This window comes from Sycon ciliatum, chromosome 6 (assembly GCF_964019385.1).
Source record: "Sycon ciliatum chromosome 6, ocSycCili1.1, whole genome shotgun sequence".
Lineage (NCBI taxonomy): Eukaryota > Metazoa > Porifera > Calcarea > Leucosolenida > Sycettidae > Sycon > Sycon ciliatum.
The window spans coordinates 20,939,514-21,009,701 of NC_088648.1; the positions used below are offsets into that span (position 1 = coordinate 20,939,514).

A 70,188-nucleotide genomic window follows, 5' to 3' on the forward strand; every position below is an offset into this window, starting at 1 on the left:
CATTGCACTGCCACAGAGTGATTATTATTATTACAGTAAAATACGCCCATTGTGCATTGCCAAATATGGAAGGTATGAGCAATGCATGTGAGTACGCTGGCATCAGGCCAATGCACTGTTCACCACCCCAGACGGCCATGCCCAGGTCTAGGTCGGTGTGTGGGGACTGTGGGGTGTCAGTCTCGGTGCAAATTACGGCATTGCGCAATAGCCTTATTATGTAACTCAATCATCAATAAACATGATTCGGGCCAGCCTATGTTGATGATAATGAACCATGCCCGATCATGGGGACCAATACTCAGGCAATGTCAGACTGCGCTAGAGTCATTTCATCACCCACCAGTGCGAGCCGATCATGCACAGGGTATCACTTTTCTTAAGAGTAAGCATGTGCACACCGCCATTGGTCAGTGTCACAGGAAACAAAAACACTCAATAGACATGGCGAGCATTAAATTTTTACCGTTCACGCTATTTTCGACGGTCGGCGTGTAGAGGGCTACTGTTTTTTGTGTGTTTTCGAGACACGGTTGCAGTTTGGCTTCTGAGTCCTGACTCCTGACGCAACGATTGACTTGTGACACAACTCTAGTTGGAATCCTACCGTTTCATTCTCCCGCTAAACAGAGCTTTCTATCGTCGAAACGGTACCAAACCGACGGTACTTTGGGTGTTGGGTACGAGTACCGTTGGATCTAGCGCGTGAACGGTAAAATGCCATGTCTACACACACAAAAAAACAGTACAGACCGACCGTCGAAAATAGCGTGAACGGTAAAATGCTAACCATGTCTAATGAGACACAGACCACAATGGAACTCGCTAGTAAACTGCATACGGCTCTCTTGATATGTACATGTGAACGTAACATACCCTGCATGGAAAATGATCGTGAAGTGGTATATCTGACGAACATATGTCATAACATAATCAAGAAACATGCGCCACTGTCCGAAGAGTGCTCGATACCCATATAGGGCAAAGCCTTCCACTCGAGAGAGAGAGAGAGAGAGAGAGAGAGAGAGAGAGAGAGAGAGAGAGAGAGAGAGAGAGAGAGAGAGAGAGAGAGAGAGAGAGAGAGAGAGAGAGAGAGAGAGAGAGAGAGAGAGAGAGAGAGAGAGAGAGAGAGAGAGAGAGAGAGAGAGAGATGCCACGTTCAGAATATCAATGTCTCAGCGCGTGGCCGAATGATACCGTTACCTCAACACAGTTGAGTCGCTGCCGGTGGCGTAGGGCAGCCACTGGTTCATGGCATGACCGGGGATCAGATTGTTCTGCAAAAATCAATATTGCCTCAAAACATCTTGTGCTGCATCATCGCTGTGAGCCAGCAATCGGTCTGTAAAATCTACATAGCCGGGAACTACTGCCAATGGAGCTCGGGCCGTGCAGCCCCCGTAACATCTCACAATCTAACTCGGTGACCATGCGGCTGCGCTGCGTGTAAGCTCGTAGCACTGTATGTTTGTGTCAAGCAAAACTGTGTTGACATCACCGCCATAGTTCACGAGCCGACGCGGTCTTGCGTTGCAGCAGTTGTACCAGTAGCAAATACCATAGTTCCCCCGAAAGTAAGTCACACCTTTTTACACTGAACTTCCAAGGGCAAAGAATAGGGTGCAACTTTCAATCGAATGTGACATCCTACCAACACGACTATAATTTATTATTGAAGCAATATTGCTCAATCCTTAAAAGGTGGGTGCGACTCAAAATCAAGTGTGATGTATGATCGAGGAAATCCGGTACATATACAGGTAGGTCACTCAGTTCCAGTCCTGCTCCTCGGCACCTTCAACGTCCTTTGCTTGCCTGAAGTCTGGCAGCATGGTGCAGACGGAACACAGCAGCAGCTCACTGGAGTAGGCATGCTGCTGCGGTGTGCTTACCCAGGTACGGGCTACACAGCAGCTAGTGAGGACTTGTGATACGCCAGGTAGGAGATGAGGGCGCACTGGAACGGCTTGAACGAAGCATTGAACTTGAAGATCTGTGCACAGCGGGGGAAAAAACATCAGACACAATTTCACTTCACAAGATCGTGTATTGTCTGCTGGCCTCCATGATTTATCCAGTAGATGAAGGACCAGAAGACTCCAATTTCTTGAGCATTGTATTTTCCTATATGTACCAGCCAGCGCTTCGAAGGAGGAGGGCGGGGGGATTTAGGCTTAAGGGTAACAGAAGGAGGTGGCTTGAAATATACACACTGTTCTGAGCTGTAGGTAATGGTATTCAGTTTCCCCTCCCCCCTCGTAGAGCGATGCCACTCAGAAGTTAATAATTCTTCTGATGCCCATTGTACATTGGATAACTTCCCAGATCAATGACGCCAGCTCCGAGTGCAGTGCTTGCCTCTCGATGTCACCATGGCTACCGATGCAGGGTGCCGTGTGTGTTGTTGCAAGTAGCCAAGTGATACATGCCTAGCATGAACAGAATGGCAAAGGGTGGGGTTGAGAGATAGTGCAAGACTGAGGCGAATAGTAAAAGGGCCAGATTGCTCCCTGAGCCAGCAGCTCGCCAGTTGCTAGCCAAAAGTCTGATAGTGATAGCTAGCCCGCAGCGTGAGCGGCCCGAGCCTACAGACATAAATTTTGTTTTGCAAGAAACACGTGACATGGAAACACGTGACACGGACTCAGCACTACGTACCACTCGGCTTTGTGAGTCCAGCAAGATATAGAATCGGCTCTGGCCATCATCTGACGTTCCCCTGATGTTCTTGAACGGAATCGGCAGCATTTTCTAGCAGACAAATGAGCAAACAAAACGATCGAAATGTCATACGTCTGCATTCATGCAACTTAGGCGTACTGTGCGTAGGTGTACATGGGTGGGTGTGGGGGGGGGGGGGGAGAGAGAACCCGATCGGGTAGTTGGAGTACGGTGTTTTTCTTGCAATGGTGCATGTAAACAGTACGGCTACGCGCTTACTGCACACTTTCTATGTAGTGCAAGTGCACACTCACAGTACAAACTGCGTCAAAAAAAAACCCCGACAGGGCACCCGTGCTACCCGGATAGAAATTACCGATCCCGTCACCCGACCAAAACCCTACCCGTTGCAGCCCTAGCTATGTACCCGCGGTTTCTGAGATAGAATGTACACTATGACATCAGTACTACCTCAACAACTAAACAATAATAGGTATGCAAGCTACATGGAGACCACTCAAAAAGACGCTTCCGGTCTAGATAGAACTACTACCCGGCATGTGTATGCGGTCACTCGGAGTGAAAACGGATTGAGGCGCTCGCAGTTTGCATGCGTCTTCCACGCACAGAAATTATACGAGCTGCACGACTGAGTACATGGTCATCCCCTGTCATACAGAGACCACGCACACACACACGCACGCACGCACGCACACACACACACACACACACACACACACACACACACACGCACACACACGCACACACCCCTACACACCAGATGCACATACGCGGTGGTGCACAGCACGGGTTAGAGCTCAGCCTACCTCCGTGGATCCCCCGATGATGACGATGATTCTATCCTGCTGCGGCTCCAACACCACTTCGCATGCCTCACTGTGCCAGATGATAGCTGTGTGGAGGATCAGACCAAAAAGACACATGCACCAGAGAAAACACCAGTATCAGAATGTCGAAACGCTGGACAATGGAGTGGCGCATAGCCGCCGACAGTGCTGGGCTGTGGAGTCAGACCCGGGAGTCGAAAACTTACAACTAGTACTGCGCGCGTGCTAGTCTGCACATGAAGTGTGCGGGTTACAGTGAGGTGTGTGGGGGTTACGGTGAAGGCCGCGTACCACCAGCCTGTGTGGGTTCACAGGAAGCATGAGTTTCGAAGTCTGAAGAAAATGTTGAACGGTCGCTGCAGGGATGACGACTACACTATGGCTTCGTGGTTATAGGATATAGTATATACGTTCGGGTACGTACGTTCGGGCCTGATTGGAAATTTTTATTTCCATTGCTATCAGGTTCGGCCTCATTTTCTCTGTGCTGCGCTGATGAGTTCAAAAAGAACGAAACAGCATGCTGTCCGCAGATTGAGTATATAGTATATATATATATATAATATATATTAACTGGTATTAACTGGTATATATATAGCATCGCTGGCAGGCCCACCGGAAGGCGGGCGAAGTTGGTACGGCGTGAGGGCGGTCCGGGGAATCTCCCGCGGACATTTTATAGAAAAATCCGGTCAGAAAAAGCAGAATTTGGCCCTTTCACAAGTTTTCAGAGCCAACTACAGGGAACAATTTTGCATGGATATCAATGTACAATGTATGGCCCACTATAGGTGCATGAACATGTAGGTAGGAATGATCGATAAAAAAAAGACGACAATACAAGTCATGTACATGTACGCAGAATTTTTCTCCCCGGCTTTAAACGAATCTTAGGGGGCGAGCCAGAACCGGACCAACCGGACCGTTCCCGGCGGCACTGGCTGGCCATAAGCAAGGGTCCTTGGTTCGAGTTCTGGCGGTAGCAGTCACTTTACCATGCAGGAAATAGCAAGCCATGATTACTACTGGTACGCAGAGTGGAGACAGTAGGGACCTTTCGCACCCCGCGTACGGATACGAAACGAATGCTGATTCGTCACCTGGGTTCGAGGATTCGTCAGAGTAGCTGCGGAGAACTCGTTTTCACGAATGGAAGCCTCTTCATTCGTGGCACGCTCCGAATCCGTCAGGTACACATTTATTTGGATAGGTACACATGTTTTGCAAGGTACACATTTTTCCCTTGATTCCATGATCCATGCACGTGTGCGTGTAAAAACCCGTACGCCAAACTACCGGCGTCCGCGGCCGTATTCGTAGTTGCCATGCACATTTGCATGACGACTTGCGAAACCTGAAATCTGTTTTCAACGAAACGATTACGAGCCGAATCAAACTTTCGTTTCGCATTCGTTTCGTAGCAAATGCGAAAGGTCCCTAGTGTTACACTTACGGAAGCTTATTCTGCCCACCACTTGAGGGATGGACTTCCACACTTCGCGGAACTCCTTCTTCCACAGGGTGAGGTCAACGTCGCTCTCTGTCAGCAGAACTCTCCTCTCCAGGCCGTGATCCAGGCCCGTCTTCAATATGACGTGACCTGGACAATCTCCGACCGTGGACGATGTGCTCACGATCCTGGCGTTAAGAGGCTCGACGATCCTGAAGCACGCCCCCCCCCCCCCCCCCACACACACACATGTACACACGTACACACACACACACGTACACACACATACATACATGCATACACACACACACAATATACACACACACACACATTACACACACATACACACACGCATACACACACACACACATGTGAGTATAACGTGCACTTGTGAAGAAACTTCATAAGTGAATGCAGCCGCCGGCAGAGACCAGCAACACAGTCTAGTGGAACGGCGATTATCTGAACGTCAACTATCTGTAATGCTTGCTTGCATTGAGTTGACGGGTAGTAAATGAACTTTTGCTGATTTTCCCCACTCGGAGCACCATTCAAGCGATGCACAATATGTAGAGGTCAAACGGGTGTTAACTACCGCCTGGAATGCGCGATTCCAGCAGTGTTGTTCCGTACTGACTGGATCATCGAAATCCAAAATGGTACCCTTTTACTAACGGTACTTGGGATTAACGGGCGGGTACCCGGAACACCCCTTTGACCCGTAACAATAATTAGTATGTACATGTAGGTACTATTGATGTTATCTCCTCAAGCTTCGTGGTTGCGGCACTGCCTTAGCCTACACTGCAATCACCCTATATAACTAGCGAATAGCATCATTCCTGATGTGAGGGTTTTTTGAAACACGAAACCGGGTTACGAGACAGATTTTCGGTCTCTGTTGTTCTGCCCCGTATGTATTGTTATGCATGTCAACAGATTTAAGCCGAAATGAATCACCATAGTGTCATTGTTCGAGGAGCTTAGTTCCTGTTGTGCTGCCAATGGGAATGAAAAAATGATGAAAGCATGATGGAATAGGCCTGTGTTTAGATGGATGTGTCACTGCTCCCTTATCCGACCATTCTTCTCATCCGAACTCGCCGCAGACAGTGCGGACAATCAGCACGCTTCTGTATATTGCGCTCTATTCTTCGTGTTTCTGCTACTGACGTCCTAGCAGCACTATGACATCATCTATAGATCAAGCAGGGTCGCAAAACATCAGGCTCATCAATCTTACAGACAAAAAGCAGGGAGCGAATGTACTAACTACTCCCCCCCCCCCCCCCCCCCTCACAACGCTACCCGCCCTCCCGAACTACTATTCCTTAGCATATACGAGAGTGTGAAACATATGCATACCTGGACTGAACGACGGGTAGTACAATCTCTGGGCTACTCCAGAATACCACCTGTTCCTCGAGCGCAGGTTGAGCACCGGTAGTTGCCGCACTCAATGACGCTGACAAGCCAGCCGCAGTCGGCGGCACAGGCGGCGATCCAGAGTAGATAGTCACCAGCGTGTCGCTAATAGCAACCAGCTTGATCTCCTCGCTCGCTCGTTGCCGTGACGACGCGAACGGCGACGCCGCGGAACTCGGCCCGTTGCCCAGCAACCACGTCCTCGCCCACGTCACGTGATGCAGACTGGACAGGGCCACATGACCGTGCAGTGCAACGTTCGCGGCGAACATGGCCTCACGCAGGCCTGCGCGCAAGTTCTCCTGAAGCGCCGAACACCACCGGTCTGCGTCGGTGGCTGAGCGGGCACGAAACAGGCATGCTGGCTCCGTCGGACTGTAGAGAACAAAGCAGCGGCGACTCAGGCGATCCTCTTCGCCGATCACTGCACAAACGTCGCGGTCGAACACGACTTCTTCACTTCGCCACACGCTTCTCCCACTCAGGGGCACGGTGATGTGACGAGACCTTCCGGCTGGTTCACCCCCGTTCGTTCCTGGCCCGGCTGGCTCTTGCTGCTGACGTTCATGGCCTTCAAGTTCATCTTCTTCTTCCTGCTGTTGCTGCTCCCTGCCTTGGCGAGGTGAAGTTTCTTCTGCAATGTTCTCGTGGTCGGGCCAGTCTTTGCTCTGCTGCAGTACATCAGGCTGGTATTGAATCACTAATTGAACACGCCGCTCGCTCAGGGCACGCTGCAGCAGATTGGCAACATCGCTGTGCGCCTCCAATCCAGTCAGCTGCACGCCGTTGACCGCCTGAATGACGTCCCCGACGTAGAGCTTTCCGCAACGCTCCGCCACCGAGCCGACGACCAGCTTCGAGATGAACACCGGCAGGCTGAAGTCGCTGCCTCCGCTGATGTGCAGTCCGAGCGGTTCCTGTGCCTGCAGCTCGATCTGTACGGTTCGAGATGACTGGGTCGTGTCTGGCGGAGGGCTCTGCGGTGCTGGCCTCCTGCTCGCTGTGCTGGGAGCAGCGGTGGCCCTCGACCTTGTCGACTCGCCGCCAGAGCTAGAGGTGCGAAAGAAGCATGGATCGTGGCGAAACTCGAGCATGGTCGAGGACAGTGTGGAGTATGCCGGCTGCCACACACTGCTGTCCGACAGCGACATGGCTGGAGTAGATTCAGCCATCGAACGAGCGGGCGCGAAGACATCGTAAGCGCTACTGTCATAGGCAAAGACATCCAGGCGGCCACTTTTCACTGCACTCGGCATTTTTCCGATTAGCCTTGCGACCTAGTTACCCTGAATATCCTTTCTCTTGTCCTCGTCACCGGTACCTACAACTAAAATTACGTACAAGTACAAGCCACGCATCGCCATGCAAAACAGGTGGATCTACGCTTTCTTGCTCCCTTTGCAGAAGTCATTCTGCCAGGTTTCGGCAGCTTTGCGCTTCACTCCCGGTCAAGGACTACCACTGGGTACGGGTCAACACGCCCACCGACAGGACCGTGCATGATGCAGGCGAAATCCGTGATTCATCTGTCAACCACCTGTACAGTAGTCAAGGAGATTTACAGAGTAGAGTCTACGTCGGTCGACTCCTGGGCTGAAGTCCTGATTATTGAACACAGCATGCGGGAGATCGAGTGTCATGATTGTACTTTGTAGACCGTACATGTACAGTAAAACCTGTCAAGGCGACCACTCGGATAAGGAGACCACCTGGTGACAGAGACCAGATTCTGAAGGTTCCCTGAGTGGTCGTCTTAGACAGGTTTCACTGTAGTTCTGTATAGCCGAAGGTCGTTATACAGTTGTTGTTGTTGTTTCTTTATTTTACTTCACCATATGAACAGGCAAGACTGCCTTCTCACCGGGGCTATAGTATAGTATACAGTAAAACCTGTGACTAACGACCACCCCTTGGTGCCACAGAAACCGGTCTTTAGTGGCAGGTGGTCCTTAGCTGGAGGTTTGCACCGCACAACCATTACCGGTACAATCATGTACATGTATGTGAACGTGAGACCGTCCGCACCTGGTGAAGTGGTCTGTTGTACCAGGCTGGTCGCTAGTCACGGTGGTCTTTAGTTACAGGTTGTACTGTACCAGAATTGCACTCACCCCTATCATAACCCCACCGATCAGTGAATACCAGTACCGGTAATGGCAAGAAGGTACGAGAGCTAGAGTCGTAGAGCGAAAGGAGAAAACTATACAGCATAGCGTAACTTGTAGTTCATTGGTCTTTCTCTTTTGTATAAAATTAATATATTAACTAATTATTTTACTTTGTTTACAAGCGGCCCTACAAGATTTGGTTCGTTATAAACGAAAACTGTTCACTATGAAGGGTCAAACAGGGACATGGACAATGGTATTATGCGATTTCTTTATAACTTAAAAAGAAATCGCATAATTATACCATTGTCCATGTCCCTGTTTGAACCTACATGTACATGTATACAAACTTGACCCTTCATAGTGAACAGTTTTCGTTTATAACGAACCAAATCTTGTAGGGCCGCTTGTAAACAAAGTAAAATAATTAGTTTATAGTTTTCTCCTTTTTCTCTACGACTCTAGCTCTCGTACCTTCTATAATAAGTGGGGTAGACTTTACAAAGAATATGATGAATAAAGTCAATTTATTGTTTGTTAATGCATGTGAAGAAAGGAAATGACAGCTAGTATAGTACCCCGGTATCATATCCAGCAGGTGGAAGACTGGCCTAAGCTCCAACGTCTTCACCTCTTCTCTTTTTCAATGCAACTAACAGTGTTACTTGGCCAAGCATTGACCCAGTTTCAGCGGCTCGGACTCGAGAGTATCATTCTGATTCCTGGGCACCTGGCTGGTTACATGTACAATCATGCATGAATCCAGGACTACATTGTACTTTGTAGCTGTTACTTCAAGTACTAATATTTGTACCAGTGTGGGCTACCATGGTGCCCGCTCTACATTGTAGCTGTTACTTAAAGTACTAATATTTGTACCAGTGTGGGCTACCATGGTGTCTGCTCTACATTGTAGGTGTAAAACTATTTTCAACTCCAGTGATGATCATGATAGTCACGAAAAAACGTTCTGGAAGTATCACTGCATTTTCAGGATAAATCACCGTGATAGACATGCACTTGACGGATAAAGCTCGAACAATCGGCGGATTGGTTGGTTGGTTTATTTGAAATTGGCAGAACCTTACAAACCCTATGGCAGGCACTTCCTTGAATTCTGCTCCATTTCTTTGCAGACACGCAAAACAAGCATGGAACCTACCAGAAAAAGTCCCAAATTCCAAGTAAATGCACTACATGTGCATACCCCGGTAGCAGATTGCCCGGGGGACAAATTCTGGGGGGGGGTATGTGTCAGGGAGTAGTAATACCGTATTGTACTACTCCCTGGTACATGGTAAGATTGCCCGGGGGACAAATTCTGGGGGGGGGGGGGGGTATGTGTCAGGGAGTGGTACAATACCGTATTGTACTACTCCCTGGTACATGGTAAGTGTACTATGTAACTTTGTTACACCGGCATTACCCAGGAGGGTGGGCAGCAGCTTTCAGCCTGCTCATCATCATCACCAACGCATATGGCCGATAGATTTGCAGGCCTGCCTGCGAATCATGAGGTCCCGAGGCCAAGACCCGCGCTGGTAGCAGGGAGCGTGTAAAAAAAGTCTTTTTACGCGTGTTGAACTGCGCCGACACCCATGCATGGTCAACTGGGTACTCACAGCTCGGAGTGAGAATAACAAGGATGCAGTTTGCAGGGTTATGGGCCGTTACACACCCGATTGGTTGAGAGACTAACCTCCTCTCCTCTGACTCACTAGTGAGGTCTGCATTCGCCACTAAGGTGAACAGGCATAGTGGTGGCCTGCGGATGCGAAGGCTAGTTTGTGTGTTTCTGAACATTCAGGCGATGCCGACGTGGATCCCGCAAATATTATCATCATCAATTTAGCCCAAACTCCCCACCACACATGCTCATCGGCCGATTTCGGTCACCACACCAGCAACACAACACAACTCAAACTCAGTCATGGATCACGTCAAGTGCAAATAAGGCAATACATTCTTGAACACCGAATACCAATCATATTTTTTTAAACAAACGGCAAGGAGACACCAATCATAATAATTTATTGCCCATCGAATCATTTTACAAAATTTAATATAAAAAACGGGGATGGATGTACTATAAGACCGCTGCCTGCCAGCGGGTCGACACTAATGAGCTGATCATGGGCATCACCAAAAAAAGTACACCGCCATCACATGCAGTGTTGCCACATCATTCTTCTGAGCCAAATATCAGTGGCATGAAAAAATAAAATGCATCATCCGGGGGATTTGTTCCTAGTGTTCCTACACCAGTAGGATAAAATAATAGAATGCATCCATTCCCATGCCTAGTAACCCCAGTATACAAACGTACACGGTAAAAATAAAAAAATCCATGGCTCACGTGAGATTCATTAGAACTCAATATTCCGATTTTTCTCGAGACAGACGATTATTTCGCTTGACACCTTACGAAATTCTCCTAATAATCAGTGAAAACTGAAAAAACCACCCAGATCATAACTTCTAAATCAAGAATAGAGTCAAAATTGGACATTTTTCAAGGCCGTTGTCGGCGGGAGAAGGTCAATTGTCGGCAGGTCGTGATGTGCCTCCACAATCGGCAGGCTGCTGGCATGTCGTCAGATGTGGCCACACAGAGTGCTGACTCACTGGTCGTAGCGGTGGCCGCACTAGTGGCTGATGCCGAAACTCGTCACAGCTAAGCTGGCACATGGGTCTGTCTGGTACAGCTCTGGACAACATTCAGGCCGCTAAGCACGTAGCACGTGTGGTAGAATCCAGGCCGCAAGAGAGACAAAACAACAAGGAGAGACAAAACAACAAGGAGAGACAAAACAATGAGGAGAGACACAAAACAACGAGGAGACACACAAAACAATGAGGAGAGACACAAAACAACGAGGAGACACACAAAACAATGAGGAGAGACACAAAACAACGAGGAGAGACACAAAACAAGCAGACCAACCAGAATACATTATACCATAATCATCCCAAGTATATGATCAATACTCAGACACAAATACATGATTATAACCCGCGGGCGTAGCCAGGACAACGCAACTGGCTGCAAAGGGTTGGGTGCAGTACGTGTGAATCCAACACAGTCAAACCTCTTTAGGACGAACACCAAGGGACCGATGGTATTTATTCGTAATAATGGGAGTTCTTCTTATCCGTATTTTATACCCAGTGAATACACAGTGATTTATCCAATAAAGTTATGAACACTAGTTCTTCTAAAGCGAAAGTTTGTCTTATCAGTCGGTTCTTCTTAACGAGGTTTCCCTGTACATGACTATTGCGACCAGGATTCTAAGACGCAGTTCACGAGATAATCGTTGAGCCAATCAACAAGTGAAGTAGCAGCTGGTCATTTCTAGACGACTGGCGTGACTGTGATGAAGATGGCACAACCCCAGCGAGGTGTAACTGCAGTCCATGGGGTCTGCAAAGTGGCGTGACTTCCCATCACGTGACTAATCCGTACACGCTCTTCTCTGCAGCCTGTACAGACACAGCTCCAGGGCCGTACACAACCATGCTTTGGCCTACAACAACTCCCTGCTGGTCACTTTGCACTGTTTTCCGGCGTACCCTATCGAACAATGTCGAGGGGGGGGGGGGGGGGGGGGGCAGAGCTACTGGATGTTACTTTGGCTGAAGCTGAAGCCATGGCTTCTCTTTGTCCTTTGCACTGCTGGTGCTCTGGACGATGTCTAGTAGACGCAATGTGCACTGTCGCTTGCAACTGTAGCTGCACCGACCGCTAGCCAAGAATCCTGAGACCACCAACCCCATCACCCCCCCCCCCCCCCCCCCCAGACACACACCATATCACCCCCCCCCCCCAGACACACACCATAATCACCCCCGCCCCTACCCCCCCCCCCCCAGACACACACCGTATCACCCCCGCCCCTACCCCCCCCCCCCCCCCCCCCAGTGGCTCCAGCACCAGAATATCTACTCAATATCAAAACTCACCAGGAGCTGCGACGTCGACCAGTGAAACCGCCACCCCGTTGCGCAATCTGATAAAGAAATGGACATCGTCCGTTACGATCGGTTCCGGGAAAACAAACGTACTGGAAAAATTGTCAGAATGCCGCTGCAGCCGCAGCCTTCGATCAACGGTCAGTTCTATCGACAGCGTATCACCAACTCGCAGGTGGTGCACAACCCCATTTTCGATCTGAGGATTCTGAAGGCAAAACATCCAACATTGCATACGTACACAGACAGGCAGCCAAAAATATCAGTTAGGAGGGATGAAATATTCACACAGGTCTTGAGTACAGTTCTCAACAATCGGCTAGACATCCGTCCTGCGAAGCAACATTGAACAAGTAAAGACATTGAAGCAAACGTGAACACTACGTGATGCTGCACACCCAGGGGAAGTGGTAGCCTGTGTGCGTGTGTGTGTGTGTGTGTGGAGGTGTGTGTGTGTGTGGGGGGGGACTCAATTGCTTCTAGACCAGAAGATGTGGTAACCAGAACAGTGGATTGTCACCGCGCTTGTAACAACAACATTGCGTACAATGAGCTGTGAGGTACACACAGTATGGCGTACATGTGGGCCGAATGCAATTTCCTGCAGCACAGAGAAAGAACTCGAACGAAGAGCCGCGGACTTAAACCTTCGGTCCTTTCTTCTTCATTTTCACAGAGAAACTTTTTTTTTTAATCAATATGCCACTGCACCAGTCCACAACACTACACAGTGGAGAGCATGTAGCAGTTAACATTTTCATGTAGACACACACACTCGCAACTCACCGAGGTACCGTTGACAAAAGCCGTGGTCGCAGTCAAGCTCCACACACCTGTCACTTGGCGATTGATGTTGCCATTCCTGACTTGTTCGTCCTCCAGCAGCTGGCTGGCAATAGCTCCGGCTTCCTGCAGGGTACAAGCGCAGCACGCCGGACAGGCATACAGAACAAGTTAGTCTGTGCCAACAGCTTGCAGACAGATGGAATAGCACTCCATCTGATATCCGCACTGCTGCATCGCCATCCCTATTTCGCAATGCATTACTTCCATTCTTAGGGTACCCCGCAAGAAGACCTTCTGTGGGGACTGCCCTATTAAAATATGAATAAATAATAATAAAAATAATAATTTCTAAAAGAGGTCGGAGGCGGATAATACTTTACAAAACGAAGGTAAGTTTTGGGTCGCAAGTATCCACGCAAACAGACATCCAGTCAAATAAGGCACTTTGTTAAAAGCATCCGAACGTTTTCGGTCCCCTCTCATCAAGGATTATACAGGGAATGGCTCAAGTTGGAAAGACTAAAACTTATATAGCGTAAAGATAATGAGATAACAACACTCGTGACAAGGTGGAAAATTATCAAGTTCAGAACGACACAAAACTCGAAGGAAAATAATAATAGTGACAACAACATAATGTGAAGAAGGGCTGAGGCTTCCTGCAGCTTCATCTGTGAAAAGAATTCGGGTGGACACACCCATTACCATAGCGCTGCACATCACATCCGAACCAGTTCCGTTATTATTGTGAATTTTCTCAGCTTCCCCTGCTGCTACTCTTTTTTTCTCAATATCACTGAACATAATATGAGGCGGGTCACTCAAATCCATTCTGTTCCTGATGCCTCGTCGCGTCCCTGGTGGTAACAGTTTGGCATGGAAGTGTGGGATTTCGCAGTTGTCTGCTTTTCTCACACATTCTGTGATTAACCTCATAGTGCATTGGCGCATGGGCCTCCGTGTTGCTCAATAAAATACGGTCGCGGGAGTCACGTTTTGCGTCTTGCCCCATTCCGCAGCCCAGTGATAGTGTTCGCAGGTCTAGGGCTGCGCAACGGCCGACCTGTATTTGAGTGATTCGACTGGATTTCATTGAGCAGCACTGGATAATTGATGTTCGTAGTGCGGTACGTGTGGTGTGGTGTATTCCATCATGATTGACAAGATGGATAAATACGTCTCGGGCACAGACACACGCCAAAGCAAAACAAAACTATCCTCACCTCGTGCGACTTTTACTTGTATTTTTATATTGGTATTTCAAGTTATGGGTTCTCGATCTCACAGGCCTTGGCCTAAAAAAAAAAGTATTTTATGGGTTCTCGATCTCCACAGGCCTTGGCCTAAATCGGGGGGAGTTTCCGACTTACGCTGAGGCACGGTCCAGTTTCGTCCTCTGAATTGGAATCGATACTAATACGGACGTTGTCGCCAGTTCTCATTGGGGCCGCGCTGATCGCGATTCCTCCTTGCTGCTCCTGCCCAGCATCCTCCATGACGACCGCCACCGCGCTCTCCTCCTGTGACCAGCTCTGGCCCTCTGGGGCTCGAGCGATCGATTTACTAGTAATTACTGGAGACAGAGAAATAACTAACGACGGGCTAGGCTGATGCTTGCAAGACTAGTGCTGAGCGCGCAAATGCCCAGCTACGGTGTCAAGCTAGCGCTAGCGGCAGAGCAAGAAGTGGGTTACCTTTTTCCAGCGTCAAAGCCAACAACTGCAAGGCTCCATCGAGTCATTTCACTGCACACTAGTCTTTTGTCTTTCCCAGGGCAAATGTGGGGGGAGCTTTCCCTTTCCCTTTAAAAAAGCTTTGTAGCCCTGTTGCCACGGCTACTGGGATAAAAATAGTTAGCGATATCCCGATTTTTGTTGGCCTATGGCCTAGGCTACACTACACGGTACCGAGTACGGGGGGGGGGGGACAGCGAAATCAGTCTGTCAAAACCGGAATGATGTGTGTGTGTGTGTGTGTGTGTGTGTGTGGTGTGTGTGTGTGTGTGTGTGTGTGTGTGTGTGTGTGTGTGTGTGTGTGTGTGTGTGTGTGTGTGTGTGTGTGTGCCTGGCAAGCTGTTGAATGGTGTAATCCCAGCACAAGTTGCTATGTCTAACATAGCTGGTCGCTATCATCGCTTCCGCGATGGGCATGTCTGAGGTGTGTGTTTGTGTGTCATGTATTATGTACACTTTGGTCTCTGTTGTTTTGCCTTGCGTACACTGTACATTGTATAATAATTATGATCGTTTTGCACACATGAGCGACTTCAATATTCTAACGAAGACTGTAGTGCCAAAGAACGAACGGGCTAGAATTTCATCAAGCACAGCATACCAATGTGTACATGGTGATTCAACTGGCACTGTGCATAGATTATGGTACAGTACAGTCATGAAGATAAGAACGGCCTGTAGGTTAGTCATCGCCACACAATGGGCACGGCACAGACACAAACTCAGTACTATAAGTCAACAAAATGTTAATATTCGGCGCATATTTCTTTTCAGCTATTTTCGGCCTGGACATGTTTGGCCGAAAATTTGTTGCAGTCGAAATTTTGTTTTGCAAGGTTCAGTGTGCCAGTACAGGCGGCAGCAGTACAGGCCGACAATTCGATGCGGCCGAAATGTGTTTTAGCCCTGGGAGGCCGAGATTTGAATGGGCCGAAAATTTGCCGACTTACAGTAGTGGAAACTTCGAACACTTGCGCAATGCCATAATGGCTGGCTGCTATGATTCGTGAATTCTCTATGCAAATCACAGCGACCATGCCGGTAGCCTGGAGTGCAGGCATCAGCTTTCGGCCTGCTCATCATGAATTTAGCCCAAACTCCCCAACACACACACACACACGCACACACGCGCACACACACACTGCGGCCGGCTTCGATTACCACACCAGCAAAACACAACTCAGTCACGAATCACAATGAGCCCAAGCAGGGCAATAAACTCTTGAAAACTGAATAACAATCATCATTTACATTTATAAAAGGGGGTGGGTGGGGGGTGGATGTACTGACACCGCTGCCCGCAGCAATGCTTCTAATTATGCGCAGCTGCACGTACGTAAGGCTCTCGTGCCCGCAGATCATTAATATTTTGAAACCGGAACGAGAGAATCTTAAAAGCAGTACCTTAACAGATGAGACACAGATGCCACTGTGGCCAGGCTGTGGCAAGCCGGCAAGTGTGTGCCCTGAGGTCGGCTAAAAGAATATAATATACTGGGAAATGCAAGTCCGATATAAAACACTGCGGTGTGATGAAAAGAGGACGGGGCTGGGATCACTTGATTCCCGCTCAAGTCTTTCGAAGGTAGACTGGCAATGGAGCTCGTGAAAGCATCAGTCACAAGGAAGGGTTCAAGAACGGCCTATGTGCAGTTCGGCTAGCCTATCGACATGTCCATTACTCAAAGTCAAGCGTCCACAAAAAAAGTCCCATTCTGTTCTTGGACTACACCAATGGCCAATGTCGATACGAAGTGGGACGGAAGGGACACACAAACCTGGGAACAGCACCATGACCGAGTCACAGCACCACTTGTACACTTAATCTGGAGAGGGACGACACCGTCATCATAGTCTAAGTCTAGACAGGGTTACGCAAAGCTTACCCTGCGCCGTCGAGCGTAAGCCAATGCACACGCGCGCGCACACTGAGTGGGCAGTGCAGACGTTCTCACAGCTTTTCCTGGGATCGAAAGTAAGCCAGGGCACGTTCTGCCTTGTCGGTACAGATGTTCAGCAGCGGGTCGACGCTGACAAGCTGATTGTCCACATGACCCAGGACGAAAACACCGCCATCGCATGGCACATGATCTCCGCGTGCGTCCTTGGCATCGGCACACGAGGACTCGGGCAAACTATCGTCAGCACAGTCACTCGATGACGGATCCGGTGCAGATATTCTCGTGGCGTCAAGCGTCGCTGTTACGCCGCACACCTCCTCGGCTAGTTCAGCGCTGTCGTCTTGATTGCGCATGCCCGGCCTATCATCACTGGTTGTTTGGACTGTTGAAGTTGCTGCTGTTAAGGCTGCGACCTCAGCTGGTGCTGCTGCCTCACTGGTTGTCATGGTGACGCCAGCGGCCGGCTGGTACACGGCTGCGGCGCAGTTCTGCGCAATGCTCAGACCGCTGAGCGCGTAGCACGTGTGATAGAAGTCCGGTCGCTTGCCCGGCTTGTCCACCAGGCCGCCGCCAGGGTACTGGCAGCACGTCAGAAGGTAGCTCTGCAAGCTAGCCGGACAACACAGCAACGGCTCGGCCACGTCGGCTGGCAGCTCGGCGCGCAGCTCAAAGTCCTGTTCGACATCCACATCTTCCTCGTCGTCGTCCTCGTTTGCCGTGCTTGCCGCGAGGATGAGGGCACGCCGCAGCAACGGGAACAGCGCGCCCATCCAGTATGAGTAGCACGCGTCCACCAGCTTGTTGGTGCGCCCCTGGAAGCCGCCCTCGAGGCGCATCTGCCGGCGCGACACAAATGCCGCCAGGGCCTCCAGGTCGGCATAGTCGGTGGCGTGGCGCAGCAGGCATAGCGCGGCGAACGCGCAGTACGTGTACCCGCCGTGCGCCTCCGCGCCGCGCACCCCGCCGAAGCCGCCCTCGTACGTCTGGCACTCGGACAGCCAGAACGCCACGTTCCCGTAGGCGCGCCACACGTCAAGGTTCAGGATGTGCGCGACGGAGCACGCGCAGTACGCGGCCCGCACGTCCGCTTCGCCTCCGTCGTGCACGCGCACCTCGCCGCTCTCCGACGCGAGCGCGAGCAGAAACCGGCGCATCGCGGCACGGTCGACGACCTCGTACGCCTCCCTCGTGCCGAGACTCGCGAGGGTGAGCACAGCTGCGTACGTGGTGGCAATGTGACTGAGTTGCCCTGGACCTCCAGCGAATCCACCATTCGGCGACTGACAATGCCTCAGGAACTCCACAACGTGAGACTTTTCCTCAGCCTCGAGCTCGGCGTCAAGCAAGCACAGCGAGTGAACGATATAGTAACACAGCCACGGTCGATTGGCATCAAGTCGTTGAAACGCAGTTGGCAGCTGATGCAAACCGTTGCGTAGGAACTTCAAATGCTGGTCTCGATCCAGCACCAGCCCGCTCACGGATGACGGCTTAACGGGTATGCCGTCATCACTGTCACTCTCCGTGTCGTTTGGAAGCACCGTCGCCTCGTAGCCTTCCTCGTCCAGCTGAGCCGAAATTACGGCCTGTACGCCCTCTACATCATCTGCTGCGTCACAGCTCTTCACTATGCCTTCGGCGATATCCGCCATAGGCTCAGCAGAGCCTGATGTTGCTTCTGCTTCTGCTTGAGTCTCGTCGTAGTAGGGCTCGAGTGCCCCACTGGCAAGACTGGAACCAGGCTTGAAACAGTCATAACACTCTGCCACCAGACTGTCCACTTCCTCTTGACTCACTGATGTGTCCGTGGGCCACAAATCATCATTACAGGCAAGCTGATCCAGCGACAAGTGGCTGATGAGCGCCATCGTCTACTTCACACAGCTTCCTCACAATTCTAGCAGATCCTTGAGCCAATGAGGGAATGGATTCTCTGATTTGCCCCTGGTGCCGTATTATCTAACACGCAGAACAACCAGGAAATTATGGTACACTCAATGCTCTGGAAGAAGACCAATGGCAATGGCAATGCAATGAAAGCATGGACGATGAAGCCAGTCATTCAAAGCACATGAGCAAGATTAAATTTCTATCCAGCGAACATTTTTTTCATCTTCGGAGAACATTATTTTCAAAATTTATTTTTGCGATTATCGACACGTGATCCCCATGGTTACCGTACTATTGGCGCAGCGCCGCAGGTGCTACTTCCAAGGGCAAAACGCTTGCCAAGCAAAGCAGAGGCGCTGATCTGGAAAGGAGGAAGAGGACAGGGTTCTGGTGAATGGTGATGCACTGATGGTAGTGGTGGGCCATGATTGCCACACGCCTGCGATGAACCATTCGCCGGTGCTACCATGACTTGCGCGGGGATCTGATGATTTCCAACTCCCCTACTTCCCGCTCCCTAAGTAGCCGAGCACCCACGGGAAAGTCTCGTCGAGCGCTGTTCGTGGGGGTGCCTCTGGTCGAAACCCCAGAGCCCGGGGCAGGGGACATGGCCAGTCAAGACGCTTTGAGGGGACGCGTTCCTGTAGCAGTGCCTGTCGCGGCGGCCTCGTCGCACAGAGGTGCTGCTCCAGGCCCACACGGGCTAGTGGTGGATGTGGACCCTGAATTTCAACACCGCGTCGTCAAAGGTAAAATATTCCCAGTCGAAAATATTCAAATTCAAACAGACAGTGGTCGTATTTTGACTTGCACATGATGACGTGCCAGTATTTTTTTTTAAAGCCATGCTCGTGTGTTGTATAGAACTTGCATCCGTGTGCACGTGTATGGTTGTGGTGTAGTCGATAGTTGTTCGCTATTGGCTGCAGTACACAGCGTAGCCCAGTACAATGTGGTGCCCGGGTTGGTGGTTGGCGCCGCTGCGGATCCACGGTCACCGCGAGCAAGGACCCGTTATAATCCGCGTATCACAACTGTACAGTTACGGATACATGTACCATCACTACTCTGTATGTTTCTCTCATTACGTGTAGCACATGTAGGGGCGTCGGAAGGTATTTTAGTGTGGTATGGTCAGCCAACTGAAGTACAATTTAGTCGTGGGGGAGGGGTGGCTGAGCCGAAAATTTTCGAAAATTAGAGCCCAAATCAGTGCATTTTATTGATTCACGGGGTACTTGGGTCAAATAGTGGTGCGGTCAATACCGTAGTGACCGTACCGTGTGCGACGCCCCTGACATGGCAGTTGCATAAACGCGTGCGTCCTCTCTCTCTCTCTCTCTCACACACGCACGCACGCGCGCGCACACACACACACACTCTCTCTCTCTCTCTGCCTTTCTCAGTAACGGACCGGTTTTCAGAGTCACTTGTACTGCTGGGCAATGAGCCATCACTGGGTCTGTATCGGCTACAGGAACATGTGCGGAGATCCATGCCCGTACTAGTCGACAAGAAGGTGAGATATTTTTGTTTTTAAAGGACATTGATGTTATTGGAGAAGGCTGGTGTGCTCCAGTATGGTGCTCATGCAGTGAAACATGTTCTAGCTGACCAGTCAAGGAACCTTGAATATGTGGGCCCCTGTGTACAGGTGGTTGCATTATCAGTGTGGTCGCCCTGACAGGTTGTACCGTACCTGTAAGGTTGAAACCTGTCGGAACCGACCGATCAGGTGCTTGGCCCTGCCGCTGATCCCGAGACCCATGGTCGGGGGAGGTAGGCCCAATTCACCAGCACCCTGCTCCGGCTTCCCGCTGTATTGTCACGTCTTCCCAATTCCGTTCTCTGCGGAACTGAGCACTGCAGTATAAAAAAATAAATAAAACAAATCGAAGGACCCTTGAACACGTAGTCTCTGTGTACAGGCGATTGCATTGTTAGAGTAGTCGCCCTGACAGGTTTTGCCGTCCCTATACATTGAAACTGAGCCCACCAATCAAGAGACCTTTAAATATGTGGTCCCTGTTCACAGGTGGTCGCCTTATCCTGGGTGATTTCACTATAAAGAGTGTAGAAGTAGCATGCCTTCGTTCTAGTTTTAGTAGTCCTGTGGGACGCAGGTGGTCGCCTTGACAGGTTTTATGTACAGTACACTGTAACGATACGTGCTGTGGGGCCATTCGTCAGATTGCAGTCAGCGGGCAAGACGCCATGAGCGGCCCAGTATGGTACGCCGTTGTCAAGTGGCAACGGCGGGAAACGATTGCCTGTTCATATGCACGTCTACTAGTATACCGGACGTGACTCGTACTTTCTTTGGCTTGGCCGCTTTGAGCTGATTTGGGAGAAAAACTCTTTGTTGTTCACTGGAGCGAAACAGACTGTCAGTGTCAGAGCATTGAGTGTATCATTCTTCTCCCCACACTACTCTTCAGTAACCTTTTTGCTGAACGGTTTGTTGGCTGTCGATCATCACTCTTATTAATCCCTCACATCTCTTGACTTTTTATTAATATTATTTTTCTCACCCCCCCCCCCCCCCTCTACTCTGTTATCAGCCCTCTTATGAGTTGTGTTCATCACTGTTCAGGCTTCCGATTGAAAATACAGGAATGCTACAACTACTACTACTACACTATTGTACTACACTATTGTACTACTCTATAAGAAGAAAAGAGGACCAAGGAACTAAAAGTTACGCTATAATGTCCACTAACACCACCAGTTACTTTACGATCAGCTCATGCGATAACATTGCACGACACTGACCGACGGGTCTGACCTTCTACACCTAGCTCTTTTCTTCTTTTGACTTTATTCTTGGCTCTCCACCTGAGTCTACCTATACTACTGCTTTGCTTGTCCTTCTTCATCCTGTGCTGTGTCTTGTCCTTCTTCATCCTGTGCTGTGCCTTGTCCTTCTTCATCCTGTGCTGTGTCTTGTCCTTCATCCTGTGCTGTGTCTTGTCATTCTTCATCCTGTGCTGTGTCTTGTCCTTCTTCATCCTGTGCTGTGTCTTGTCCTTCTTCATCCTGTGCTGTGTCTTGTCATTCTTCATCCTGTGCTGTGTCTTGTCCTTCTTCATCTTGTGCTGTGTCTTGTCCTTCTTCATCCTGTGCTGTGTCTTGTCATTCTTCATCCTGTGCTGTGTCTCTGCAGCGTGAGCTGGAGCAGATCAACCAGCAAGTTCAGGGCGTGTGCTTCGATACGGAGTATGCAGGCAGGTGTGTGAGTGGAGATCTGGTGTCGGGAATTTCCTGGTCATGCTATGCTGCAGTGAGTGTGTGTGTGTGTGTGTGTGTGTGTGTGTGACATTTGGCTTTTGGACGGTTTGCATGCCCATAAGCTTGCACGCTTTCATGCACGCACATTGCACATAAGTACATGTATACGCGTTTGTGCGGGCTTGAGTTTATTTGCTCATGTAGCGGCAGGCCGTGGCGGCTTGACTCTCCTGTTGCTTTATATATTCATTGTTTTAGTGTTGTCAAGCATTATAGTAGGGTCCCAGGCTCGAGTCCTGGTGGTGACGATCAGTTTTTTCTTCAGACTTTCTTCCCCTTTCACCTCCCCCAAGCTGTTGTCAGTTGAGTGTGATGTTTGATATTTCTTCCTTTGCTGGGTATGCAGTGTTGTGAAGGATATGCATGGCATAGCACAGTTCACCAACGTCCAAGAGCTTCTCAACAAGGCCATCACGATGAAACAGTCACTGAACTCGCTGTAAGCTGTGTGTGTGTGTGTGTGTGTGTGTGTGTGTGTGTGTGTGTGTGTGAGCACGTGCGTGCGTGTACGTGTGTGTGTGTGTGTGTGTGTGAGAGAGAGAGAGAGAGAGAGAGAGAGAGAGAATCTGTCAAGGTGACCACTCTAATACAGCGACCACCTGCCGTATAGGACCACTAGAACCAGGACCAATGGATGCTATTTCCAGTCGAATGGCCCTGGATAAGAAGACCACCTGTACCCAGACACCGCATTTTTGAGGTCCCTTGTCTGGTCAGACAGGTTTGGCTGTACTTTTATTTGTACCGGGTTTTTTTTTCGGGGTATAAGCCGCACTCTGAACATTCAAAATTCATCCAAAAGGGGGGGGAGGGGGGGATGCGGCTTATACTCCGATGATCAAATTGACAGTGATATAATTATATGGTAGATGTTTGTATTTCGTGGCAAAGAATGGGGGTGCGGCTTATACTCCGGAAAATACGTTGTGTAAGGGGGTGGGGTATCATTTCCAAGTCCACCCAGCGTTTGGGGATTTCAGCCAGTGTCGGCCGTTGGCCGGTTCTATAACCAATCGAGTCATCTTTCCAAGATCCCTTTTGAATCTCTCTCCCCTCTGCCGGAGAGACCCACGTGACCAGTTTTGGCAGTGAGCAAGTACAAGTGTGCGTGTGTGTATGCTTGCGTCTGGTGGAGGGGGTTGGACGCATGCGTGTGTGATGGAAGGAAAGAGATAGACAGGGAGCGTGTTGTCTTTGCGACGTTCAAGACAAGACAGGTGTTGGTGCGTCAAGTATGGCACTTTGAGGCAGCTAGCCTCTTTCTCTGATAAACACCTCTGCCTTCCAGGGTTGAGCTTTGTTTGTAGCCCAGCTTTGTCCCTGTATGTAAGCCTACCCCACGAAGCTGCTTGCTCAGATATGTGTTTTCTTCTTCTTCTGTATCTGTCACATGGTGCTGTCTTCAGGGAGGGGCCACGAAAAGCGCCGGCAACGCCGAATATGAAGGTACGAACAGCTGACAAGTATCGGTTTCTTTTCTTCAGCTGTAGAACAGTTAAAACTGTGAACGGTACTATTCGGCTGTTCAACAATGCAACAATCTCTCCTCCTCTCCTGAGAGCGTATGGAGGAGAAGAAGTGAGATTGTTGCATTATTAAACAGTTTGTTTTTTTCATTGATAGCAAGCTGTTGCCAGAGTACAGGGCATGATGAGGGAAAAGCTACGTAATGAGTGCGGCTAGCTGTAAACAGACCCGCCTTCTTACTGCTGTGGGCATTGAAATCCGTGGAGAAGTCACGTGGCGCTGGCCTTGCAGCTGCTGGTCCATTTTGCAGCGTTTTTGTGAGCCACAGTGTGTGTGTGTGCACGCTGAAAAAAGTAAGGGCGCTGGCTCCGGTCATTCCACTGGATATCTATATCCACGACAGTAGTTGAAAATCTGTTGGCGACTGGCTGTGGTAGGACTTAGGCTATCTGGTCACACCCGAATATGCTTTGGTATTGATTGTGTTTTTTTGGGTTTTTTGTGTGCGATGGACGATTCCCCTCGGGAGTCTTAGTGTGTGTGGGCGATGCTATGATTTCCTCTGCAATCCTAGTGCACGTGTGTGATGGACGAATTTCGTCAGGAAACCTAGTGTGTGTGTGTCGGGGGGGGGGGGGGGCAGCACATTGTGTGGGGGGGGGGGGCAACACATTGTGTATGTGTGGGGGGGGGGGGGGGGCAACACGTTATGTGTGTGAGGGGGGGGGGGGGGCAACACATAATGTATGTGTGTGGGGGGGGGGCAACACATTGTGTGTGTGTGGGGGGGGGGGGGGGCAACACATTGTGTGTGTGGGGGGGGGGGGGGGCAACACATTGTGTGGGGGGGGGGGGGCAATACATTGTGTGTGTGGGGGGGGGGGGGCAACACATTGTGTGTGTGGGGGGGGGGGGGGCAACACATTGTGTGTGTGGGGGGGGGGGGGCAACACATTGTGTGGGGGGGGGCAATACATTGTGTGTGTGTGGGGGGGGGGCAATACATTGTCTGTGTGTGGGGGGGGGGGGGCAACACATTGTGTGGGGGGGGGGGGGGGGGGCATTTATCAAATCATTCTGTGAATATGTTGTATAGTTTGAGGCTTTAAGATGCATGCATGGTTTTCACGTTTCGTTTTGTTTGATTACTTCTGCCTGGGATCCAGGGTGATGTTCCTCAGGGTGTGAGTCCTGCTATTCGGCGTTCGACGAACTACAAGCCAGTTGGCCGTGCGTCCCCGTCTGCACTGGCTGGACAGTACGTTGCTGAGCTGTGTGTGTGTGTGTGTGTGTGTGTGTGTGTGTGTGTGCGTGTGCGCGCGTGTGTGCACGTGTTTGATTTGTTTTGAAACCGCATTTTTTTGTCTACTGTAAGCGAAGCACTGTGATAATGGCCAAGCAGCAGTGCACACCTATTCCTATGTGGAGAGCATTAGCATCATTATTACTGTAATGTTGGAGTGATGCTGATGAATGTTGTTTTCTTTTTATCTGCTCTTTCCTTCGCAATTCCTCTTTGCTCCCACTCTATTTCGTTTGTGTGTGTGTGTGTGTGTGTGTGTGTGTGTGTGTGTGTGTGTGTGTGTGTGTGTGTGTGTGTGCATGTGTGTGTGTGTGTGTGTGTGTGTGTGTCTCTCTCTCTCTCTCTCTCTCTCTTTCGCACTTCCTCTCTTAGAGCGTTGCATGCCTCTGCTACCATAAGCGGAACACCGCCGACAAATCTTCTTCCTGGACTATCCACAGAAGGGGCACTGAAGGCCATGCAGCAGAAGAAACAGTCCAGCGATCTGGACCTGCAGCCAAAGCGATTCTGACCCTTCTTCTTGCACTCCTGGGTCAGTGTGTGTCACAGTTCCCTGTTCCGACCGGATATAGAATCGCGAACGAATAAAATTGTTGTGAACACACCAATGCAGCATTTGCTCGACCATTTATATCCCGTTTCCTTACCCGTCGTTTTGACTACAATATCTATCGGTTTACTGATTTGTGTTTTTTTAGTAGCATTGACCTCCATGCAGAGCGTTACCGTATCAAAGATAGCCTTGCCTCCAGCTGGTCTGGACGGCCATACGTATAGAATTTCCCGTGAACCTTACTCGTATATCTACTCAGCCAGCAGCTGGCATGAACTGTACTTGGGCCCTACCATAGTCTAATTATTTCCAAGTTCAATACCATGTTTCTTCGCGGAGTTCGATTGTCTCTGGCTGTTGTCACACAAATTATTGCCTTCTATTATAGAACCATACGCTGTTGCATGCCTCGTCCACCTTTCATGCTTCAGTAGAACGTATTCTTTCTTTTTTTGCTTTGATGTCTGCATGACAATCTCTTCATAGGCATCAATCTGCCTGAGAAGAACCCTTGATGTGTACAATCTACTAGCTCTCCTGTCAAAAATCATCGCCGTTCTGCCAGCAGCATCAGGGGCGTAGCCGGGGGGGGGGGGGGGGGGGGGGTACAGGAAAACCTGCCTTAGCCGGGCGCACTTGGTGCAGCGGAAACTGTCCTGGTATACGACAAGATTCCGCTCGATCCAGGGATGCACGTTCGATCCACAGCACTTTGGTGCATGGAGATTTGCCCGCGGTATAAGGTCTGGGTGCAAGGTCTGGCAAACACAGGTTTTACTGCACATTTGAAGTGGTTGCCGCGGTTACCGTATTTGTACTGCGAACGCGTACCTGCATTCCAGCATGATCCCGATCAGTCTGCCACTGCTGGGCGACAAACTCGCCTGCAGGGCTTTCTAGTGCCTCGTGCCTAGTTACGAGTATGCCACGAACCATTCGGCCCATAGCGCCGATAATGACCAAGGTCAGTGAAACGTGCGTTGAGCTACAGTCTACAGTCTACAGCCAAGTGAGTACATGTATGAGTGCATTCCTAATCACGGCAATGTTATGTTATAGCTGTACAGTGGAACTTCAGTGCCCTGGATATACTGTCGTGGACGTGGAAATCCGGTCGCACGTCTAGCGGCCCCAACGCGCTGGCCATGCAGCTGTAGGTAAGCAGTACACACATGCATGCATTACTATGCGCTGCTGGTCGCATCGGATGTCAGCATGATTGTGCACTGCATGCATGCACTGTTCTGTATGCGCTGAGCCCGGTCAATCGACTGGATTTCCATGTCCACGACAGTAGCACAGTGACACTGAAGTATCAGAACGAGGCCGGTCTTGTCGTCTAGGAGACGACCAATAAGAGACGTTCTCGCCAGATGCCTTATCAAAGTTTGTAGCCAGCTCAATCGTAATCTTACTACTCCCATATGACGCGTTCAGAACCTTGGATAAGTTTAGAGTCCTACTTGTGAGGATCCTGCATCACCACAGGCTATATCAGTCACCCGTGTCTTAAACAGAACCTTGGATAAAGCGTACAGACTGTATGGCCCATGAAGCCGGTACTGTGTAAGTATACTGAAGGTTCACTGCTCGTCTACAGATTAACTATTTTTGGACTTCGATCCCTCTATAAAATTAGCCATCAAATTTCATTCACTGGCTGACATGATCGCCCCCCCCCCCCCCCTCCCTTTTAATCATCAACTACATTCTACGGGATGCGGAATGAATAAATAAATAAATACCAAATTAAAGCTGTGTGGACCCTGGCTAGCGCCAGACGTTACTGAAGTAACGTCTTCTGCATAGCTACGGGAATAAATAAAGAAAGGCATTCCTGATGTGTCATGCCCGGATATCATCGGAGTGCACATGTACACGACCTTGGCATGATCTTGGTCACTGAATGCGCCGCAGACCAGTTTCCTGCACAGGTACAGTTGTGGCAGGCGAAATCCAGACCATATGAATAATTACAGCACCCGGCCCTGGCCGGCGAGTTGCCGCTACCGTTGAAATGAACACCAGCCCGGATTTTATCCGCTTCAGCTGTACTGTAAAGCCGGGAAACACTCTCAGCCATTAATTGTGAAATCTATAGCCAGGGGAAGAAAGTGTCTGCTGTGAATGTTGGAGCTCGCGCTTATTGCCGACTGACTTGACACTTGACAGACTCACGGCTGCGTCTGGAGCACACGAGAAGCCCGTCGAACTTTCCACTCGGCAAACCGGTCGGCAGTCGCCAGGAACAGTCGGTAGAAAGCGCGAGCTCCGATGTTCGGAGCAGACACTTTCTTCACCAATCACCGCCGATGTCGCAACATCTTGGGTGCCAGGGAGTCGTAAATATATCGTTTCCGACTCCCCGGCGGGTACTGTGGAATCCCCCGGATAAAACCATGCACTTGCATAGGTCCCAATAAAGAGGGCACACAACTCGACAATGACATACGATCCCATTGGCTTGATCGACCATTTTAGTTGATTTCTTCATTGTAATTTCAGGGCTCACGGTTGTGTACAAATACGTGGGCGCCATTTTGTTTCTGGCCAGCTCACGCGACGACAGGTCGACTGTCACGCGACCACAGCTCGACCACCACTTGTACACAAACTCTAGCCATCTCGCAGCGCATTTTCAGTGCGACACATGCCACTTCAAAATAGAATAAGGTAGCACGGGTAGACAGTACGACACTGAAAATTTGGGTGGAACCAGGCAAGATGTGAACTAGGGGTTCAACCGAAGGAATTTTTGATTTTGGTCCCGGGAAACTAAAGATATTGTCACAAAGTCCGTGAATGCTCTACAGCGATCCCTTCATCTAGGGAAAAATCGCTTCGGTTAAACTGTAGCATAGTATCTCCTGAAGATTTTGAGCCATCGATTGTCAAAATCGGCCAATATTGTGCTACCTTATACTGTTTTGAAGTGAGCTAAGTCGGCAGGGGCGCACGCGAACTCCCGTGCGCGACGACAAGGAAGGAAGCCTGTGCATATGCGTTGTACGATGTGGAAACTACACCAGCGAGGCAGCAGCAAGGCGTTTTTTGCAATGTTTCCTCCGCGACTGAAAAACTCTTGAAATATTATTGACCGTTTGCTGTCTCGCTCATCGGCGCTCTACTGCTGTGTGCTTCAGCAGCTATGGCGAACCGAAAATACATGACCAGTACAACGGCGAAGCCATTTGATTCGTCCTCTTGCAACGAAAGAGAGTGGCAAATCAAATAATTCACATCTCTCCATCGTCACTTCTCACAGCAGCGTGGCACGGCTCTTTCACTCGTGTAAGTGCATTAACAAAACGCTCTGAGAACAGAGATAACGAACTAGAACACGGTGTGAGTCTTTGCTTCATTCCATCAAGGAGCTATTGTCCTCTACCTCTCCTCACCTGCGCCAGTGCACCAGTGGACGACATAGATGTCGATCCCTTTCTCAGCAAAGACTCGGCGGCAGAACTCGCGACTTCTCATCGCAGGACTCAGCGTGCGAACGAACTGTCTGAAGCCTTCGGCTTACGAGGCCAGCACTGCTCGCAACACACTCGCTCGGAAAGAAGCAATAACAACGACAGTGAACGGCAACCAAAGTGAAACACAAGTCCCCAGCCAGTCTCCGTCTTCCTCAGTTCTACTTCTTCTTGTCAGTCACCAGGTCACTGCAACTCTCTCGAGTCCTTGCTGTGCTCCGCGCCGCGTAGGCGTGCACTGCCGCGTGCATAGCTCGAGTCACGCGAGCTCATTTCTATGGTGATCAGATTTCAAGATGTCCTCCCACGTAATCGAGTTTTGGCATCCCAACCGTGAGCCCTGAATTTCGAGATGATGGTATCATTGCACGAAACTCGTAGTAGAGATGGAGTGGCATTCCACTGAACACCAATGTGTATACAATAGATAGTGGACACAATAATGACATCATAATGACATCATATCTCAAGTGATACAGTGACTCTTTGAGCCAAATCTACAGTCCATTCATAAAAAAATGGGTCCTGGCTCTGGCGAGCTCCCGTATTTGGCGATTTTTCGTGATTTCATCGTACACAGTGCAGTGCTGCGAACTTTGAAATTTGAAAAAGGGTCCAAAAAGGGTGCCTGAACTGGGGTTCGAACCGCAGAATGCACTGTTGCAGGCGGGGTCAAACGGCCTGGATTTTGATGGTTTTTTCCCAATTCAGTGCTTTTGGGGCAAAACCTGGCCGAAATCCTATTCTTGCTATGGCTTGCTTTTTGGACAAAAAAACTTCAGAAACATAATTGGAAGAGGATTCCATATGGGATTGCAGAAAAAAATTCTAAAAAAACTCAACGTTTGACCCATTTATGGCCAAAAGCTAGAAGTTCATTTTTTTCTGAATGGACTGTAACGTGTACAATCAAGATTAAGTTTGCTAAAATCAAGATTCGTTCCGTGAAAAAAAGCAACTCGGCAGTTTTAATCCGAGAAATTAATATTAAAGTGAACGGGAAAACAGTGAAAATGTTATGCACATCTACGTAGTTGAACAGGAACCAGAGTCCCCATGACGACAACACCTCAGGTCGGCTGAGGGCAAAAAGCCTCACCATCACCATGCTCTCACTGTGCAATTTTTTGTCGTTGCCTGTGAGCTGTGATCATTGTCAAAAAATTAGTTAAAAAACGTAAGTTCACACATTGTTCTATACCAAGAAATGTTTCGTCAATCGAACATTATGCCTATCAAGGGTCAATGGGTGTAAGTACATAGATTACAAATAATTGAATGGTCTGCTCTCCTTGAAACAAATTATCTGGGACACAACTACACCCCAGTGAGTCCAAGATGTCTGCTGTAGATTCTTATATACTCAGTGGACTGAACCGCTGAGCCACAATCCGGCACTGTCACGCTGCGTGCATTCCGCGCGGTACATGTTGCCAAGATGCGAGGTTCAGTTCATTCCGGCAAGTCAAGAACATACACCCCACCATAGCGCTCGAGTGCTACAAGAGTGTTCTTTTCGTATCCTAATGACACACACCTGCCAAGGATACTAGGCAGCGTTTTCCAGACGCCTCTAGTAAAGTCAATATGGCAAAAGTGCTGCGTATGGTGCCTGCTATTCTGAGCATGTATCGGAGCTGTCCTCACTGCCGCAAACATCTCGCCAGGAGTTGCAACGCCGTGTACAATTTCATCCTGCATGCCATGGAGTCGGGTCTCAGACCATGACGCACTGCGGCCCTCCATACAGGCACTTACATCCAACTTCAGGATGCATCGTGTCGTGTCACTGCCGCTTATCGGAACACAAAACGCCCCGCAACTGTCCACTCTTGGTGTATAGTGCAGAGAAGGTGACGGACACTCAACCCACTGCGCGCTGGACTGTCTAGTATCCAAGGTACAAATCAGTGGGATCAAATCGAAGGAGAACCAAGAATACACCAGTATCGTATCAATCACACTCAAAACTAGAGGATTTGGTGAGGATGCCGTTCTGGTGCCTTCTGCATTGCAGGGAATTTTTCTCTCGATAGTGCTGCATTCATCAATCACATAGACCAAATCACATTCATCACATCGTACCAAGTACATTTTTTCACCTTGAAAGTGGAGTGCCTCAATGAGGAGTGTATCCGGGAAACCTGGTATGCAAACCTCCTGCCATTGTAGGACAGAGCTTGTGTCGTTGCTATTCTTCAAGGATGCACGGAAAAGGCCTTTTTCGAGATTAGAGAACATGTAAACGTACTGCTGATGCACTGTGATCCTGATGCCATCGTAGGGAGGAAACCACGGAGGAGGTGGTTGACCGATCCGTTTCCACTGCACAAGAAGATCACAGTAATACAAGAGAATGATTGTTACATAGCACTCAGTCATGATAAGCATTACACCCATCCCAATGCTTCCTCCACGAATGTCCTGGTGCTCGTAATGCAGTTGCTCTCGGTGAAATCCTGTCCAAGGTGCAAACAAACGGAATACAAATGTCCCTGCGGTTTAGTCAGGGACATTTGCATTCCGTACATTATAGTAAGGATCGTTATAGCGGGGTCTTTCACCTGCCTGTACATGTATATATATACAGGCAGGCACTTAGGTACCTGGACATGTATGCGTGTGTACATACATGGCCACTCGACACCGGTGCGCCCCCAAATGCCCAACAAAAGGGGGTATTGTGGGGAAAGTTCTACGGTAAAACTTCATTTCCATTCGGCTATAAATGGGAGACTTCAGTCGCAAACACCGTGGATAAAGCGTTAAAACATAATCCGCTACAGCATAATGTTCGCTATAACACACTCTTCCGCAGTGTTCGCTTGGTCCCTCGTGCACAGAGACCCCAGTGTAACACAACCAGTCGTGCATTCGAGTGTCTTTCCGGACCAGATCACTTCCTTTTCTTGAAGGGTGGGAGGGTGGCTAAACTTCTTACCCCATATTTAGGTTGAAGTTGGGCCGACAGCTCTTCGCTGGCCTTTTCGATCACTGTGACATGACGACTAGGCTGAAGAGGCCGATCAATACTAGATTCCTGCTGAAGAGGCCGATCAATTCTAGATTCCTGCTGAAGAGGCCGATCAATACTAGATTCCTGCTGAAGAGGCCGATCAATACTAGATTCCTCAACACCTGCACCAAGGTAAAACACAAAGCAGAAATACGTACTTGGCATCTGGACAACACAGGAGAGCAATAATGACACAATGCCACAGCTGATTGCCCAGTTCGTGGCTACGTAATGTGGACAGCTCGCCTCGCCAGACCCCAAGAGAACGGTGTTCCGCACCCTCGGGGTTATGTGCTCTCGATTTCGCTGGTGACTTTGGGAATTAAACAATCATTTCAAGTCAAGAAAACCCTTTACGAACACAAGATAGTTTGTACTCACGGTCAAAGACGTCACGCAGTTTGTTCAGACACTTGGGATCGTTTTCTACTGCGAGCTTGGTTGCTGCCATATTGGCATGCTCACGATCCGGCTGCGTAGACATCGTCTCTTGGAGCTCATCTCGGTCCAAGTCCGGAAATTGCTCAACAAATTCCTCAACCAAGCGCTCCAGGTGGTCAGGATCGATATCTGCAGAAAATTTGAGATCAATAGAAAAGACAGTAGATCACTTTACAATAGGGCTGAAACGATTATACCAATTACTCGGTAAGCGATCGATAATTCCTTATCAATCAAGTAATCGTTACGTTATAGATTACTCGTTAGGGATTTTGAGTCCAAAAAGTACTGAAAACCCTCGTTTTGTGAAGTTTGAATCAGTTTCCGCTGTGTGTATGCAGTTGCCAGGGGCATGGTGCATATAAATTGACTTCAAAACTGTCATGGTTTGGAGCTACCCTGTCACTAATGCAGATTTTTGGTATTATGAAGGCCTAGCTTTTGGTAACAGGAGAATTTTTGCACAAAATTCTGACGCTATTTGCTAAAGATTATAATCGATTACTCGATCGTTAAGCTAAAGAGTAATCGATAGGTGAAAATCCACGATCGTTTCAGCCCTACTTTACAAGTAAACTCATTGTATCTTCTCACTTTATTACACAAAACAAACGCTGGTGGGCAGAAAATGATAGCTCAGAGACCTGTATTGCGAAAAATGCCAGAGGTCAAAACTAATCTCCTGTCTGATTTTTAAAGGGGAAGTACCTTGAATCGCCAAAACATTGCTTAAAAATTGGGGTGCGCGTTATACTCTGGCAAATACGGTATAGCCTAAAATCCAATTTTCACCAGTTGTAGTCTTCGGGGTGCTGAGTCGAATAGTCTTGGCCCGAGGAAGCCGAGACGCTCCCTTCCTCCTTTATTCCCAATAGAACTCGCCACTTCCACCGAAACTGGGTGACTGCGCCCTACTAGATGGGGATTGGTCTGCAAAATGTCACTAAAAGCGCCATTTCGTTCTTATAAAAGCAAAGGTGGCCGCGATTGGCCCATATGTTGTAGTCTTTTGGACGTTGAGTCGACTGGTTTTGGTCCGAGTAGGCTGTGATGCAGCGTTCGGCCCTTATTCCCAATCGACCAGGGTTGAATAGGCGGCCAAGTGCTCATGCATACACCAGTCACCTGGTCACCGTGCCTGCAGCGTAAAACGTACAGCCTGTTTGGGCGCGTTCCTGTCACTCGAGTTGAACCGTGGTGTTTATGACCTAAATGCAGTTGTAGCAATACAGCAAACTGCATTTACCTTTATGATGGACGAGCCATGGCTAGCTGGTGGAATATACTCTGATTTGATTTCGCAGTCAAAGAGACCAATATTGGAGTTGAGGAGTAAAGTTCCACAAACATGTAAGTGGCTGCGTTGGAGTTTGTGTACATTATAAGAAATGTCTATCCTTCCTAATTCAGACAAAAATGTGAATGTTCTATTCGTACTTTTCCCTTGGCTATCGACAGCAATGGGTCGGAGATTGAAGGCCACAGCTCCGTCCAGAGTGCATACTTCCAGGATGTCCAGACCAGCCAGTAGGCCAGGACGATCTCTGCACAACTCGTACAGCTTTTCATGCGCCTGGGCGGTCATCTGCACAAGTACTGCCGTGCCTCCGCTCTCTCCGTGTACACGGCCACCATTCAGATTCTCAGTGCAGTCGTTGCCCAGAATGCCACCGAGAGAAGAAAGAACTGAGTCGATGAATCTCCGACAAAAGCGATCCTCAAAATTGCAATCGATGATGAGCTTGACCACCCAGGAACTGCAGCCTGTGATAAAGACACAGAACGGAAATAATCTCTACAATTATTCGGCGAAGCAATGCATCAAGTTTCACCAAGGGATTAGGATTAGTGGGAACTATGCTGATGTTTACAAACAACCTTCGAGGAGACCACACTTTAAATAAAGCTAGGAAAGTTAACTTATGAAAGCTATGTCTGCGGACTTCATTATGTTCGTAGCTTAATAAATTTCCAAAAGCGCAATCAATGGGACAAGCTGGATCGACATACCCTTCATACTTTGTTAAATTTGTAACAAAAATCTTCCTCGGCCTACTCAAGCTCAGCTGATGGGGAGCTGAATGCCCCGGAACACTGCGTATTGAGCATGCAGTGGTTCTTTCTTGCAGGTTTGCCGAGAGGACGGCGTGGCGCTCTCCTCGCGTGCGCCAGGACCAGATGGCAGTCGTGAGCCAGTCAAGTGTCAGCCAGTCGGTGGGAAGCGCAAGCTCCAACGTTCGGAGCAGCCATCTTCTTCATCAAATGTACAAATTGTGTTGGAAGATGTTCAAGATTTTTTCTAATGAGCCTGAAGTGTGTCCTTTTTATGAGTATTATCGCATTTTTGTCTCAGAGGAAACTGTGTTGGAAGAAATATGTATTTTCAGTACACCCAACTCGCAACACACAAACAGTCCTTGGCTACACCACGTGTAGTTGAAATTGTCGAAATTTCGCCAAGGACTGTTTATGTGTTGCGAGATTGGTGTACTGAGAATATGACTAGGCTACAGTGGAGTTTCAAAGTTCTTAAAAAAAAACGTATTTCCTTGAACACCCACTGCCCCTTGATTACCAGCCGCCCTTGAATAAGCGCCGCCAGTTTCTTTGAACTGAGGGCTATTTGTACACAAGTGCAGAGTAGTTCACAATTTATATGCAATTTCACAGCTACGAGATGACCTTCAGCTACGATGTCACGTTCCTTCACATGCAGCTAGTGCTGCTCTCGCTTCGGACAAAGGACTCAACGGCGATCTAAAGAAGGGAACAAATCAAACACGCCATGATGATGACCTCTCACAACATAACGAAGAGCAAGACGACTTATTTTATCAACTACCAAAAAAAAGATAATAGTACGCAAACAAAGTAAATGGATGAAACGTAAGATGCACTAAGGATTGTTAAATCTGCAAAACCAAGAACTCAGAACGGAAAACTTGTCTAGGAGAAAGTGGTCACACTGACGCTGTGAAAGGAACGAACGCAGAAAGAGAATCAACCGGCAGAGAGCAAAACCTGCGGCGTCCTTTTATAATATTATTTGCCTCCAGAATTTTCATCGTCGACGTCTTCTTGAAGCTCCTCCACTTCATCCCCTTCGCCATGACGGACTGCTACTGCTGAACAAGCAACTATCTTGCTAGTCAACCCCAAGCTCCTTCGCCATGATATCCTTTCCAGTGCAACACGAAAAAAAAATTTTCATGAAGATGCACTAGCCTACGGTGTAGCTGGACAACACAGGTTCAACAGTGTGCAGCGTACGTGAACTCTACGCATACAGCAAGTACATTGTGATGTACGACTCATTTTCAGGGCGGCACCCGTTTCGATAGTTTTGAATACAGGCCGCGGCGACTGTTCAAGGAAATACGATATGTAGATATTAAAAAGGCTTCTAACTCGTGTGTTTTAGTATGTCCATCCAGCTTGTCCTATTGATTGCGCTTTTGAAACCATGGTCCCCTCGTCGCTTACTAAGTTTAGAAACGAAAATTCTGATATTTTTCCATGGCACAAGTTATTATCTTGTAGTAAAGAAAAGCACGAAGGAGCAACACGTTACGCTATAGTGTCCACAAACACCACCAGTTACTAAACAATCAGCTACTGCGATAACATTACATGCCACTAACCGGCATTATAGCGTAACCTGTAGCTCCTTGATCATTTTCTTTACTATAAAGTAATCCTTGGCTCTCCATCCGAGTATATTCTCTTACCTTTGAACTGCTTGAACCGCTTGCCGCCGTGACAGGCCAGCATCTTGACGGGTTGTATCGTTGTCACTCTGCGGTACTGAATAATCTCTGTTGTTGTGGTGTCGTCATCGATGTAGCCAATGTCCCTGAGGTACTGCGTAATCTGCGGAATGCCGAGGCTGTTGGCTGTAGATGCTGTCCCCATGCTAACAAAACACGGTTTCTTCTTGAGCTCTGCCTGGATGTCAGCATCTGATATGCCTATTGCAGGAAAGGATAACAAACAAAACAAGGCAAAACAAGTCGTTTTCTAGTTCTGGACATGGGAATGCGGTTCTGTTCACTTCCAGACTGACTTCCGGAATTTTCAAGCCAGATGAAGAAAGAGGTAGCATCCAGCACAAGAATCAAACACTTGCATAATGACACCAGATGCACACCTTTCACAGATACGCAACTCAGTATAGAGATGCGAAGAGATCTGCGCCCAATACACGCAAAGCCATGGACAGTACCCTGACCGTCCGGGTGTGATTTCCCTCCGTTTCGCACAAAGCAGAACACCTCTGTTACGGTAGCAAGAAAAACCAGTTCTGCAAAAAAACACCTGAAGCTTACTGACGTCACCGTTTGTCCTCGTCACCTGGCCTGTGAACCGAGATTGCTGCAGTTCATCGCTATCAAATATTGCAGCGTTGGATTGCAACTGTTCAATCTCGGCTGTCATCAGAGCATTTCGCTGTTCTGGAAAGCATCAACAGAAGAACAAAACCGAAAATAAATTGAAGGTGATTGAGAGTGCTCGAATTCATACCACAACACCACTCTGTTTTTGTCCATATCAGGATTCTTGTCTCCTCGCCGGCTTGTATAAATTGGAGGTGGCGGTGCTTTACGAGAGGCTTTGTCACCAGATTGCAACTTTAATGCAGCAATCACGAAGTAGTTCTGGGTTTCCAATTTTTTTTAAATGCAGCAACCAGGAAATAGTACTGGGCTTCCAATTTTTTTTAATGCAGCAACCAGGAAATAGTTCTGGGCTTCTAATTTTTTGACGGCATCGAACTAGAGATTACAATGACATTCCACTTTGCTTCACATGCCATAGCAAACACTATGGCCCTAACTATATGTACCATATTCTCCAGAGTATAATCTGCACCCAGACATCTACTCTGTTCAGCACCGTCATTTTAGACCATCGTATTATTAGCCGCATTGACTATTTTCTGGGTGAATTCTTGGAATTTTTTAAGTGCGGTTTGTGTAGATTAGGCCGGACGGTTGCAGCCTATTTTCAAGCGCCCGTGTACGCATACCGAAAAAAACGACTTGCAAGCTTTAAAACACCGAGCTGCTGCAGACGTAGACACTCATAGCGTGCCAGTAGGATATGAAAACAGCAGAGATTGGTCGCCCAGTGCACCAGTGCATACAGCGTAGCCAACTGGCAAGCTCAAAAGCACAAGCAGACGTGCCCAAGGTGTGTAGCCGGTCACACAAACAATATTCAGCACAAACTCAGGGTACTCGACGAGTTCGCACTCTAGACTCTCTGGTGTCGGCCCGAAAGATCCTTGTCCCACATTCTAGGAATCTAGAAAGCGCGATGCTCAGCCAAAATGTTTTGCCAATACCCTAATATAAATTACTCCAATATAAATTACCCTAATATAAATTTCTCAGCAAGCTGTTTCAATAGTAGAGAGGTTAAGATGCACGTTAGTTCCGGCGTGACGCGCAATTTCACGTCAAATTTGGCTTAAAACTCCAAATTTGGATGTGAGCTGCAGGTCACTCGCGTTGTTTTTCGACACGCGAGCCAAATACTGCGAGCTGAACTTTCGCGTCATGTCGGAAACAACGTGCATCTTAATCTCTCTATTGTCTTCACAACCTTTCACACTGTAGAAGTCAAGCATTAATTATTGTACGTGCCACTCGTTCTGACACAGAATGGTCGCATACATGTACCTTTCTCGGTGGACAGCTTGCTTAGCAAGTCAACCGATATTGTTGAGGTGGGCTTGGGCAAGTGAATGACTTGTTTCCTCTTGTTTTGGACAGTGCGAGACTTGAGCATCCTCGACAAGTTCTCGGCAGTGTCCACTATCGTTCGGCGTTCTGTTGAAGGAAATTCCTTCATCAGACTTACAACTGAATCACAGTCCTTCTTACACTCTGGAGAAACTGAGAGACAAGAGGTAACAATTGCAAACCATTTAGCACATGCACATCTGTGGTCAGTGATGTTATGTGCGCAACTGCACATGTCAGACACACACACACACACGCACACACATACACACATACACACGAACGCACACGCATACATAAATACACACGCCACCACGCATCATCCGGTTGTAACTAATTCATGCCCATAGACAATTATCAGACAACTGATCAGAGTAGTTGTATGATGATTGTCTATGGACATGAAACTATTAGTTGCAACGAATCATGCGTAATGCTCTGTGACGTGTGTACGATAGCTCTATTCAAATGAATATTGAGCAGTGTACCGTGCCGGAGGACTCTCATTTGTACATACATACATACACTGTTCTTGCCCATTACCAAAAGTTGATCATGTGGGTTTACCCTGGGGTGAGGGGAGAGAGGTGTACACGAAATCTTGGAAAAATGAATCGATTGGCTATTGAACCGCCCAGCGGCTGATAAACCCCAAATCCCGATCTCCGGGTGGACTTGAAATATGACTCCACTCATTAGCTCACCACACCTCCGTAAGTGGCTGAGGAAAGGTGCAGGAAAGGGACTGATGGCATCAGGGTATCCGTCCCGGGATCCAACTGCATTTACCCCTGCCTCCAGTGCAGTTAATGCTTGCTACTAGTGTGGGGGTGGGGGAGGGGAAAGGCTAAATTAGAGTAGATCTGATATACTAGTAAACTACACAAGCACCATTGATTACACAAGAGTCAATCTAGCCAGAAGTACTAGCTCATTAGTCAACAGGTATAGGTACTCTTAGAAATACTTCAAATAGAGATTATATGTCTAAGTTTAGATAATATATGAACCCTGAGACCAACAAAGGTGGCAGCACAACATACACCTTCAAGCAGCCGAGCCTATTGGCAACATACCCAAACGGTATCTGGTTTAAGCGCTCACTCGCGCTCACCCCCCCCCCCCCCCCCCCACACACACACACACATCCACACAGGCGTGCCTGCTCGCGCCTACAAAAAAGCTAAATTTAGCTTGTGCGTTTATGTGACATCAAAAAAATATCGTGGCCATTCCCGAAGGTAACTCACGACGCCCGCCAACACCCGGCAAACCCTAGCGGCAGATGCAGCACCTAACGGTGGGGGTGAGGGGATAAGTCGCAAAATAACTGGCACAAGTGCCGAGAAACCCCATCAGCCGCATCCAGGAACCCCTTGTGCCAGGTCACAAGTTCCCAGTTGACCTTGGGTGGCATCACGGCTGGAAAAACCGCTCCCAGGCAGGACTTACACCAGGTACTTCTCGTATCTCAATCATCGTCTTTGACCAACCCACTGTGCCGGCCTGGTTTTGTCTATGATAAATCAAACGGAATTTCTCAATGGCTTACCCCCAACAAAACTCTCCAATGTCTTCATCTCTTCCAGGAAACTAGCGAAATTTGATGAAGGTTCGTTGTCACGCACTATATCACAAAAAATGCGAAAGGACTCAGCTGTTCCACATCGTAGCCTGTCCAGCAAGAGCTCGTTGTGTTTTGCTGGGTCTTCTATGGCCCGCAGCTCCGTCCGCTGATCTTCAGAGATCAGATGCTTAGAAAAGCATGCTGTGCGAATCGTCCTACAGCTGAGCGCTCCTTGCAGGTGGGGCATCCAGTGAGAGAACTCCTTGCTTTTCCAAGGACTGTCCATGGTAGGGTGCTCCTGTAGTAACCCACACAGCGGCACAGAAACACTGTAAAGGCTAGAGCTAGCTCTACTAGTACCGATAGTCTCTACTCGAGGGTGTATGCTGGGAAAAGCTTAAAATGGCAACTGACCAAAAGTCGGCAAAGAAAACACTAGAATAGAATGACTCATGACTCTAAGAGGTACAACAAGAGCCATCCATGTTCTGGGTGTGTGGCCAACAGCGTCTCAATCTACAGTGTATAGCGTTCAATTACCGTATTTTCCGGGGTGTTAGCCGCACTTTGAAACGCCTGAAAAAAAATAAGGCCAAAAATAGCCCGCTGAGGCTCAGACTCCGAATGCTGGCCATGAATCGACCACTGTGATATGGCGTGCCATGCACAATATCCATGATTGTGCATGTACATGTGTGGCATCATTCAACTACGTTCCATGTACACGCACATACAAACGTTTTCATGCACCGAAATCCATCATTGCAGAAGTACGGTGTTTCCACGTTGTCTGATCAGAGCGAAGGACAAACAAAGAAACTGGCTACGTTGTCTGATCAGAGCGAAGGACAAACAAAGAAACTGGCTACGATGGTGGACAATAATATTAGTCATACAACTCGTAACATTTTGTCCTTCTCCTTTTTCACCATAAAGAAACTTTTGCTGGAACTTCAGTCGTGCTTCTCCACTTTTTAACCATTTGTAACGTCTTGTACATGTATGTACCTAGTTAAAATCTGACTTGCGTCTTATTCTGCGAACGTCAAAAACATTTACGAATTTCGGGCCCGAAAAAGGGGGGGCGGGGTGCGGCTTAGACCCCGGAAAATACGGTCTATTTGTAGCTCCATCACAAACACGCATACATACATACAAGCACATGAACCTTGAACCTTGAAACTGCCGCCTAAAGGTGATGCAGTGCCTCAAAGAGGCAACGAGGGCACACTCACACACACACACACTCACACACACACGCGCACATACGCACACACACACACACACACACACACACACTTGTACTTGTACTTGTACTTGCTCACTGCCAAAACTGGTCACGTGGGTCTCCCCGGGAGAGGGGAGAGAGACTCAAAAGGAATCTTGGAAAGATGACTCAATTGGCCATTGAACCACCCAACGGCCGACACCCCCTGAAATCCCCAAACTAGGGTGGACTTGAAATGATCCCACTTATGGGCTCACCACACCTCAGTAAGTGGGTGAGGACAAGGTGCAGAAAAAGGATTGACGGCATCAGGGTATCCGTCCCGGGATCCAACTGCAGTTACCCCTGCCCCCAGTGAAGGTAATACTGGGTACTAGTGTGGGTGGCTAAACCAGAGCGGATCTGATATAAGCTTCACTAGCACCATTGATCACACAAGAGTTAATCTAGCCAGAAGCAGTCCAGGGTTAACAGGTATGTATACTTCAAACAGAAAGTATATGAACACACACACACACACACACACACACACACACACATGCGTGCGCACGTACGCATGCTACATGTACAGTTGAACATCGATTATCCGACCACCTCTGGGCAGACAACTGTCAGGCGGTGTTCAGATAAGGCAAATGTTCCGGATAAGAAAAAACTGTCACTCACACACTTTCAGTGGTTATTACTAGCCGCACGACCTTTTTACTTTTTACTTTTCAAAATTTTCGTATTTTTTGAATGGCTCACTACATGCACAGTGCGTACTCTACGGCACGTGCGCCCAAAAAAACTGTTACGGATAATCGAATGGTCGGATAGTCGATGTGCGGATAATCGAATGGTCGGATAGTCGATGTGCGGATAATCGATGTTCAACTGTATCTAATTATAGTAACATTGTACAAAAGAGGCAAAGATCAATGAAGCACGAAATCGATGGAGAAGGGGGGGGGGGGGAAGCCTGGTACACTGCAGCCTAGTCATCTAAGGTTGCAGTGGGTGTGATAGTCAGTCGGCCTGATTTTCAGCGTCCCCAACAAGGAAGGCCACCACTCCGAAGGATCAAGGAACGATTGCAGCCCTCATTTGTTACAATTTTTGTTAACAGTAGGTTCAAAAAACTCTTCTGCCGGCTACGGTGTGCAATGACGATTTCACATTCTCGCTGTCAAGTTGCGTTGTACAAAACCGGGCAAACGGTTTTGCCTCTCTGCCCCACTCAACAGAAACAGATGGATTTGTCGCTAAGTACAGCACTGCTCAATGAAATCCGATCAGGGAAGTGAATGCCACGCCGGGTCCCCCTGCGCTGTGCAGCCCCTAGACCTCCGAACATAATAAAATAATTGGTCATTGGGATGATGTTTTCGCGAAGTACGGCGCTGCTCAATGAAATCCGATCCAGTCAACACCACGCCGGGCGCTTTGCAGCCCTACGAGAGCCACTCGTAGACCTGCGAACTCCGGGATGGGAGCCTGCGCAGGGCGCAAACTAACTTGATTCATGCGATCGGATTTCAATGAGCAGCGCTGTGGACCTAAGAAGCGGCATAGGCTAGCGTGCCACAAAGTGACTTACCAAAACGAAGGCGGTCTGGAACTCGGAGCTGATGATCACTTCCAGAGGCAGAGCTACTTGTAGATGCGGACGTAGCGCACCGAGTCTCACAGAGACGTTCTGGTTCTTTCTGAACAAGCACCGTAGTAGTATTGTGTTAGCGAACAAGCAGTGGCTACATCCTGCCGAAGCCAGGCAGGGCTACCAACAATCCTTCATGGAAGCGTTCGGAAAGCGACTCGCAGCCTACCCGTTCGGGCCAACCCTCCTCCAGAGAGAGAGAGAGAGAGGGAGAGAGAGAGAGAGAGAAATAGAGTGATCGAGAGGGAGCAGCTCCGCAAACCCTCAGATCAGGGAAACAACGGCATTTTTCGGAGAGTCGTGGACAGAAAACAGGAAAAAGAGAATCTTTGCTCACGTTGTAAAAACGAACCTATCCGGTACGAGCCAATGCCCAATGGCAATGGTGAAAATGAAGAGCTCAGCTACATGTAGCTCTTTGTCATTCTCTCGCGCGGCCCGCACGGCTGTTAGCTGCACTTGGATCGCGGCAACTTAGTTTTCTGCACGTGAACCATGAAAAATCAATGCATGCTCATGCATGTTCATGCATAACCAGTCAGCTGGCCTGCTCGCCCACGCATTTGACAGGTAACAATTCCATCAAATTTGAGATATCGCTTCGTTCTAAGTCTCAAAACAGTTCTAAAGTCACCAAACCACGCTGGTAATCGATGGCTATTCAATGTTAACATCTTCAGGAAGACTTCAGCCGTTTCCCGAGAGTTTGGGCATCGTTGCCGTTGTTTTTCACGGTGTTCTTCTTCCTCCTGTCTGGAGCTGCAATTGCATCCTGGAATTATTTGAAAGGTATTTCGTGCGGGCTATGGGGGGGGGTTCCAACAGGCATAAACTGACATCGCTATAGGATAACTGGTAACTTTCACCCTTCAAGGAGGTAGAGCAATGAGAATTTTTTTGTGGCGGTCGTCCAATTTTTGTGGCGGTCGTGGCTGTATTTGTGCACTTCCAAGGCTTTCATTCTGCTTGATACTACTCTCTACTGTATGGGAATCGTTATTTAGGCACATGTAGCTGTCTTATTTGGTAGATCTGCTGTTTTCAATCACTTGGGACACTTTGTCTAGCCTATTTGTCTTTCGTTCGTGCCATCTATCAGTTTTGTGGGGTGCCTTGACCTGTATTTGTGAAGTTCTCGAGTAAAGACCCTAATTCTTGACTGGAGTCACGTCTTGAATTGAATTTGCTGGGCGAGCCCTCGTTCACGCAGTTGTCCTTATCGTAATAGTCAATATCTGCTTGCTGGACGGACTAGCGGCTAGAACAGGGATGACCAAATGGTCCAAGTGTGTACTAGTACACGATTATTGTTTCCATCATCGTGAAATGAGCGTTGTGGAATTGCAGTCGTCTGCCTTTGGCACTGAGGACATGAGGAGAGTTGATTGTTACTTCTGCTCAGCAATGAAGCGATCATCAGCTCTCTTTGTTCTAATTATTGAGAGGACATACCGGCATCGCAATCAAGTAAAGATTAGGCAAACCTCGCCTACCTCCAAAGAGAGTCGAAGATATTTTCTCCAAATGCAAAGACGATCTTTGTGAGTTTGTGACTTGCATTTGCGTGCATACATGAGCAGGCCACGGACCACGGCACGTGCGCGGTTACCATGCCATCTCAAACCGACGCCATCTTTCTAAGTTGCCGCTTCTTGACAGCCGTGCCCGGTCTCCGCCTCTCAATAATCCGTCATTCTTCGAGCCTTGCCCTTGGTCTGATCATCATGATCATCTGATCAGTCTGATGTCAGCCTGGCGCTAGCGCGCTATGCACTGTCGACATGTCTAGCTACGCGCATGCAGGATCTGGCACTACGTAAGTCGTGGCGTAGTGACTAGTGTGCGCATGCAGTGCACATGTAACTACTTACTTGTTGATCCGACGCGACCAGCCCATGCTCGAGCGCTCATGGCATGTGTGTACTGCTTTACCAACGCCACGGCTGCATGGCCAGCGCCTTGCGGCCGCAAAACATGTAGTCCATCGGCCAAATCTCAGAAAGGGCCTCTTTCGGCGAAGGTGATGCACTGAAGCTCCAACTAAACGCCCTTTGGCACACTAGCTCATGAGACCCCATAGAATACGAATCCGATTGTTGGACGTTGCCAATCCAGTCCAGGATAGTCGAACTGGGTCGAATACCTTCTTCCGATTTTCGTTATTTCGTCCACCATTACATCTTTCTCATCGACTTTTTTTCGCTTGGCGTATGTTCTTGAGCCGCTGAGCAGAATCTACGCACGCTCGAACACTTGAAATGCCTGTATGTTGACGGTTCGCAAGATTCTAGCGAGCTTGGTGGAAATCTATTATATATTTTGACATTTTTGGGGGAATCTGAATTAGAACGGTAGAAGCTCATTCGGAGAAGACGGCGTGTCGCCGCTGTCGGATTGTCGCTACTGTGTTTCAGACGTATTTGCTTGAACGTGCTATTGAGGATGGACAGAAGATGAAGTGACGGCTTTCTTGAACACGGACGTTGTGTCTACATTGTAGCTGAAACATCTCATCTGGCGTCTAGAACGCAATAATTATTATGAGTTGTGAGTGCCAGCTGAGCTGAACACAAGCTGGACACCATTCGTCAGCTGGGAATTTGCATCGAAGCTCTTGATAGCCACGATAAGCATAATTATACAGAGGTAACCTTGTTTGACTCAATACGCATGCAGGTGATACCACTAGTGGCACTACAATGTAAATGGTGCAAAATTGATGCAACAGCGAATATGTAAGAAAGGTTTGCTCCCCACACCGGAGCTCGCGCTATTCCGCCGACTTTACTTGACACTTGTCGGCGGAATAGCGCGAGCTCCGGTGTGGGGAGCAAACCTTTCTTACAAATCATCGCCGAAGTCGCAACCACTACTTCGTAGCGAATATGTACTTAGTACAATCACGAACAATTGTAAGGCAAGTGTTCATGCCTGTCATAGAAGAATTTCAGCCCGGAAGTCTTGTTGTCATGGTCATAAATAATACAGGACTTGAGTTGGCTCTGGACGTAAACACACTTGTGGTGAATACGGTCATTGTTGCGAGAAAAATATTTAGCCACTGTATGTTAACACCTGATGCCGCACTACACGCAATATTTCATGTACATGTATGTGAGGCTCAATTGCATCCACAAGGCCATCGATGCATGTAAGCACACAATGCTGTACAGTATAAGTAGTAGTCGACATGTGGTGCCTTCCTGCTGCACATGCACATGCGGCAAGTTGGCAACAACACATGACCTATCTGCACCGCACAGCGTGAGCTTAGAAAGGAATATTGCGCACATAGTGCTATTTGTGTTCCGATATCGTTAAGCCGGTATACATGTACTAGTATCCTTATACATGTACCTGGTCACTCGATAGGCGATGCCGACTGTACTAATCGTAACCATATTACCTGACAGGCTATAGCACACTGCGTCAGATCACTATGAAACAAAACAAGAGCTTTGCCCGGGGCGAATATACACTGAATCAAAGTAGGTTTCAACGGTACAGCACTAGTCACGATGAGGGGAGTTACGAGGATGGTTAGGCCATGACACATAGATGATGATTGTTAATGATTCATGCACGGTGGAAAATTACCACCAATGGCAATGGCGATGATATTGCTTTCACAACAATGACATCAGTAGGAGCAGTGACACAACCTTACTGCTCCAAGTAGGATTTACAAGCGAGTGAAGGGAGAGCAGACTGGTCTAATAGCAGACCGGGTCTAAGCAAGGAAGTAATCGGCATCAGAGGTGAGCTTGCACATCAGAAAACAGATGATGATCACCAAACACAGAGAAGTTGGCTATGTGTACGTTTGTGTCACTGTGTGTGCATGTGTGTGTGTGTGCATGTGTGTTTGTGTGTATGCGCGCACATCTGTGTGTGAGAGAGAGGCAGACAGACAGATAGCATATGGTGGGAGGGATCAAGGTCTGACCTCAGAGTTAAATGCTGACGGTGTGGAATAGCAACAGTGCGAAATCGGGCAGGGTGGTTAATGGCCCACACTGGAGCCGAGTAGGAGCGCCAGTGGTTGAGGGCTAGCACAGGAGTAGCAGCAGCTCCAGCCTAGGAAGATCAGCTTCTCGATGAAAATCTCCCGGACACAGTAGGTACCAAGCTTCACTAGCAGATTGCCGGCAGGGGTGCACGGCGAGCACCCGTACATCCCTCAAGCCACCAGAGCTGCAGTACTTGGAGACGATCCAGGTGCTTACCCGCCAACAATGCTGAGAAGGCACTGGAGCCATACAGGAACTTATGATCGAGCATGACCACAGACTTGAAATACAGGGTCCGGCGTTGAATACTGAGACAGCGACGTCTCCTCCACAGAACACCACTCAGCCCCACCATTGCATTATTTTCGCTTTTTCATGATTAATTTTTTACAATTGTGTTAGAGCACACAGCACTCGATGCAACATTTACCAGTGACTAAATAACTCCGCGTCTCCGACCATAACTGCAGCGTTCCCGTGAGCCTGTTGAGATTATCTTCATCTCGTCACATGTGAGCCTGTGTATTTCATCCGTATCGTGGCACAATTACACAGACACGATTTCCAACTCAGGCCGGTTCCGTTGCTCGAAGGGTTGGCGGTAAGAATTGCTACGCCGTCTGTGGCTGCATGGGAACTTGGCGAGTCGTCGTCTTTCTCCATAAATCCTGATCGTCACGCGAACAACAGCCACTATTGCCTAAAAACTACGACACAACAGTATCACTATCAAGCTCGCCCCAGCAGAAGGACACGAATGACGAGCGCTAAGACGGAGAAAGAGAGACAGGGTTACTGGTTAGTGAGAGCTAGTGCAGGTACGCTGTCATCTCCTGAGGTGGTGGGCGAAGCAGCGAAGTGAAACGAAGGAAGATAGAACTTATTAGAAGGCATACGGAGGCACCAAAACCTATTGCCTGTCACATACTAAGTGCCATTTAGGGTTGACAGCTGTCAGCTGACAGCCTCAAAAATTTGAAAATCTGCTCAAAAAACTCTCGATCAGAACTCTGCGCACTCTCAAATGGAGCGCACAGTAAAAAACTCGGCGACGAAGAACGCTTCGTATCGACGCCCTGGACTGAATTCGGCACGTCCAACAAACGGAATAGTGTTCTCTGATATATTCTCTACGTGCTGGGTATGGTCGCGTTTAGTTGGAAGCTCAGTGCATCACCACTTTCGATTTTGAGACTTGGCCGATGGACTAATGTGACCGGATTTCCATGTCCACGACAGTACAATCATGTACATGACGTGTAGACCTACAGAAAATGAGGTCTACCCTGCTACCAATGGCTACAGCGGAGAGAGAGCGCGCGTGTGTGTGTGTGTGGGGGGGGGGGGGACCCGGTGGAAGTGAGCAACCCAGATCTAGAGTACGCCACTGCGGTGGTAGACCAGGAAGAGAGTTGACACTAGCACGGTAGCAGCAGCACCGCTGTCAACCGTCAACTGGCTGCCCTTGGCAGCTCTGGAGTCTGGACGGACTTCGACACAATCATCATTGCCGGGATTGAATGTGTCCCGAGTTGACGGGTTACCATGGTTACCATGAGGATGGGTGCTGTAGTAACAGTTACTGTAAAATTACCAGTACTGGTAGTGGTAAGACTTACTAAGACTAAAGTAAGAGTCTTACTCTTAGTAAGAGTCTTACTCTTAGTCTTAGTAAGAGTCTTACTCTTAGTACCGACTACCGCCGTACCGCACACACTACCACTGGCTTCTGTCAAGTATGTTCTCCACAGTGGTCTTCCTGAATAACCAGTTACCATGGTTACCTGGGTCAGACTGGTACTACATGTAAGTATTATGATACACCAGTGAAACTCGCCTAATGGAGAGTCAAGGATTATTAGTTTTGTAAAAAGTACCGTCAGTCAGTGTCGTGCAATGTTATCGCATTTGCTGATTGTTTAGTACCTGGTGGTGTTAGTGGACATTATAGCGTAACTTGTAGTTCCTTGGACCTTGGTCCTTTTTACTTTTTATGATACATCAGTATTAATTATTATTATATCTGTGGCGTCATTTGGTCCATCCGGCGTCTTCCTTTGACCAGAGGAAACACACCAGGCTAGTATTCACCACCACGAAGAGTTCACCAGCCACATTCCACGATAACAATTTTTTTTAAATGAAGATACATGACATGTACACGTTATGAAGAAGAGGTTGGTGGGACTTCGGCGATACTTAGGGAATTGGTCGGTGTTCCCTACGTGGCAGCTCGCGCTTTTCCTGGCGATTTGAATTCTCTCTTGACTGACTCACGACTGCCATCCAGAGCACATGAGAAGTCCATGGAACCTTCCGCTTGACAAACCTGCAAGAAAGCACCACTCTCTGCACAGTGTTTCGGGGAATTCACTCCTCGTCAGTTGAGCTTGAGTAGGCTGAGAAAGATTGTGTCTGAAGAGAACCACTTATTACTATAAGTTATTAGATTAGATTATAGTGCTTTCAAGACGAAACCATCATCAGGGACAGGCACGTAACTCCTGGAGGTGCTGAACAAACGCTGAGTACCGTTGGCCATTCACAGCGTCGTTGCCTTCAAACCATCCAGTTCGCAAGCCCACGCTGGGGACAACAATGTGAAGAAGAGGTTGGTGCGACTTCGGCGATACTTGGGGAATTTGTGTTGCTCCCTACATGGGAGCTCGCACTTTTCCTGCCGACTTGAACTCTCACAAGTTTTCCCCAAAATATTGTAAATAGTAGTACAATCGTCATAACTATATCTCCTTTGTCTTTTGCTGGCACATGTACATGTACATTGTACTTTCTACGTGGGACTAGCCAGTATTGAGTAAACTAAACTAACTTTCGTGGATGTGCTCCAATACTAGGGCTTGAAAGTGATGACGTCAAAAACGGCCAGGGAGTACCGTAGTAAGTTGACATCAGATTTCTATTTTGGATCCACTAAGGTGTGACTTTGCTATTGCCTCAGTATGTGGGTGCATAGCAGCCCACTCATGTCGTATGCAGGGGTGACTTTACTTCGCCACCAGTTGTAACCCCGCCCCCCAGTAGCCAAATCAATCGGTTTCACTGGCTACATCACCTTGCTGGGAGTAAGACGGCTTGAAATGTGCTTGGATCCATACAAAAACTGGATCCAAGTGGATCCAGTTTTTGAATTTTTGAAATTGTTGCTATGCTGTGACCAAGAGTACATGGTTTTCATGTACTCTTGCTGTGACGTAGCACTTTCAAGCCCTATCGAGGGAGTTGTGAAAGCCAGCTCACTGGCGACGCTTTGCCCGATCCTTTCTTGTCAGCTCCGATTCGATATTAGCCCTGATGGATTATGCTGGAATAATTTCTGGCACACTCTTCAGATTTTGTCTAGATATTATGCCCTGGCATAAAAGGACTTCTGAGACCAGACGGTCGGCATAACCTTACGAGGCATATTTAGGCATGTTACAGGAAATAACCTGGTGAATGTTACCCCTTATAAGCCGTGCTGTCATGGTGCCAGAGTCGGTGTAAAGTATGAGGGAAATCAGTGGGGGGGGGGGGGGGGGGCAAATGCTAAGAAGGCGATAAAAAATATAATTATATCGTCTAGTTCACACACTCAAATGCAGTATGTACAAGGCCAGTCTGTAGAACTCCATGCCAGTGTGACCTGGTGGTCATTGTGTGTTTCCTCAAGCAGCTGGTTTGCTCTTGCCAAGCTAGAGGCTTATGACAAACCGGGCCGACCGTTGGCAAAATTGACTGGTCGTGTGGAAGTTATTATTTTGATTTAGGAAAAGGACATATTGATACAAGTTTTAAGAGTAACTGTCCACCACTGTAACTGGATACTACATACAGTCAGAAAGTGCAACAACTAGGCAAGAAACTGACGGAGTACTGAGACATTCAACGACCTGATAATTAGCTCCAACACATCTCCGAAGCGCTAACCAACAGCCTCCCAACTCGCAAGGTTCCCTCTTGGTCTACCTTAGAATCTATATTCTAGCTTCAGTGGTGGACAGTCAACTTGTATCCATAATTATGTCTATAGAAAAGAAAAAGGACCCAGGAACTACAAGTTACACTATAATGTCCACTAACACCACCAGTTACTAAACAATCAGCTCATGTGATAACATTGCACAACACTGACCGACGAACCGGGGCGACGGTACTGACGTTCTACAACTAACTGGCTAACAGCTGTAGGACATTCTGGATGCGCACTCCAAAAGCCTTCCAACTTGGAAGGTTCTAAGTTATAATAACATAGGAGAAATCAAATCCGTTGATCCCCGAGCTGCAGAGAGTGCTCAATGTCAGAGACAGAGCTTAGTACATAGCAGACTCAGCGGAGGACGTTCATGTTGGTTGTAACTCTGAGTTTCATGCGGTAACGGCGTTAGGCAATCATCAGACAACTGATACTCGGGTCTACCCAACAGTATGCTTATAAACACATAGGGCCACAGGCATAAACAAATTTAGCTGCTATGATAACATAGGAGGGTTTTCTTTTCTATATATTTGTCCGTGGCTCCACATCCAAGTCCATTAAAATTATTATTGTTATGTCATTTTCCTTTTACATGTACATGTACATTGTATTATTGGCTCAACATGCAACATGCGAGCTTGTATTATTATTATTGAGAGTGCAAGTGACAGCATCATAAAATTCATAATTATACTGATGAATTGGCCGTCTTTTGTCGCGCGCAGGAGATGTTGTCTAAGTAAATATACATGCGATTAAAAAAAAATCCTTTGTATTGAGTGCTGGTAATGCCACTCCGTACAAACCACCTCTGCCAATTATGCCAACAATTATGCCGGCATAATACGCCGGTGCCTACTGCTGACGACGTAATCGCTTACATGTGTTTCTACAGCTCACAACCAAACTGCTTATACAATGTACATGTACATGTACTGCCTACTTAAACTACTGTAAAACCGAAAAGTCTAACGAGTCACAAAGTCTAACGTTTTAACGACCAAGTATTTATCGTTTTTGGAAAAAACTTTATCGCTAGATGTCTGTGTATTAAAAGATGCGCATACAGATGGGTAGTCATCGTTAAACTTTCTGCACATAATCAGGCCAAAATTACAAAAACGTTAAACTTTTTGGTCGTTAGACTTTCCGGTTTTACAGTACACGCATTTCTAATTTTCTGTCTTGCAAGATCTCAAGGGCTTGAAAGTGCCACGTCACAGCATAGCAACAATTTCAAAAATTCAAAAACTGGATCCACTTGGATCCAGTTTTTGTATGGATCCAAGCACATTTCAAACGGTCTTACTCACAGCAAGGTGATGTAACCGGTGAAATTGACTGGGTTGGCTAATGGCCAGTAATGGGGGTAGGGTGACAATTGGCGGCGAAGAAAAAGTCACACCTGCATACGACATGCGTGGGTTGCTATGCACCCACACACTGAGGCAATAGTAAAGTCACACCTTAGTGGATCCAAAATAGAAATCTGATGTCAACTTACTACTCCCTGGCCGTTTTTGACGTGATCACTTTCAAGCCCTATTCAGCCGTCCGAAAGTGTACGGTACGCGGTACTTACGTTCCACTTCATCAGTGGCTCAAAAATGCCGAAAACTACAGGATCTAGGAGGGCGAAGTAAGTTTCAAGGATGTTGTCCACCAAAATGTTCTATAACTTGCCATACTCAATCTGCGGACAGAACTGTTTCGTCCTTTGTGGACTCATCAGCGCAGCACAGAGAAAATGAGGTCGAAACTGATAGCAATGGAAAAACAAACTGACAAGTCAGCGAGCTCTGCATAACGCAAACAGCGAAGGCACTACCGGTACCCCACATGAGAGTACTCAACTGCTATAGGAGCAGGAGCCAAATACTCAATCTGCGGACACAACTGTTTCGTCCTTATAACTTGCCATAAATATATATATCCGTAGACAAAGAACAATAGCTCTGACATGGACAGAGTGATTGCTGTTCGAAATCCAGGCAATGAAAGGGAGAGGGAGGGGGGGGGGTCTTTGAGGCATTTCTTCACATCCACTGCCAGTCGCAACAATGGCGAGTGAATCAATTGCCTTTTGATACCCACAAAGGTCAACGGAGAGTAGCACGAAGAGACGTGCCATGCACAGGGCACACAGCTGCGACCAAGATTCTACGCATACATCTATATATCTTCAAAGTGTTATACTGAGCCAGCAAGACATGCAGCACTGCACGCAGGCAGGCCCAAGCATGTGTGCCATCCATACAGGGACGGCAAGAAAAGAAAGCCTGGTTGCAGAATTGCACACATGCACACACACACACACACACACACACACACCCATGATATGTGTGTTCTATATTCACACACACACACACACACACACACACACACACACACACACACACACACACACACACACACACACACACACACACACACACACGCACGCACACACACACACACACATGCACACACATACACACACACTCATACACACACTCATACCCACACTCGTGCCCGTCACTGGAGTGATGATAGCGACCAGTCTACATGTATGTTAGACATAGCAACTTGTGCTGAGATTACACCATTCAACAGCTTGCAAGGCTGATGAATTGACCGTCACTAATATTGGCCACACACACACACACACACACACACACACACACACACACACACACACACACACACACACACACACTCACACACACATGTGCGCGCACATTGGGCATGTTCAATTACACGCACACACAATCCTATTTTCTCTAGAAGTCCCGACAATGCAGGCACCGTTCAGATGTCGCCGTCAGAATCCACGGAATCCAATCCCGCCAATTCGGACGCGGGGGCAGAGTTTCTCCATCTCCCGATAGAACTTCGGCACTCACTGTACGCTCTCCTAGCTCGACTTTGTCTGCTGCACGTACAGGCAATATGTCAGGTATACATGTAGAATCAATTCGTACATTAGAGCCGCCGTATATACCGTTGCTTTCCACGGCTTTCTCGTGTAGATCTTGATAACGGAACTCACAACGTACCGGTTTTCATGACTGCATTGTAGCTCATTCTGGTCATCCAAGAATTTTAAATTCTGAGAGCAGAATGTGTAATCGAATGTGTATTCTATTGCAGCGCACACAGCGCCGTCACCACCTACACATGCAGGACAAGTAACCTGCTTGGCTGCACTGGCCAGGATAACGAGAGGCAAGACGCCGGACGCCTGGGTTCTTACTTGTAGCAGTTACTGCCGCATGTAGAGGACCGGGTACTGCAGGTCAGGAAGCTCTCCGGCCGAACGGTGCACAATGCTACCAGTGCTAGCGTGCAACGGATGCCGATGCAGCCGGGATTGGCCATCTCAAGTACAAGCAACTGACAGCCATGGCATACTCGCCGAACAAGTGTTGCTGCTGCCGTGTCTTCGTGCCACGCTGTCTTTCCGCTGTCCTGAAAGCTGTCATTCCGGCTGGATCTCCAGTTCTCACCTGTGCTCGCTGCAAGCAACCGGCCAAGCGAAAGTACAATGATGTATTGGGGAGACGGTGCCCGAGTGTGTAGCAACTAGAACGATTCCCTTCTTTCGGTGGTGAGTCACCTTACTCGCTGATGCCGTTACGAGTTTCAATCCAGTGTGGCATGCCATCAATGACTTGGCGCAGTTCACTGGAGGTGGAGTCAAGAGAGGACTGCGAGAGGACAGCAATGTCACCTGATCTCTGTGAGGAGATGCACGCCGTGTTTGGCGTTACTGGAACTTGGCCACATTGTTGCCAACGCCTGCCTATTTGTGTCTCAGATATTGAAATAGCTATGGGAGACGGCCACCGCCAGTAAGAAAATGGCTTCGGCGATGCCCAGCAGAAAGAAGAAGTAGCTCTTGCATAGCATCATGTGCACCTTCATCAGACAAAATATCTTGGCCAGCACCGAACCTGCAGTCGTGTCAGAGCAGAGATGAAAGACGCAGAGAAGATACGGTGGGGGGGGGGGGGGGGAGAGAGAGAGAGAGACAGAGAGAGAGACAGAGACACAGGGAGACAGAGAGACGGAGACAGACAGAGACAGACAGAGACAGAAATTAAGCCATCGATGACACAACAGCAACTCCCTACCCTTTTACACTGGCGTAACCCAATTTGTATTATGTGTGCATGGTTGTAAGTTGTTCAATTGCAAAACAGCAAATTCTTACAGGAAACATGCGAAACGGTCTCCGCGACCTATTGAGAGTGGTGCATTGAAAAAAAGGTTATACAAGTGAAATACAATTCACAAACTATATTTCACTGTAAGGATAGACTCAGATGGACAGCCACGGATAGTTATAGGAAGAAAAACGGACCTTTGAACTCCAAGTTTGGCTGTAATGTGCACTAAGGAGTCGTCGCAAAAGTTGTTTGTCGTCCCTGAAACGAACATGATTCGTTGGGGGGGGGGGGGTGCAAGCCAAAATTGCAAGTCGACCGACACTGTACATAATTATGACATGTACATGCATGCGATTTTTTGTCGTCCAGCACAGCAAGCTGTGTTCGTTCCAGAGGGAGGGGAGGGGGTCCGAGTAGGAAAGGAACGATTTTCGCTTCAGGGACGACAGAAAACGTTTGGGACGACCCCTGACACCACCAGTTACTTGACAATCAGCTCATATTTGACTTATTTCACTTACAAGTGACGGAGCACGTCAGCCCGGCCGTGAACAGCCCAGCGATGAGGAAGACCAGTGGTAAGAGTAGCACCTTGCGATGACGTCGCAGCTTCCACAGAGCGTACAGGCCGGCGCCGACGTACACCACCGCTACCATGGCGATGCAGCTGTACATCGACGTGTTCAGAATGGCTGCATGCAATATTAGAAAAGAACAAGGGCGGCAGCAGCGGCCGCAACACAACGTCACAACGACAATTGCAATCGCGACCGCAGCCAATGCGAAATAATTCAGGTGCATAGCTGGGCCCGATTTTAGAGGGGGGGGGGGGGGGGGGGTGCACGGCTGCATACCGGTATGTGAAGGATGGCTTTTGCATGTCATTCATAGTCATCACATGCATGCTGAACCTAGGTCTGAATTTTTTCTCTACACTCTGTTATTTGTCCTACGCACCAATGCAGTGTGATGCTACTTGAACTGATGACGATCATGAGAAACCGTTCTTGGAACACGTAGCCCCCTACTTTGCCTTGATGCTCTGAGTAACAACAAAAAGCCATTAGTTTTTCTTTGTGTAACTCCTGTGTGTTCACCCTCGCCGTTAGGAGCTGCATCTGCCACCCTGCTATCACAGGCATGGTGGTGGCCTGGCACGTGTGAAACTTCCAAAGCTGGTTGTGTTTCTAACTACAACTGCATAGCCGCTGGTTATGCGGAAGTGCGAACTTTACTCTTTTTTTGTATACTACACCTTGATGTGTACACAATATAAATATGAGTGTGCAGTTTTGCCTTTCCAATGCTATAAGGCAACACCAAGTGATGTCTATGTTTCGCTTCACCGCGCGCATACCCTTTCCAATCGTGGACAAGAAAAGGAGCACCCAGGGGAGTCAATCGATGGCTGTTCTGGCGAACATTCTCTACGATGAAAAATACTACTTTTCCAAGTAGGGCCTGCTCACCAAGCGAGCGGAGATTCCAGGTGTCAAGGACTCCAAGATTATCCAGATTGTGATGGAGAGGAATTCCACTCGACTCATGTCGAAGAGCAGAAGGAGCCATCCACGAAACCTGTTTTGATATCTCTCCAGCCCAGTCTGCCAGCCGTCGTTTGTGATATAATTCAAAGTCTAGTGCATGTGGTGCTACAGTAAGATCGGGCGCCGAAGAACACCTCGCCGAAGAACACCCAGGCTGGAAAACCGGCAAAATTTAAGAACAGTCCGGGCTAGAGTTATCAGATTTAAGAACACTTTTAAAATTGTATACATTGTACATGTATGGGAGGTGAGTACATGTCATGTACACGTGTAAACAGTAACTGCTACATGTACAGTCATTCCCATTTATGACACCCACTAGTTTAGAAGTAGACTCTACTACATTGCACTACATGTACATGACAAACGTCATGACGTCACTCGACTCGCCGCGCGCGTGGGAATAAGAACGGTCTGGCTAGAATCAAAAATTTAAAAGAACTTTCCTAGGCTGCGCTCGAGCCCCTGCGTTCTTCGGCGCCCGATCTTACTGTATTCTGTGTGCAACATGGCTCAAGAGTCAGTACTAGCCCTTTCCCAAAGGTGCTCTTTTAATCCCGCACTCAGTGCTTTTCGCGTCCCTCAAAATAATAATGCTGAAAAAGTGCTCTTTTTTCAGTGAAAACAGGCAAAAAGTGCTCTTTTTTCAGTGAAGGATAGCCCTGATACATGTTCAGATATGAACCCAAGCTGAGAAATGAATACGCGCTCTTCCATTTATGGGTCCACGAAAGGCAAAACAGGAAGTAAAGTTCAAAAAACCCACTTTTTACAGCATTCTGTACACCAGGTACAAGCTTCACCAACTTGTTGCCCCCCCCCCCCCCCCCCCGCCGAAAATGCAGCGTGCCAAGACCCATCCATGCATCCAGATCGAGCACTCGGAAACTGTGACCGCATGCATGAGCAAACAGATTTAAGCACTTTTTCAGCTAAAAAAGCTCAAAAAGGGCGATATTCACCAAAAAACGCAATAAAGGGCGAAAGAAATGGGCTTTTCCAAAAAGGGCCAAAAAGGGCGAAAAAAGGGCGAGCACCTTTGGGAAAGGGCTACTCAGTGCACACAGAATGGGGTTTTGTTTTCCTCTTTTTTTTCCGCACGCCCACGTGCCTTTCCCAGAAACCTTCCGATGTGAAACATAGAATTAACTTGATGTGGCCTAATGAAATTGGTGTCTCCAGGTAGGTTATAGTAAACAAATTCAGAAAAAAAGAATCGGTATTTACGGACACATGGTCTTACTGTCCTCGACTAAACTTTGGCCTCTTGAGGCGAGATTCGCGAACAGTCCATACGCAAAGAGTGTACATACTCTGGTCTAAGGCATGGATGCTGATCCAAATATTTTCAGCGTCGAAATCCGTTCAAAGCTGCATGCTACAATATAGAATAAGATGAATGCTATGTGGTCCGCTAACCTTCGCAAGAACATGACGAAGTGCCATTTCGCGACATTCTATCGTATCGTCTGCTCCACAGTCCACACTCCACTAGAGCTATATTATCTCCTTCGTGTTACTCTCCACGCTATCGCTGTACAGCCTGGAACCTATTGACGCTATTCAATACCACATAATCGCGTCTACACTCTGACTACAGCGAATTTCCTGTCTTCATCAGGTTTTACCACGATCGCTGCGAGGAAAACCATGCTACGGTAGACCTTTCTCTAGCGGCGAGGTAACGTTAGTTGCCTGAGCGAACGAGGCTGCCAGCCAGACATGGAACAAAGGTATGACTGTACTAGCAAATTTTAGTTCTAACAGTGGCAGGGACCTGATCAGATGATGAGATCTAAACAGAAACGAAATTATTCAACGTTTGATGTTCTATCTATTAGAGTGAAGTAAAAATGTATGGATTTTTTCCAGGGAGTCGTAAAATACCAGGTATTTTCCCGGTATTTTACGACTCCCTGATTTTGTCTGACATTGTCAAACATGTCACATGAAACAGCATAGCAGTACATGATGTACACTGACTGTACAGTCGCAAAGCGCTAGCAAAGCGACGGGCGCGGGCCGGCCGTACTATTAGACTGTCACCAGTCACCATGGTCACTCGACTCGTGCCAGATTATTTTTTGTTTGGAGCAAGGAAGGAGTCGTGAACAATGTCTATGGTGAAAGCAGGGGCTAGCACTAGTACAGTAGCAGTAGCAAGGAGAGTATCAGTTGGTTCCGATGCAAGGATAGCTAGCTGCACACGCACACATGTATCTCAGTCGACCAGTCTGCCGAGCAAGGAAGGAGTTTTGAAAGCAGGGGCAGTGCCAGAGGGCTAGCTAGGCCTAGGAGAGTTGGTTCCAGACCCGCGGGTGGGCGTGGGCCATGTTCAACTCGATGCTGGCACGAGCGTACTCGTAGAAGGTCGATTGCCCATCCGAGCTGACTAGCAAGGATTGGTCTCAGCGGCGCTAGCGAGCTGGCCCCGAAAGTAAGTTAGTTTAGTTTTCCGGTTTGTCACTCGCACATGTTTTACACTATACTGTGCAGTCATCACGGTATAATAATGTAAATATTAGATCTACCATACCAGGGCATCTGCCATTGCTTTGAAGAAGGATATGATCCGCTGCAAGGATGATAGCGTTAGACGCCGGCCCAGCAGTTTAAATCTTGGAAGAACACGCCGGTTTGGCAGCTCACAGATCACCACTACATCACACACGGGGAGCAGACCTCCCATGGCTGTTAGCTGCACTTGGATCGTGGCAACTAAGTAACACTTGGTTTTCTGCACGTGAACCACGCAAAATCAATGCATTCTCATGCATAACCAGTCAGCTGGCCTGTTCGCACACACCTTTGACAGGTAACAATTCTGTTGCGGAATCTCAGCCATTCCGTTCCCTGGGACGCAGGACACAAAGGACAAGACTGGTTTGTTTTACATAATATATTTGGACATTACGGAAAGGTAGACTACTCTGACAGAGACGAACAAGAAGACTGACAAAAAGACTGTCGACTACAAAATCGCGCATGCTCATATCACACATGCACGCGACTAGACGAGACAGTTCGGGGAATGCCATCACACAGGAAAACAACACATCATTTCACAACACCTGCCCCCTTGATGACATTCCACAAAATAATAAACCGACACCACGTTCCACATGCACAACAGCAAAAGGAGCCACAGCAAAACAGAAAAACCAAAACCAACCAACAGCTTACATTGTAGCACAACAAAACTGGGCCACGACACAGGGCCAAACCAAGACACAAGAGCCGACGCTCTCAACCAAGCCGCACCACAGGGCCAAACCAAAACACGAGAGCCAAAGCTCCAACAAATAACAACATGCGCGCAGCAGCGCAAAATAAATCTACAACGCAAATTAATGCAGAACAACAGAACGACGAGAAGAGCAACATACCGACAACCAAACTCAACAACACAGCAACGAACTGAACAGTGAGAGAAACACGATCAGACAACACAGCGAGCAAGACAACAACAAGACGAACAACAAAGGACGACACACAGTCGGTGATGCCAGACTCATCCACTGGCCTCTGGCGAGCCACGGCCACACGCTCCATGCGGTACCTGCCGTCCCAGGCTCCAGTCCCCAGCTTCTGCCGGTCCAACCACCTGCTCTGCCTCCTCTTCCACCGTCTTGCACTCCCACCAGCTCCTCTCCTGACCTCCTCCATTCCCACGCATACTTAATAGTTTTACTTTGTTGTTGACGACGACGACGAACAGACTCACTACAAACTAACTCATCCTCTGCGTCCCGGGTTTCGGCACCACGTTGTTGCGGAATCTCAGCCATTCCGTTCCCCGGGATGCAGGACACAAAGGACAAGACTGGTTTGTTTTACATAATATATTTGGACATTACGGAAAGGTAGACTACTCTGACAGAGACGAACAAGAAGACTGACAAAAGGACTGTCGACTACAAATCGCGCATGCTCATAACACACATGCACGCGACTAGACGAGACAGTTTGGGGAATGCCATCACACAGGCAAACAACACATCATTTCATAACAATTCCATCAAATATAATGTGAGAAATCGCTTCGTTCTAAGTCTCAAAACAGTTCTAAAGTCAGGCCCGCCGGAAAGCAGGCGAAGTTGGTCCGGTTCGAGGGTGTCCGGGGATCTGCCCCGGACCTTTTTGAAAATTCTGGTCAGAAATAGCAGAATTTGGCCCTTTCACAAGTTTTCAGACCCCACTACAGGGAATAATTTTGCATGGATATCAAAGTACAATGTATGGCCTACTATGGGTGCATGTACATATGTACTGTAAACAATATTATACAAAATTTCGGCGCTGCAAAATTTCGGCACTTCACGATTTTTGACATCTCGGCGGCGATTTATTTTCGACGTGGGTAGAGGGCATGGTATAGTGCGACAGATGCTGTGAACAATTTCATCGGCGTTTTAATTTAGGCGTTTTGGGTCGGTGCCGATTTAAAAAAAATTAAAAAATTAAAAAAATTTCACGGTTCGCGTGAGACTCGGCCAAAGGCCCAGTTTTTCGCATCCGCAGGAACGCCACCACCCTCTTGGATCAAGGCGCTTATCCGAATATAGCCGAAATTAAATAGCTGCCGAAAATTTGTATATTTACAGTACATGAAACCCAGAGTGTGCACCTCGGATGGGTTGCTGTTACGGCGGAATTCCGTGATTACATCATTTTCGTGATGTAGCACGTACAAGCAGGATTCAAGCAGGTCTCTTTCTGCACAACTGCAGTTCAGTTGTACGCACTCAGATCCCGCCTCAGATCTGCGCAAAATAATATGTAATCACGGAATTCCGCCGTGACAGACACCCATAGCAGAAAAGGCCCCAAGCTGCACACTCTGGTTTTCATGTACTCTTGATAATACATGTACATGTACCCAGAATTTCTTCTCCCCGGTTTTAGACGAATCCCAGGGGGTGACCTGAGCCAGAGTTGGTCCGGTGACAACCGGACCAACCGGTTCCGGCGGATCTGAAAGTCACCAAGCCACGCTGGTAATCGATGGCTATTCAATGTTAACATCTTCAGGAAGACTTCAGCTGTTTCCCAAGAGTTTGGGCATCGTTGCCGTTATATTCCACGGTGTTCTTCTTCCTCCTGTCTGGAGCTGCAATTGCATCCTGGAAATTTTTAAAAGGTATTTAGTGCGAGCTGTGGGGGGGGGGGGCGTGCCGGGCGTAGGCGCGGGTGCGGGCGCGTGCGCTTGCGCCTGCGCCTGCTCGCGCGCTTGCGCCTGCGCGTGCGCGTGCCTGTGTATGTGTGTGTGTATGTGTGTGTGTTTGTAGTGGAGTTTCCCGTGAAATTGAACATTCCTGATCGGGACACTATTGGCCACACACCCAGGAACATGGCTCTGATTGTACCTCATAGAGTCATGGTATCATATGCGTGTACTCTACTGGACATCCAAAATGTTGTACTGTACATATGAAAGTACCTGCACCATGATTGTACTCGAAGTATAAGCGTGAATTTAGAGAAACAAAAAGGGAAGAAGGAAGGCCTGAGAGCATGTGTTGAAACCTGGATTCTTGAATAACGAGTTGGTTGGAGAAAGACTCTAACAACCTTGGAGGAGATTCACATTGTTGATATTGGTTTTATATTGATTCACTCGCCAAAGCGCACAAATATATTTGATGGCAATGGGGCGAATAACTAAGGAGAGATACAGTGCCATAAATTTATGGAGAGAGAGAGACAGAGACAGGGAGAGAGCAGGGGCGTGCTCGGCTCCCCTTCCAGGAGGGTGCACCACTTCCAGACAACAGCAATTTTCAAAAGGTTGTACCGAGAGACAGAGAGACAGAGACAGGGAGAGAGCAGGAGCGTGCTCGGCTCCCCTTCCAGGAGGGTGCACCACTTCCAGACAACAGCAATTTTCAAAAGGTTGTACCGGTGACATCATCAGATATTTGTATATTATGTGACGTCATTATTACTGTTACAAAGATTGTATGTCATCAAGAATGAACACAGTACGAGTACGAGTACGAGCGCGTACAGCATCATATCAACTTTTTCAAAATAAAGGATGGAAACTTTACAAATGTTTAAAGGGGAAGTTAAGGCAAAAATAAAAATTTCACCAGTTGTAGTCTTCGGGGTGCTGAGTCGAATGGTCTTGGTCCGAGAAAGCTGAGACGCTCCCTTCCTACTTGAATCCCAATCGAACTCGCGCACTTAAAAACCAATTCGTCGACGGCACTGTGCCAGGCAGGCCGAGACAAACACACATTGCATGGATATAGCTAAGAACAATTGTCACACTAAAATTGTTGTAGTTGACGTATCTGGACAGGATTCGAAAGAACAGCTTCAGCACCTCATCTGTGGATATGCTCCCGCGAGGTCAGGCTTTCCGCAATACATTGGTGACTTTTCAAAACCCCGGTCGCCAAGCACGCCCCTGGAGAGAAAGAGAGAGACAGAAAGAGCGAGAGAGAGAGAGAGAGAGAGAGAGAGAGATAGAGAGAGAGAGAGAGAGAGAGAGAGAGAGAGAGAGAGAGAGAGAGAGAGAGAGAGATACAGGACAGAGCACGCATTAACAGACAGCATTCTCCACGTATTCCATAGTTGTGTTTGCCGGACTTATGATTGTTGCAGGGTGGTGGTGACTGCCAGCATTGACGTCCTTGGTTGTCAAAGCAACCATGACTACGGCAAAGGTAGGTATCTTGCAACCATATGCGCGTACAAGTACCTTTAGGCACAGTTCTTTTTGTTCTCTAGGTCGCCGTGGAAACTGAAGCTTTCTTTCATCTTGGGCCTATGGGTATTCAGGGGCGTCGGACACGGTACGGTCACTACGGTATTGACCGTACCACTTTTTGCCCTAGGTACCCCGTGAATCAACGAGAGAGCTTGGAAGCTCAGGGCCCTACGCTATGCTTTTTTGCCTTGATGACCTCGACAAAAAAGCATAGGGATGTTATAAATTCTTATAAGTTTCTACTTTTTGTTTTTAGACATAACCTGGGATTCGAACCCGCACTATCGCCCTGCATGCATCCCCCGATACACTTCGCATACATACTAATTCTTCCAAGTTGCATCACGTTATGATCTTGTATTTGAAAGCCCTATTTGAATATGCATTGTGGCCAGCCTTTGATTGTACGGTACGGTACGGGATAGGTACGGGACAGGTACGGGACAGGTACGGTCGAGGGTAATACGACACCATCTACCGCCTTCATGACGGCAAAAAAAGAAAAGGGATGTTATAAATTTTTCGATTCTCCTATTTTTTTCAGGCATTACCTGGGATTCGAACCCGCACTATCGCCCTACATGCATTCATACTTCGCATTCATACTCATTCTTCTAAGTTGCTTCACGTTATGATCTTGCGTTTGAAAGCCCTATTTGAATATTGCGGCCAGCTGTGTTTGACGGTACAGTACGGTACGGGACAGATACGGGATAGCGCCAGGCGTGACACAAACACACAAACAAACACCAAATTAAAGCTGTGTGGACCCTGGCTAGCGCCAGACGTTACTGAAGTAACGTCTTCTGCATAGCTACGGGAATAAAATATACTCATCTGGGCACAAACTTCCAAAACCTTTCGCTCAGCAACCCCTCCCTCACGAGTAAATTGTACTTCAGATGGCTGACCGTACCACAGTAAAATATCTTCCGACACCCCTGGTTAATATCTGGATTCTTTTCTATTCTTGTGTTTTCTTTGCCGACTTTTGGTCAGTTGCCATTTAAGCTTTTCCCAGCATACACCCAGGAGTAGAGACTACTGGTACTAGTAGAGCTAGCTCCTAGCCTTTACACTAGCCTTTACACTAGCCTTTACACTAGCCTTTACACTAGCCTTTACACTAGCCTTTACACTAGCCTTTACACTAGCCTTTACACTAGCCTTTACACTAGCCTTTACACTAGCCTTTACACTAGCCTTTACACTAGCCTTTACACTAGCCTTTACACTAGCCTTTACACTAGCCTTTACACTAGCCTTTACACTAGCCTTTACACTAGCCTTTACACTAGCCTTTACACTAGCCTTTACACTAGCCTTTACACTAGCCTTTACACTAGCCTTTACACTAGCCTTTACACTAGCCTTTACACTAGCCTTTACAGTGTTTCTGTGCCGCTGTGTGGGTTACTACAGGTACTAATAGAGCTAGCTCCTAGCCTTTACAGTGTTTCTGTGTCGCTGTGTGGGTTACTACAGGAGCAACCTACCATGGATAGTCCTTGGAAAAGCAAGGAGTTCTCTCACTGGATGCCCCACCTGCAAGAAGCGCTCAGCTGCAGGACAATTCGTACAGCATGCTTTTCTAAGGAACTGATTTCTGAAGCTCAGCTGATGGAGCTGCGGGCTATAGAAGACCCAGAAAAACACGAGCTCTTGCTGGATATGCTAAGATGTGGTACAGCTGAGTCATTTCACATATTTTGTGATACTAGAGAGGTTTTGCATTCCGAATTTCGGAATTATTTTCGGAATGTGGCGGCAGCAGTCGAAAAAGTAGTCGAACTTTCGGAAGTGTGGTGGCGAAAGTGCATGGTTTTCCGAAAATAGATTTTCGGCTCTTTCATGTTTGGGAGTGCATATTTGAATACAAAAAAGTGTATTTTTCATGTTTGTATTTTTGCTTTCTGCTGCTCTCGATTATTTGAAAAAATTTCCACGTATGTAGTTTTGATTTTTGCTGGTTTTGCTGCTCTCGCTGATCTCGCCATGTTGACTAATCTTCTCACACTTCATCACACTCTATCTTCCTTTGCCCTGGAGCCTACTAACAGTACAAGACAGTAGTTCGCCAACCTCGTCTTCAGCTGTTGGATCACTTGGTCCACCATCAGTCCGTCCTCGTCTTCGAACCGCACCCAAATTCAGTTTGACCTGCGCACATGGATTTGATCCTGCTCAACCCCTTCGACGCTCTCCATTTTGTTTTGCATGGCAATCCTTGGAAACGAAGTCGAATCAGATTTTCGGAATGCAAAACACTGAAAATACCGTTTTTCGGAACGCGCTTTTTTCGGAAAAGCACAGTCGAAAATCATTCCGAAATTCGGAATGCAAAACCTCTCTATTGTGCATGACAACGAACCTCCACCAAATTTCGCTAGTTTCCTGGAAGAGATGAAGACGTTGGAGAGTTTTGTTGGGGGTAAGCCATTGAGCAATTCCATTTGACTTCACTAGAAATGTCCGAAAAACGTTGCCTAGTGTCCGTGGTGTATGTATGTCATTAGGGTACGAAAAGAACACTCTTCTAGCACTTCTAGTACCCTGCAGGCACGGTGACCAGGTGACTGGTGTACGCAGGAGCACGTGACCGCTTGTTCAACCATGTTCGATTGGGAATAAAGGAGGAACGCTGCATCGCAGCCTTTTCGGACCAAAACCAGTCGACTCAGCGTCCAAAAGACTACAACATATGGGCCAATCGCGGTCATCCGTGCTTTTATAAGAACGAAATGGCGCTTTTAGTGACATTTTGCATACAAATCCCCATCTAGTAGGGCGCAGTCACCCAGTTTCGGTGGAAGTTCGCGAGTTCGATTGGGATTCAAGTAGGAAGGGAGCGTCGCAGCTTCCTCGGACCAAGACCATTCGACTCAGCACCCAGATTACTACAACTGGTGAAAATTTGATTTTAGGGTATACTTCCCCTTTAACATGTGCACTGCATGCAACGATCTGTACACGCTGAGACTGGATTTCCATGTCCACTAGTGACGACAGTAGTATTAATTTTCCACTAAACTCACACACGGGGTGCCCGTAGACCGAGGTGCACCTAACTGGGAGGTCTGGGTAATAGTCCAGAGAGATGTGACTGAGAATTGATGTTCTTTTTTAGTCGTTCAGTCCAGAGACCGTACTTAGATGGTGAAGTATTTTCATTCTGCGTCCACTTCACCACCGCCGTTGCGCTCTGCGGCCGACGAAGTTCATTCCACACAACAGCAACAAGAGGCTCCTTGGGTACTGTTCAACTACAGTAACTTTCTCCGATGAAGTCTAATTCACCGAAACAGCTTTCTGAAGGAATTCAAAAAATTTGTTCAGTACGGAAGGAGCCTCCTCTTGTTGCTGTTGTGGGGAATGAACGTGGTCGGCCTTAGAGCGCAACGTTGGTGGTGGTGGTGGTGGTGGTGAAGTGGACGCAGAATTTTCAAGGGTCGAGTGCTGCTGCTTACTTTCTTGTTAAGTTTTGTTTTCTTTCATAAATATCATGAATATCCTTAAAAAAAAAAGGCCACGCACACACTGTGACGGTGGATGGCCTGAACAGGATTGCTGCTCACAGCCATCATTTTCCCGCACAGGACCCGCAGCCGCATCAGTAAGAATGGCTGGGTGGTAGTTTATTCTCTTTCACTTCGGTAACTTAGCGACTGTACCTTTAAAAGGGTGGTCGTGATAATCAGACAACATAACAGTAAAACCTGGAGTAAGCGACCTCTCGTTTTAGCGAACCACTTGCTCGTTAACGACCGTTTTCCATACACGGACAGTTCTACACAGACACTATGGGAGCTGGTTCTAAAGGCCACCTGGCTTTAACGACCGCTTTTCCTTGCACCGTGGGGTGGTCGCTTAAACCAGGTTCTGTACCAGTAATTTGAGTTTCAGTACGAGTACCCATACCTGGCCAACATCCCGATTTGGCCGGGACCGTCCCGATATCGAGGGGTGGGGGGGGGGGGGTAATAGGCACCCAAACGTGCAATAGTAGCATGCCTCACAGCTCCATTTGTATTATTACAATTATACAATCATTTTCATACATTGGCATGCCATTGTCCCGATCTCAGGTTTTCAGAGGCTGGCATGTATATGTATGAGTACTTACAGGTATGCTAATTCTTGCCGAAGACAGTCGTACCTCTCACATAGAAATAGCAGCCATCCGCTTAATTATTATAATTATCATTAATTGTATAGATACCAGCACTATTCAGTACAAAGGAATTGAAAACAGGAGCTAGGGAAAATGGGCTACAGGTTAGGCGTGCATATCAATGGTAGACCAGTTGATGGCCAATGATCATGTTGACAGCACCTCGTTTAGGTGTCGCAGGCATGCTTGCTTATACTGTTATAGCCAAGCTACTGCCATGCACGTACAATGGGTGGCAACTGAAATCCGGCCCCTGAGCGGTGTGTTCACTCTCTACCGGCCTCTATCTTGTAGTGTTACAATGCCATGCCATGCCGGTCTTTGCCATGTGAGCACACCGCCCAGGGGTCGGATTTCAGTTGCCAGCACTGTAGGTACAATGTACAATGTCACGTGACAATCAACAGTTACTGTGACTTGGGTTTGAGGCTAGGGAGTAACACAAGCGCCAGGCTCCCACCAAGCAACATTTAAAAAAAAGAAGAAAAAAGCAACATTTCACATTTCCACTAACACGTTCGCTGCCTTCTCTGCGCGTGGACACAGGGAGAAGAAGAAACTAGCCAGCACAATACCCTTTGAACAAAGTAGGGCATATTTATACGCATCACATGCAGCAGAAGGCAGATTTAGTGGTAGCAAAACACAGCATAGAAACGGGAGTAAAGTGTTGACTCGTATGCACGTGGAAGCACACCAAAACCTACTACAGGCAAATCTTAGTGACGAATGTGGACTTTTTTCTTGTCTTTCTCGCACAACACTTGCAAGCCAGTTTAGTTGTGAAAGAATGCGAATAGCACAGGGCGGTCTTGTGTGTAGTTTGCCAGCATAATTCCAGCCGTTTATATACAACGTAGTTTGATCGAAGAAGGATAATTTTTTTTATAATGTACCCCAAGGGACGTACACCTCAGTATTGTATACCCAATGTGCTCTACCATGTTTATATCCAAGGTTCATGGCTGGAAAAGGATACTAGCACCCGGTACCTACACATGTAGGCCCGGTAGCCTGGGGTTCCCAAAAAGTACTTTGTATCCAATGCAAAGGGACAATTTCGTTCTATCTAAGGTACATGTATATACTCAATCTGTGGACAGAACTCATTTTTTTGTTGTTTTTTTTACAGAACTCATCAGGGCATATTGAGGTGCATGTACATGTACATGTATCAAGGTACAGTGCTGCCAACTGAAATCCGACCCCCTGAGCAGTGGGTTCACATTCTATGCGATGTGAGCGGCGCACCGCTTAGGGGGTCGGATTTCAGTTGGCAGCACTGTACACGTGCATGTATGTTGTAGTGAATGTTCACAGTAGCTGTGAAAGTACTTTGTCTTTCACCGTGGCTTAGGGCACTACATGTACCTACCTGTAATCGAGACGTGCTGCAGCCCGCGGGCTCTTCCTGGATTCCCAAGAAGCAACATGTTCAAGTCGGATCCTCCTCATGATGTTTACTCCTGCTCTCCATCGCGTCAAATCTACCGCAACATGTGTCAGGTTTCTTCTACTGTCGCATGACCTCTTTGGGCTTGGAGACTAGCCAAAAGACACCTTCTTCCGATCAACAAGGACTTGCCATCAGGAAACTGTTCCGTTCTGGACCTTGGAAATGGACCCTTCTGCAGCTGTCCACTATTCACTGTAACCTGAGATACTTTAGCCATGTGCAATGTAGTTATCAATGATCGGTGGACTTGGCGATTTATCAAAGCCGCTTCGTCGGTTACCAAGAAGGAACCCATTGGTACTGGATCTTCGATAATTTTGTTACTTGTATGTTTGTTCCCGTTGTCACACACCTCCAAGCCAAGGTACGTAACTTCCCCTCACGCGGTGATCGAGTTCTTGAAGGTTGACGATCAGCGATTTGGGAATATCACTTCGCGTTTGATTACGTTATGTGTGGTACTTTCGCCTCCTGGGTCTGCGCCAATTCTCCCAATGCCGGACACAACAGATGTCTGGAGGCGCGCGACTGAGATACCCTGCTATCTCCTCAGCGTGAAAGGTGAGTGGATACGTATATTACACCTGTTGTCGCCATTGGGTGACACTACACCAGGGCTCCATGACCTTCGCTGTGCCACCATGCACCTGAGCGAGTATTAATTCCATTTCCATTGGCCGCAATCCGCTGACACCAGTAGTGACCAGTTTATTAATTTTAACGAATACATGTACAGATCTCCGTGTGCGGAAGAAGTGTCCACTTAAGTAGGAGCGGGAAAACAAACCCAATGGGTTGCCTGCGCTAAGGTCAAGGAGGTTGTCGAGCACTACCACTCCGGGAGACCGCAGCTGAAGAGCTTTCGTCTTTTGTGTTTGTGCACATCTTGAAAGAGATGGTGGAGATCAACCAGTGCAGCGCAGGCTTGTAGAGCACTTCACATACATGTGTATTGTATTGGTGGCATATAATATATATACGGGCATGGTCGGCACCCGATCTTCATGTTGCCTGATGATTGCGTGAGCATGAAACTTAAAGTAGCAGCAAACAAGCCTTGATTGTCCTTGTTGTTCTGTTGTGTATATTGTATCATGTACTAGAACTAGTAGTAGTACTAGTAGTAGGGGCAACACTAGTGGAGAGGCCGATGCTATAATTATACATGTACATGTACGTGCATTGTACCTTGTAGCAGTGTAGCTGTCGGGCTTGCTCGACCCGCTGCCATGATGCGGACAGAGGAATAAGAGGCTTAAAAGATGCCTAGTATTGGCTGATGAGTGCCTTGTGGGCGGTGGGGCGATTGTTGACGTGATTATTGGCATTGCCATTGTGTCTCCATCAAGAGACAAGATTAGGACGCGTCAACAGGACCCCGTCCCGTGACGAAATGTCACCAATATTGGAACCTCGCGTCGAGTACGTACACTTATCTCGCCCATCTGCTTCCATCTGCTTCCATCTGCATAATATTATTCTGCCGAAATGCACAGGCGTGCGAAGGTCGACAGGATATGTTTGCTTTCGAATAATAATCACAATAAACACAGCTCGCATCTTTCCTGAACCTGTTAGACAGGAGCAGAGTCGACGCATCTGTCAACAGTGTCAAGCCAAGTTAGTCTATCTCCGGCAGCTTGGAGAGCGCTCTCCACGGAGAGATCCG

General features: G+C 48.0%; 6 protein-coding genes and 1 long non-coding RNA gene across 8 annotated transcripts; 2 read left to right on the plus strand and 5 right to left on the minus strand.

Moving 5' to 3' along the window:
• Nucleotides 1-1,730: 1,730 nt before the first annotated feature.
• LOC135819630 (syntrophin-1-like) lies at nucleotides 1,731-7,815 on the minus strand. Its single transcript, XM_065332872.1, has 5 exons — nucleotides 6,325-7,815; nucleotides 4,963-5,171; nucleotides 3,489-3,574; nucleotides 2,659-2,751; nucleotides 1,731-1,993 (listed from the first exon to the last, which is right to left on the minus strand). The coding sequence occupies exons 1-5, from the start codon at nucleotides 7,638-7,640 to the stop codon at nucleotides 1,904-1,906; spliced, it is 1,794 nt and encodes a 597-aa protein (XP_065188944.1). The 5' UTR covers nucleotides 7,641-7,815; the 3' UTR covers nucleotides 1,731-1,903.
• A 2,595-nt stretch (nucleotides 7,816-10,410) lies between these two features.
• On the minus strand, nucleotides 10,411-15,009 carry LOC135819631 (uncharacterized). Its single transcript, XM_065332873.1, has 4 exons — nucleotides 14,621-15,009; nucleotides 13,251-13,373; nucleotides 12,456-12,672; nucleotides 10,411-11,218 (listed from the first exon to the last, which is right to left on the minus strand). The coding sequence occupies exons 1-4, from the start codon at nucleotides 14,744-14,746 to the stop codon at nucleotides 11,211-11,213; spliced, it is 474 nt and encodes a 157-aa protein (XP_065188945.1). The 5' UTR covers nucleotides 14,747-15,009; the 3' UTR covers nucleotides 10,411-11,210.
• Nucleotides 15,010-16,174: 1,165 nt separating this feature from the next.
• Nucleotides 16,175-18,940, minus strand: LOC135819632 (protein farnesyltransferase subunit beta-like). Its single transcript, XM_065332874.1, has one exon. It carries the CDS (start codon nucleotides 18,750-18,752, stop codon nucleotides 16,935-16,937), a length of 1,818 nt encoding a protein of 605 aa, XP_065188946.1. The 5' UTR covers nucleotides 18,753-18,940; the 3' UTR covers nucleotides 16,175-16,934.
• Nucleotides 18,941-19,114: 174 nt separating this feature from the next.
• LOC135819633 (uncharacterized) lies at nucleotides 19,115-25,900 on the plus strand. The gene is made up of 7 exons (XM_065332876.1): nucleotides 19,115-19,523; nucleotides 20,181-20,293; nucleotides 21,938-22,002; nucleotides 22,409-22,501; nucleotides 23,469-23,508; nucleotides 24,696-24,787; nucleotides 25,205-25,900. The coding sequence occupies exons 1-7, from the start codon at nucleotides 19,262-19,264 to the stop codon at nucleotides 25,341-25,343; spliced, it is 804 nt and encodes a 267-aa protein (XP_065188948.1). The 5' UTR covers nucleotides 19,115-19,261; the 3' UTR covers nucleotides 25,344-25,900.
• A 3,322-nt stretch (nucleotides 25,901-29,222) lies between these two features.
• Nucleotides 29,223-42,866, minus strand: LOC135819634 (uncharacterized). Of its 2 annotated transcripts, XM_065332877.1 has the most exons (9): nucleotides 42,437-42,866; nucleotides 39,615-39,927; nucleotides 38,000-38,215; nucleotides 36,644-36,769; nucleotides 36,047-36,286; nucleotides 33,756-34,082; nucleotides 32,259-32,447; nucleotides 31,803-31,999; nucleotides 29,223-31,186 (listed from the first exon to the last, which is right to left on the minus strand). In XM_065332877.1, the coding sequence occupies exons 2-9, from the start codon at nucleotides 39,913-39,915 to the stop codon at nucleotides 30,314-30,316; spliced, it is 2,469 nt and encodes an 822-aa protein (XP_065188949.1). In that variant the 5' UTR covers nucleotides 39,916-39,927; nucleotides 42,437-42,866; the 3' UTR covers nucleotides 29,223-30,313. The 2 variants fall into 2 exon arrangements, with proteins under 2 accessions (XP_065188949.1, XP_065188950.1); XM_065332878.1 differs by lacking the exon at nucleotides 39,615-39,927.
• A 9,364-nt stretch (nucleotides 42,867-52,230) lies between these two features.
• LOC135819635 (uncharacterized) lies at nucleotides 52,231-57,958 on the minus strand. The gene is made up of 3 exons (XM_065332879.1): nucleotides 57,597-57,958; nucleotides 55,152-55,322; nucleotides 52,231-54,414 (listed from the first exon to the last, which is right to left on the minus strand). Exons 1-3 carry the CDS (start codon nucleotides 57,631-57,633, stop codon nucleotides 54,275-54,277), a joined length of 348 nt encoding a protein of 115 aa, XP_065188951.1. The 5' UTR covers nucleotides 57,634-57,958; the 3' UTR covers nucleotides 52,231-54,274.
• Nucleotides 57,959-58,359: 401 nt separating this feature from the next.
• On the plus strand, nucleotides 58,360-65,074 carry LOC135818896 (uncharacterized). The gene is made up of 3 exons (XR_010553807.1): nucleotides 58,360-58,614; nucleotides 62,787-62,848; nucleotides 64,378-65,074. It is a non-coding gene; the product is annotated as an uncharacterized LOC135818896 (long non-coding RNA).
• Nucleotides 65,075-70,188: the final 5,114 nt, after the last annotated feature.

Bases quoted from the DNA above. Each gene is read 5' to 3' on its own strand.
- LOC135819630 (XM_065332872.1), bottom strand. From the start codon at position 7,640: ATGCCGAGTGCAGTGAAAAGTGGCCGCCTGGATGTCTTTGCCTATGAC. The intron at 5,172-6,324 runs GTATGCATATGT...GGCGTGCTTCAG, and splicing joins CTACCCGTCGTTCAGTCCAG to GATCGTCGAGCCTCTTAACG. The intron at 1,994-2,658 runs GTACGTAGTGCT...CGCTGTGCACAG, and splicing joins TGGACTCACAAAGCCGAGTG to ATCTTCAAGTTCAATGCTTC.
- LOC135819631 (XM_065332873.1), bottom strand. From the start codon at position 14,746: ATGGAGGATGCTGGGCAGGAGCAGCAAGGAGGAATCGCGATCAGCGCG. The intron at 13,374-14,620 runs GTAAGTCGGAAA...TGTACCCTGCAG, and splicing joins AAACTGGACCGTGCCTCAGC to GAAGCCGGAGCTATTGCCAG. The intron at 12,673-13,250 runs GTGAGTTGCGAG...TTTTGCCTTCAG, and splicing joins CTTTTGTCAACGGTACCTCG to AATCCTCAGATCGAAAATGG.
- LOC135819632 (XM_065332874.1), bottom strand. From the start codon at position 18,752: ATGGCGCTCATCAGCCACTTGTCGCTGGATCAGCTTGCCTGTAATGAT.
- LOC135819633 (XM_065332876.1), top strand. From the start codon at position 19,262: ATGATTTCCAACTCCCCTACTTCCCGCTCCCTAAGTAGCCGAGCACCC. The intron at 20,294-21,937 runs GTGAGATATTTT...GTGTCTCTGCAG, and splicing joins CCGTACTAGTCGACAAGAAG to CGTGAGCTGGAGCAGATCAA. The intron at 22,003-22,408 runs GTGTGTGAGTGG...CTGGGTATGCAG, and splicing joins GATACGGAGTATGCAGGCAG to TGTTGTGAAGGATATGCATG.
- LOC135819634 (XM_065332877.1), bottom strand. From the start codon at position 39,915: ATGGACAGTCCTTGGAAAAGCAAGGAGTTCTCTCACTGGATGCCCCAC. The intron at 36,770-37,999 runs GTACATGTATGC...GATGCTTTCCAG, and splicing joins CAAGCTGTCCACCGAGAAAG to AACAGCGAAATGCTCTGATG. The intron at 36,287-36,643 runs GTAAGCTTCAGG...TTCCTGCAATAG, and splicing joins GAGGACAAACGGTGACGTCA to GCATATCAGATGCTGACATC.
- LOC135819635 (XM_065332879.1), bottom strand. From the start codon at position 57,633: ATGTCGCGAAATGGCACTTCGTCATGTTCTTGCGAAG. The intron at 55,323-57,596 runs GTTAGCGGACCA...TATTGCATGCAG, and splicing joins TTCGTCATGTTCTTGCGAAG to CCATTCTGAACACGTCGATG. The intron at 54,415-55,151 runs GTAAGTGAAATA...ACACGACTGCAG, and splicing joins GCTGACGTGCTCCGTCACTT to GTTCGGTGCTGGCCAAGATA.